The sequence below is a fragment of the Phascolarctos cinereus genome, unplaced genomic scaffold (assembly GCF_003287225.1).
Source record: "Phascolarctos cinereus isolate Bilbo 61053 unplaced genomic scaffold, phaCin_HiC Scaffold_5;HRSCAF=322, whole genome shotgun sequence".
In the NCBI taxonomy this organism is placed as follows: Eukaryota; Metazoa; Chordata; class Mammalia; order Diprotodontia; family Phascolarctidae; genus Phascolarctos; species Phascolarctos cinereus.
Window position 1 is genome coordinate 365,982,033 of NW_027555958.1, and position 72,089 is coordinate 366,054,121.

At 39.0% G+C, this 72,089-nt stretch overlaps 1 protein-coding gene and 1 pseudogene across 2 annotated transcripts in view; both read left to right on the forward strand.

Annotated features, from left to right (window-relative positions):
- The first annotated feature begins 22,407 nt into the window (after positions 1-22,407).
- On the forward strand, positions 22,408-26,684 carry LOC110222711 (casein kinase II subunit beta-like; annotated as a pseudogene).
- A 28,175-nt stretch (positions 26,685-54,859) lies between these two features.
- The window catches only part of PTPN14 (protein tyrosine phosphatase non-receptor type 14), a 259,512-nt gene continuing 242,282 nt past the window's right edge, over positions 54,860-72,089 (forward strand). For both annotated transcript variants that reach the window (XM_021007778.2, XM_021007777.2), the window contains exon 1: positions 54,860-55,920. The gene's annotated coding sequence lies outside the window, so the exon portion shown is untranslated. The remainder of the gene's footprint in view (positions 55,921-72,089) is intronic.

The window sequence follows — 72,089 nt, forward strand, 5'->3', positions numbered from 1 at the left end:
AGTGACTTGCCCAGGGTCACATGGCTAGGAAGTGTCTGAAGTAACATTTGAACTTAGGAAGATGAGCCTTCCTGACTCCAGGTCTGGCACTCTATCCATGAGCTCTTTAGATACTCTGGAAGAGTTGGAAGAGAGTCTGGAAGAATCTCTGGAAGAGATTGATGTTTTGGCAAGATTTAATATTTGGCAAAGCAATATTCAAAGGACCCTCAGAATATATAAACTCTGGGGTAAGCAAAGCACCTGAGTAGCGTGAGGTTTAGTTAATAAAGGAAAATTAAGAGTGTATAAGCCACCATAGCACATGGAATAAATGAATAAAATTTATTAAGCCTTTAACTGTATACCAAAAACTATATTAAAAGCTGAGGATACAAATTCAAAAGGGAGAGAATCCCTGGTTCAAGGAAGTTACATCCTATCAAGACAATACATGTAAGGGAATGTTTCCAGAGAAGAGTTTTTTGGTTTGGGAACACAGGGATGATTAGACATCTACTGCCACATCTTTTCCAGAGGCAATAATAGAATTGCAGTTTTGATTTGATTTTCTTTTACCAGACTCATTGGTGGGAATGGAGGGGATTGGAGAGTGAGATGGAATGAGAGAGTATGGACCTAAGATGGTAGAGCAGCAAGGTGCAGCAGAGTGAGCTACTGCTCCCTCACCCCAACTCCTCCAAACAGATCTAGAAGACACAATAGATCCAATACTGATGAGGAAATCCAAGGGGAAAAAAATCAAATGAGACACGACCCAGTCCCAGATCACAGTTGCAGAGCAGACTGAGGAAAGGATCTGTATACAGGGGTTATGTTCCACGGTGAGGAGTTATGGCAGATGTGCTATGTACCACGCAAGGAAAAAATTCAGAAGCAAGCAATAGACAAGTGGCTTCGAACCCTGGAACAAGACAGGTCTCACATCTAGATTCCAGGCTTCAGAATGGCCTAAAGAACAGAAATCCCAGACTAAAGGGAAGCTTTTAGTTCTGTCACTGTGAACCAGCAGAGCTTCCCAGCTAGATGATAGTGGCTGAGTCCTGCTATTGTTAAACCCAAATCCAAGCTGGGTGGGGTGTTGGGGAGGCCATGGGGACACTGATCAAATTTTGCCCTAGATCAGACCACTTTGGGAGCACTAAAAGCTTGCAAGTCCTCAGCCTGAGTTGTCCCTGATGTCCTAGAATAACACCATATTCAATACCCTAATAATATGGCAGGAGGACCAGCCTAGACCTTTCTTCCAGAAGTGCACAGAACCTGACCTTAACATAAAGTAGTTCAAATACAAAAGTGAAGAGGAACATAAACATGAATGAAAAATGATAAAGAGCTAAATAAGGATCAACTGTTTACATCCAATTGAGAGGAGATGATCTATGTGTCCATTATGAACACTACCATCAAAGGCAATAGAAGCAGTCTAATTAGACAAGGCCAGGGAATGTTTCTGTTATGTCTCACTGATTTTAAGAGAAGAATGGAAAGAGGAAAAAGAAAAATACACTGGGGGGTGGGCGAAAAGGAGGAAAAGTGAGGGGAAATTATCTCACATAATCATGGTATGAAAGCAGACATCTACAAAAATAAAGAGGGAGTGGGGGGAGCAGCCCATTCCCTCCTTATTTTTGTAGATGTCTGCTTGAACTTAAACTTCATTCTCATTTAACTAGTCAAAAGAAGGAAGAATACATACATACACATACACCTAGTTGGGTATAGAAACACATTTCACTTACCAGGGAATTAGGAAGAAAAGGAGAGAATGGGGAAGGAGGAATTAGAAGAAGGGTAGACTAAGTAAGGAAATCATCCTAAGCAAAACAAACTCTAAAGAAGCACAAAAATATTTATAGCTCTTTTTGAGGTAGCAAAGAATGGGAATCTGAGGGGATGTTCATAAATTGAGGAATGCATGAACAAGTTATGGTTTGTAAATGTAATGAAATATAAGAAATTATGGAGAGGGTTTCAGAAAAATCTGAGAAGACTGGTGTGTATAAACTGATGTAAAATAAAGTGAACAAAATCATGAGAACAATTTCTATAATGATAACAATATGATAATGACAAACAACTTTGAAAGAATTAGAAACTCTTATCAGCATAATGACCAACCATGATTCCAGAGGACTAATGATGAAACACACTAATCACCTCCTAAGGGAGACTTGAAAGACTCAGACAAATTTTTTTGGACTCGGTGAATATGGAAACTGGTTTTGATTGACTATATATGTTTGTGATAGGTCTTATTTTTTCTTTTGTTCTCAATTGGAGAATAAGATGGGCAAGTGAGAAGGCTGGAGTTTCCTGACTGAAACAAATAATTTTTTAAAGTAATCAAAAGGCAATTTACATAAATGTCTGGCTCAGAAAATCCATGGTTCTTTGCATATGTGTGTTTTTTTAAAAAATCCTGCTTTCATCTGTGCTTTCTCAGATCATAAATATTTTATTGCTACTAAAAATAATGTTGTCATAATACTATGAGGGAATAAGTGAAAATTTAATGAAATAGAGGACCATCAAATATTCCTACTGAAAAGAGCAGATCTGCATAGAAATTTTGAAAGGAGTTATAAGAAACACAAAAAAGTAAATATGAATAAACAAGAATAAAGAACTAAATGTGGATAAACTGCTTACATTCTAATATGAGGAAATAAAACACGTGTCTCCTCTGAACGTTATAATCATCAGCATTTCTTAAAGGGAATTTGATCAGACAGAAGGCCTAGGAGAGGTTCTATCTCTGTCTGGAACATAACCTCTTCTCAATTCTACTAATCCATCCCATTCCAACTTGCTTCATGTCCTATCTGTAATACTCTAGGAATCATTCAAACTGGTCCTCTGGTAACAGGCTCAATATGGAAATAAAATGAGATATTAATAAGTCATTCAAGAGTTAACAAAAGGAGACCTACTTAGCTCTACCAGGAGAAGGATATGCAACAAGCATATCAAGGACATTTGGTTTGATTTAGCAGAAGAAAGCTTCCTACCGCTGTGTTGCCCATGGTGATTTACCAGTTAAGTATCTGAGAATAACTGGAACTCCTGGTGTCTGTTGTGTATTCAGACAACAGCAAGTGATGTCAACGGATTGATCCGTTAGGATGATTCCAACATCCTTTAAGAAAAAATGAACCTGGGGTGGAGCCAAGATGGCGGAGTGAAAGCAGTGACTTGCTTGAGCTCTCCCCCAAACCCCTCCAAATACTCATAAAAAATGGCTCTAAACAAATTCTGAAGCAGCAGAACCCACAAAAAGACAGAGTGAAACAAATTTCCAGCCCAAGACAACCTGGATGATTGATCAGAAAGGTGTATCGCGTGGGGCTGGGAGCGCAGCGCAGCACAGTGTGGGCGCACAGGCCGCAGCAAACCTGGAGCAGGCCTAAGAGGACTGAATCGCAGGCAGCTTTGGAGGTTTCCAGACTCCTCAATCCACAAATGATAAAGACAACTTAGAAGGTCAGTGAAAAGTCTGTTTCTGTCGGTGGTCAGAGAGGAAGGCGGGGTTTCAGCTCCATTCCCCAAGAGCCTGGGGGGGGGGGGCAGCTGCTTCCCGAGCTTCCGGCCCACAGACTGAGGGGGAATCCAGTGGCTGATCAGAGAGGGACTGCAGGGATCTCTTTGCCAGTGCTCAGGCAGGAATCTCTTGCTTTGCCAGTGTGTGGATCTGGGTCACAGTTCTGGGAGGCGGTGCTGGGGTGAGGAGGAGCGCTGGCGTGGTGGAGCTTGGAGTGGCGGTAGAGAGGAACCCCTCCTCACAGTTACAGGACAGAAAGGAATACTTGTGGTCACAGGCCAGGAAAGGAGTAAACACCTCACCCCTTATCATACCACCTTGTGAGAACTGAAAATTTACAGGCCCCTACAAATATCTCTGAAAACAGCTACACAAACCCCTAAAGCTTGGGACAGTACACTCTCCACATTGGAAGCAGACTCTTACCTTAACAAGGAGTTTAAAACTCAAGTAATTGGCTGGGATCATGAGCAAGCAGCGCAAAAAGAGTCAGACTATATTATCTTACTTTGGTGAAAAAGAAGATCAAAATATACAACCAGAAGAAGACAACAAAGTCAAAGCTCCTACATCCAAAGCCTCCAAGAAAAATATGAATCAGTCCCAAGCCTTGGAAGAGCTCAAAAGGGATTTTGAGAAGCAAGTAAGGGAAGTAGAGGAAAAACTGGGAAGAGAAATGAGAGTGATGCAAGAAAATCATGAAAAACAAGTCAAGAAGAAAATAACACCTTAAAAAACAGCCTAACCCAAATGGCAAAAGAGGTCCAAAAAGCCAATGAGGAGAAAAATGCCCTAAAAAGAAAAATTGGCCAAATGGAAAAGGAAGTCCAAAAGCTTACTGAAGAAAATACTTCCTTAAAAATTAGAATAGAGCAATTGGAAGACAGTGACTTTATGAGAAATCAAGACACTGTAAAACAAATCCAAAAGAATGAAAAATTAGAAAACAATGTGAAATATCTCATTGGAAAAACAACTGACCTGGAGAATAGGTCCAGGAGAGAGAATTTAAAAATTATTGGACTATCTGAAAGCCATGATCAAAAAAAGAGCCTAGACATCATCTTTCAAGAAATTATCAAGGAAAACTGCCCTGATATATAGAACCAGAGGGCAAAATAGAAATTGAAAGAATCCACAGATCTCCTCCTGAAAGAGATCCCCAAAGGAAAACTCCTAGGAATATTGTAGCCAAATTCCAGAGTTCCCAGGTCAAGGAGAAAATATTACAAGCTGCCAGAAGGAAACAATTCAAGTACTGTGGAAACACAATCAGGATAACACAAGATTTAGCAGCTTCTACATTAAAGGACCGCAGGGCATGGAATATAATATTCCGGAGGGCAAAGGAGATAGGATTACAACCAAGAATCACCTACCCAGCAAAACTGAGTATAATCCTTCAGGGGAAAAAATGGTCATTCAGTGAAATAGAGGACTTTCAAGCATTCTGATGAAAAGACCAGAGCTGAATAGAAAATTTGACTTTCAAATACAGGACTCAGTGGAACATGAAGAGGTAAACAGGAAAGAGAAATCATAAGAGACTTATTAAGATTGAACTGTTTACATTCCTGCATGGAAAGATGATATTTGTAACTCATGAGACTTTGTCAGTATTAGGGTAGTTGAAGGAAAAAAATTGTATGTATGTATATATAGATAGATAGAGGGCACAGGGTGAGTTGAAGACTAAGGGGTCATATCTGGAGAATAAAATTAAGGGATGAGAGAGGATGACACTCAGAGAAGAAAGGGAGAGGTAGAATGGGGTAAATTATCTCACAAAAAAAACAAAAAGAAAAGTCTCTTACAGTGGAGGGGAAACAGGGGAAGGTGAGAGGGAATGAGGAATCTTATTCTCATAGGATTTGGCTTAAGGAGGAATAACATACACATTCAATTGGGTATGGAAATCTGTCTTACCCTACAGGAAAATAGGGGGAGAAGAGGACAAGAGAGCAGGGTGGTGATAGAGAGGAGGGCAGATTGGGAAAGAGGGTAATCAGAAGCAAATACTTCTGAGGAGTGAAAGAATAGAATAAATGGGAGGGCAGGATAGGATTAAGGGAAATAGAGTTAGTTTTTCACAAAAAAAAAAAGAAAAGAAAAGAAAAAATGAACCTAACTTACTTTGCGACAGAGGGGTTAAAATATTCTCCCATCCCACCATTGTACCATTCACCCTGGCCATCTCCTTGCCATCCACTCACACCACCTGAGATTGTGCTCTCAGTGAATAAATCTACTCTGCTATGGAGACATCCTGCCTTGTCCTACCCGGTAGGTAGAGTAGTCTGCTTCAGTTGACTGTGAAGCCAGAACAAGATAAGTCTTTACAATTGCCAGACTGGGGACCGTCTCTCTGTCTCTGTCTCTGTCTGTTTCTGTCTGTTTCTGTCTCTCTCTCTTTGGCTGTGTGTTTCTCTCTCTGTCTCTCTATCTCTATCTGTCTCTGTCAATGTCCCTATCTGTCTGTGTCTCTGTCTCTGTCTCTGTCTCTCTCTCTGCCTCTCTCTGTGTCTGTCTCTTTCTCTCTCTCTCCCTGCTACATCCAGAGGGTACACCCTTTGTGGACCCACAGTGCAGGTTCCATGAATATAGCTGGGAAAGAGGGTATATATATTCTTTCTTCTTTTTGGGCCCTATAGCTTGAGGTATTTATGTTTCTATTCTATTTCATTTGTCCTCAGTTTCAGGTGCTGATGGTAACCCCATCAAAATTGGAAGTTCAAGCCATGGGGACCTTAGAGCCAGGATTCCTGGTGGAATGTTGCAGTCAGCCAACCCAGATGGGAAGCCATGAGAAACCAACATGTCTGAGACTCAAACCCAAAATCCAAATCCAAAATCCAAGGAAGGTTTTGGATTTGGAACAGGTGCTATGCTGTATGTGAATGGAGCTAAGCTATAAACCTTATCTCCTCACCTCCTTCCCCTGCTTCTCCTTCCCCCTCAAAAAAAAAAAACAGGTGGTGGGCAGGGAGAGAGGAAAGACTTTTCTTCTCTTGTGCTATGTAATATGTTTGTATATTTGTTTACCCTTGAAATAAATATTGTTTTATAAAAGCTACTCCCACTGTTAGTGATTATATGGAAGTAGGGTCCTATAGTAGAGTGATGGGGACAATTAAGGAATGAACTATGAACTAGGCAAAAGCTGAAGTGCTGATCAATTGTTGACTTGGAAGAAAAAGAGACAGAAACAGTGACATCTTCCCTCTCTCCAAGGGGAAGCCTACTATTTCCATGGGTCAGTTATACTTTATAACTTCTATTTTTCCTTCTAGGATGAGTGAAAGGCAGCTAAAAGAGACTCAGGAAGCTTCAATCTTTTCTCTAAATGTTCATCTTCATTCTTGAACTTTCAAAATAAGATAAAATTTGTTGGCCAATTGTTATATTTGATAATGCTTAGATAGACAAACAGATAATCATAATAACTAACACTTATATAGCACCTACTGTGTGCCAGGCACTGTGCTAAGTGCTTCACAATTATTATCTCATTTGATCCTTGCAACATCCCTGGGAGGTAGTTGCTATTATTATCCCCATTTTGTAGATGAGGAAACTGAATAAAACAGAAGTTGAGTGACTTACCCAGGGTCACTCGGCTAGTATCTGAGGCCAGAAAACTCAGGTGTTTCTGACTATAGACCTGGCACTTTATATACGAGAGAGAGAGAGAGAGAGAGAGAGAGAGAGAGAGAGAGAGAGAGAGAGAGAGAGAGAGAGAGAGAGAATTTCTCTGTTTTAGAAATGAGGTATTCTCTCTCAAGCTGAGTCAGGCTGGGATTCAGAAAGAGCTGACCAGGAGAGGAAAGTGGAAGGATTGGTATTAGACTTTCATAAGCCCTAAAAAAGTTTCCAAGCCTCAGAATTCCCTAGATGCCTTTTTGTTTCAGGATAAAAGAGGTAGTAAATCAGAAGCGCCATGTGGTAGGAAAATAAGGTTACTACTTCAGTGAGAGTTACTCAGGGCTTTTCCACTGTGCTTCGAAAGCCAAATTCTGAACAGGACAGGGGAGAGCTACACATCCATGCTTTTTCATCAGAAAAGGCTCCAATAGAAAGTGTTCCATTGGGAAGAATGTCCCCATAGCAACTCAGCAGCCACTAGTGCCTAACCTGTACTCACAACCCCTAACCCCAACCCCTTTGTCTTCCACCTTATAGTCACTTCCACCTACTGAAGGCCACTTTAGGGCCAAGCTAAAAAACAACAACAACAACAACAAACAATTAATCCATTTTCAAGTCATATGACAATATCTATCATGTCCCCTCTCAGATCCAGGTCTTTTTTCCAGGAAAAACATCTTCAGTTCCTTCAGTCCTCCTATGGTATAAACCTGAGGCCCTTTTCTATCTTATAGTATTCTCTTGATATTCTGTAGTTTAATGTCCTTCCTAAAATGTGATGCCCATGACTAAAATAATGCTCCGTGTACAGTCTGACCACAGTAGAGTATAGTAAAACTATACCAGTCTAGTCCTAGGCTCTCAACGTGAAGCGTAAAATCATATTAGACTCTCTTGGTTTCTATAACATATTGTTTGCTGTCCACTAAAACCTTCCATTTTTTTTCCAGATTAATTATCTAGCTCTTTTTGTTATTGTTTAGTCAGTTAGTCATATCCAGCTCTCTGTGATTCCATTTGGAGTTTTCATGGCAAGAATACTGGAGTGGTTTCTTATTTCCTTCTCCAGCTCATTTTACAGATGAGGAAACTGAGGCAAAAGGGTTAAGGGACCAGGGTCACATAGCTAGTAAGTGTCTGCCACTGGTCCTCCTGACTCCAGGGCTGGTACTGTATCTAAGGTGTCACCTAGCTGGTCCCCTGGGCTATCTAGCTATGCCTTCCCCATATTTTACCTCTGAAGTTGATTTTTTTTTCATCCTTTGTAAAACTTTATGTAAATAAATAGCCTTTGGCCGTGCCCACAGGGGACAATAATTCAAGATACTGGGAAGGAAGGGAATCTGGTAACTGTGGCCCCTGGCTGACACTGATTGAATCTCAAATTCATCCTGCTCACCAAACTTTGGAAAAGGATTTTGAGGATAGAAGAACCAGGAAAGTGAGCAAGAGGAGGAACAAGGAAGCAAAAAAAAAAAGTGGATGTAAAATAAAGAACAGGGTGTCACAGGAGCTATCATACTGGGTTGAAGGAAAGATCAGAACTTATTGCACTTGGAAACTGCTGAGAATCTCTGTGTTGTTGATTTAGGGTCAATAGCAAGGAGGATGAATCCCTTTCTCCTTTTCTTCCTCTTCCTCATTCTCCCTCATATCTTTTCCTTAAAGGTTTGCTTTAGTTTCTAGTGCTTTTACCTGTAACAAAAGTGTAATAATAATGATGATAATAATCATTAGCATCACCAGCAGCAGCAGCAGCTTTGCTTAGCGCCTAAACATCTAGATGAAAGAGGCTGGGAGGAACTGGGAAGATTCTGTCTGGAAGTGAAAGACACCTTTTTTTTTTTAAGTTAGGCTGGGGACCTGAAGCTGGAGTGTCCTGGTAAATGTTCAACAACTGGATCTCTAAAAATTTATCAAACACATTTCAGTTTAATCTACATTATTTACATTTTCTCCATCACTTTCTTAAGTGTAGAAACCAAGAACACAATAAACCAAGCACCGATTTATAACATTTGCCAATTTCCAAGATTTAAATGCTCACACTGAAATTTGAATAATCAGATAAAGGGTGCCAACATGAACTGGCTCCAGCACACTCCTGGATTGAAGTAATTAAGCAAAAAAATAAAAATTTTGGAGGTCTTAGGGGAGGTGGGAGAGGGGAACTAGTATTGAACTGTTACAAGCCTGGCCAAAAAAAAAAACTTTTGAAAAACCTAGGAATGTCCAGTTTGAAATCAAGAACTCTTAATAAACCCAGGTTACAAGATGCAAAACTATTTCCCTTTCCTTCCCAGACCCCCCTTCCCTCCCCAGCTGTAGTAATTTGGCTGGCAGGGTATGAAAATAAAGCCATGACTCTACAAAAGTAGGGAAAATGAGTGGCTTGGAAGGGAACATAACCCTGATGGGAAACTAGGGAAGCTCCATTCATTGAAAGGGAAAAGGATCAAGTTGTCCCACCAGCATTCAGATAGGTCCTCTGGATCAGGGCACAGGCTGATACCTCATCTTGCCTTGTTCACTAGTGACACCTGGTGTCTGACGGTGAGATTTATTCCTAATTCCATTTTAGTAAATTCGACCCAATTCTCTAGTTTTTTGAGATCTTTTCAGAAACTTGTTCTGTTAGGCTAGATGTCATCTATCCCTCTTAGCTTTGGGTATTTTGCAAATCTGCTGGAACTGGACTCCATTTGAAAGATACTAACTAGCAAAAGCGAGACCCTCGCTTTGTTCTGGGTCTTTCTGACCTGGTTGCAGTTGAGGTCCTTAAAATAGGGAATATATAAACAGACTTATAGTCCATAAGAAGGGGAAATGCCGGTTAGAGAAATAGCATATGTAATATGCCTCACAAACTTCACTATTTTGATCTGCTTTCCTTTTTAAAAAATCAAGTATTAAGTAGTTTTAATAATTACCACTTTGTAGTCACAGACACTGTCTTCTTAAACAATTCTATCTCTGGTTTCTGGAAGAGAAAGTACTAGGAGAAAAAGTAGAAGGGGGAAAGATGTAAGCTCAAGGAAAAGTTGTAAACCTGATTTAGAGGGTTTTGAAATTGTGAATAAGATTAGAAATTGGATTGGAGGAGAACACATTTGTTAATATTTGAAGAGAAGTTGAAGAACTACAACTGAAAGAGGAAAAAGAAGGAAGAGACAACTAGATGGCACAGTGGACAGAGTACCGGCCCTAGAGTGAGGAGGACCAGAGTTCAAATCCAGCCTCAGACACTTACTAGCTAGGTGACCCTGGACAAGTAACTTAACCCCAACTGCCTCCAGAAGAAAAGAAAAAGAAAAGGAAGGGAACAGAAGGACATAAGAAAGAGGAAATAGAACAGAAAGAAAAGAACTATGGAAAATAAGCAGAAGAGGAAGGGAAAGCTCTTGAGCCATGAAAATAGGAGCTAAAAGACATAGAAGGAGGTAAAAGATTCAAGGATCTCACAGATAAAATTAGTTCAGACAAGATACCTGCCCCAAGAAGCTAGAGAAGGAAATGTAAGTTTGGTATAGGTCTCAAAGTGGTTTCAGTGGTGTCGGACTCTTTGGGACCCCTCATTGGGGTTTTCTTGGCAAAGAAATTGGAGGATTTTGCCATTTCCTTCTCCAGCTCATTTTACAGATGAGGAAACTGTATAGATAATAAGCAAGATGAACTGAAGATCCTAACATAAGGAAGCAAATTTTATGTCATAAATATCATTAAGACTTGATGAGACCCATGACTGTAATATGGTTCTGGAAAGATATATACCTCAATTCAAAAGGAACAGGATGATAATAATAGCAATAGCTAACATTTATACAGAACTTTGTTTTGCAAAGTACTTTATCAATGTTAACTGATTTTATCTCAAAACAATCCTAAGAAGTAGGTATTATTATTATCTCTATTTTACAAACGAGGAAACTTAGGCAAGGAGACATTAAGTGACTTTTCCAGAATCACATAGCTAGTAACTATGTGAGGTCACATTTGAACTCAGGTCTTCTTTACTCAAAGTCCAGCACTTGAGTGGGCTCACCTAGCTATCTCTAATAGATATATACAGAGCAACAGTTCTCACGCTTTCTATACTCAGGAGTCTTTCACTCTCTTAAAAATGCTTGATCAGGACAGCTAGGTGACTCAGTGGATAGAACACCAGCCCGGAGTTAGGAAGACCTAAATTCAAATCCAGCCTCAGACACTTGACATTTCCTAGCTGTGTGACCGTAGGCAAGTCACTTAATTCCTATTGCCTTGCCAAAAAAAAAAAAAAGACTGAGGACCCCCCTCTCAAGAGTTTTTGTTTATATGGGAGATAGATATATATACATACATATGTATATATATATATATACACACAGTATGTTATAAATTAAATATCTTAGTATTGTTATGAAAATAGTTCTGACAGCTTAGACGCTCTGAAAGGGTCATGGAGATCCTCAGGGGTCCCTAGACCACAGTTTGAGAACCACTGAAAGGTTAAGAACATCATATATTAAGATCTATTCCTCCAAGGAAATCCAAGGCAATGGTGAAATATTTAGATGAATATCAATAGAGCCAGAAACAGAAATTACATTGTCATCAGAGTATAATGCCATGTAAACAGAAAAATGAATTCAGGAAACATATCACAAGCCTAGTGTGGAGACACAATTTGATAGTGATAATAACCAGTTATCTGGATCTGCTGGTTTCTCTCTCTCTCTCTCTGTCTCTCTCTCTCTCTCTTTCTGACAAAAGCATAGCACATAATAATTTCTTCACTTATTTAATAGGTGCAATAATCTCCCATGGAGAAGAGGATGGGAAGCCTACTTCTAAAAAAGCATAATAAAGTACCCTGCTCCCCAATTTGGAACACACACACAGACATTCCATACCTGGTTCAGGTCTTTTAATAATGTGATGAAGAGATAGACTGCCATCTATGACTAGACTGTGGGTACTCACCTGGAACTAGAGTACATTCAAAAGGCATTAACTAGCAAAAGCCAGGCAGCTAGGTGGCATGGTGGATAGAGTGCCTGGCCTAGAGTCAGGAAGACTCATTTTCCTGAGTTCAAAGCCTCAGACAATTACTAGATGCTGTGTGATTCTAGACAAGTCATTTCACTCTGTTTGCCTCAGTTTCCTCATCTATAAAATGAGCTGGAGAAGGAAAGGGCAAACCACTCTAGTATCTCTGCCAAGAAAACCCCAAATGGAGTCATGAAGAGTTGGACACAAATGAAACAACTAAGCAACAAAGTACAAGGCCTTTATTTTGTTCTGGATATTTCTGGTCTAGCTGCTTTTTAAGTGCATGTTTTTAGGACAGTGGGCCCTAGGTTTATGGGGTGGGAAGTGGAGGGGTGTGATGGTAAATGTTTTATAGCTACTATTTTTACTGTGCTATCTTAGTAAATGTGTATGCTAAAACAACAACAACAACAAAAAGTCTCTTGGGAAAAGTCTTTCCAAGTCTCCTTTCATCCTCCAAAAAGTTTTTTTTTTCTTTTTTAAAGACTGAATCTCAAACATGAAGAGGTAAACAGGAAAGAGAAATCATAAGAGACTTATTAAGATTGAACTGTTTACATTCCTGCATGGAAAGATGATATTTATAACTCATGAGACCTTTGTCAGTATTAGGGTACTTGGAGGAAAAAAGTTATATGTATGATAGATAGATAGATAGATAGATAGATAGATAGATAGATAGATAGAGGGCACAGGGTGAGCTGAAGATTAAGGGGTCATATCTGGAGAATAAAATGAAGGGATGAGAGAGGATTATATTTGGAGAAGAAGAAAGGGAGAGGTAGAATGGGGTAAATTATCTCACAAAAAAAAAAAACAACAGAAAAGTCTCTTACAGTGGAAGGGGAAACAGGGGAAGGTGAGAGGGAATGAGTGAATCTTATTCTCATAGGATTTGGCTTAAGGAGGGAATAACATACACATTCAATTGGGTATGGAAATCTGTCTTACCCTACAGGAAAATAGGGGGGGAAAGGGGACAAGAGAGCAGGGGGATGATAGAGAGGAGGGCAGATTGGGAAAGGGGTTAATCAGAAGTAAATACTTCTGAGGAAAGACAGGATCAAAAGAAAGAATAGAATAAATGGGAGGGCAGGATAGGATTAAGGGAAATAGAGTAAGTTTTTCACAACATGTCTACTATGGACGTGTTTTGCATAACTGCACATGTACCACTTATATTGAGTTGCTTCCTTTTCAATGAGGGTGGGTGGGGAGGGAGGAAGAGAGAAAATTTGAAACCTAAAGTTTTAAAAACATATGTTTAAAAAAAATGTTTTCATATGCTACTGGGAAATAAATATAGGAAATGGGGTACAGAAGTCTATCCTGCCCTACAGGAAAATAGAAAGGGAAGGGGATAAGAGAAGGGGAGAGAGATAGAAGAGAGGACAGAGTAGGGGAAGGGATATTCAGGATGCATGCCATCTTGGGGTGGGGGGAGGGGGAAGATGGGGTGAAAATTTGGAACTCAAAAACTTGTGGAAGTGAATGTTGAAAACTAAAAATAAATAAATTTATATTAAAAAAAAAAGACTGAATCTCATTATTTCATGCAGATGGGAAATGCAGGGCCTTCTCATGGGCCAATCACACTACCACTGATCAGCATGGGAGCTTACTCCATTTCCAACCTAGGCTGGTTTTCTCCTCCTTAGGCAACTTGGTAGCTCCCCAGAACCCATTGGACTATTGTGATGCTGGGCTAAAACATACACTTAATCCATTTTAGCCCACTGCAGCTCAGAATTTACCAGCTAGCCTTAGCCTCCCAGGTAAATGAGACCTACAGGTGTGTATCACCACACCCACCAGAGAGCTTTAAAAATTCTCCTAATACCAGAACTCCACCCTCCCATACTGATTTCCCACTCTTATCATGATCCCATGAGAAGTGTCCTTTCTTCTCTGCTTGAAAGACATGAAATGGCAGAGTATTTAGAATTTATGCATCCTTGCAGGCAATTAGTTCAGTCTTGCCGGACAGTTAATAGTAGTACTAAATAGATTGAATCTGTCTGGTATTCACATCTCATCAGTAACCTCTGCCTCTCAGACCGGTGGGCAGGGCCATGGGCTCCAGGGCTTTTATTTAAGCAGTCTGGCACAGTTTTTCTCCACTGCTACACTGCTTTTGCACTTCTTTGGAACCTTGGAGTCATGCCCCCACTTTGAGTACCTGAATGAACCCCCCCCCAGTTTTTCAACTTCTTCCCTGTATTGTCTTCTACCATTAGATTGTAAGTTCCTTGAGGACAGGTACTATCTTTGTTTCTATTTCTATCTGTATCCCTAGTGTTTTGCATAGTGCTTGGCTCACAATGTTTATTGACTGACTAACTACTAAACTTTTGGAAGCTGTGTACTTAGACTTCTCTTTGGAAAAAATCAGAAGTATATGGACATGGCTGTACATGCATAATTTATATTATATCAAATTGCCTCCTCAGGGAGCGATGAGGGGAAAAAGGAATGGAGGGACTGAATTAAGGGACTCAAAATTTCAAAATACAAATTTAATTGAAAATATATATAAATTTTTTAAAAAATATAGTGGACAGAGGCAAATAAGGTAGGTGACAGTTCTTTAGATTAAAAAAAAAAAGCATATGGAAAACATCCTTGTACTGACTGATCACTTTATCCAGTCTACAAAGGACCCCCTTCATGCACACACAATCAGAGGACCTCTTTGGTTTGTGGGTGCTTTGACCAAAGTGTTATAAGGGAAGTATTTCTCTTTAAATGACTTCCCTATCAGGAGCTTCTTTAATTAGGGTACAGATTTTGAAAGTAAATCAACTCACACAAACTTCACGTAGCACAAATCTAGAGCCATCATTATCGCCATGGAATGTTCCAGCTAGAACACTTCAAATGCATCTTCTTAAATACACTGAAAACAATCATCTCATAGAAAATGGCATCATCGAGCCAAGACATAAATCCTCTGGAACACAATTCTGATGCCACGGGGATTTATCTCCATATTTGTGCAAGAATTTTGCCTGCCCACTGCTTTGGAATGTTGGGAGAATGGAAAAGACCACAAAGTCGCGTGAGCTGAACTAAAAGAAAGAGATCATTAAACTTTTAAAAAGTCTTTTCCTATTCCTGCCACTAGGTGATTCCCTCTACATTAGAAAGATTTTTAAAGCAGCTTTCTGCTTGAATGGGCTTTCTATTCTCTCTGTATTCTCCAAGTTTTGTCTCATTTTCTCTGTTGGCTCATAAGAGAAGAGAAATCGGCAAAAATATGTTGACAGATAAGAAGTACCCTTGATTTGGGGAGTACAAAAAACACTCCTTCCCCAGTAGCCTGCTCATAGTGATTTTAAATGCCTTCAAAAGACGATCATAAATACACCTAGTGATTAGAAGAACTGAATTAAAATTAATTAACAGACTCATAAGGTGACACGATACTCTCCTGTTATCCTTTGGCTCTTTTTAAAGAGATCTCCATTGCTAAAAAGGCCAAGCTACAAATAAAGTTATGCATTCCAGCAGGATAGGTTATCATTGGAAATCTATCACTTCTGAGAAACAAAATTTTTTGGGAATCTTTAAGCAATTATTGTCTTAAGAACTATCTTCTGTGAAAACACAACCTTTTAAAAAAATGACTATCCCTGGCACTTTAATTTTTCCAAATTACTCCAATCACTGTTGTCTCATTACAACTCTATTTGTTTTCATTGTATTCTCTGCTTCTCAGCGAAGAAGAAGAAGAAGAAGAAGAAGAAGAAGAAGAAGAAGAAGAAGAAGAAGAAGTTTCTTGTCCAAGTTCTAGGTTCCAAAATAAAATGATGGCGAAGCTGAGACCTAGAACAAATTTGCCTGAAGAGATGACAATCAATATCATCATGTCATAATTTAAGCTCAAGTTCCCTTTTTCTCACTTTCAATTGCAATTTTCATGTGGCCATTGGGGCATGTATCTGAACATCCCAAAATCTGGGTAACTTGACACAATAGAATAAGGAAATAATAACAATTAAGAGAATTTCCAGAGTCCTGTGTGCACTGGCCACTAAACAGCTATTAACTTGAGGAGAGATGAACATTATACCAATAGCAATTCTTTTATCCCAGAGAATGAGTCACAGGCTTTTAAAGCACAAGGGACCTTAGTATAAAGTTATCTCTACCTCTGTTTCTTCATCTCTAAAGTAAAGGGACTGAATTAAGGTCCCCCTAGTTCCCACTGTCACCCAATGTTCATGTCCAATCCCTTCATTTTAAAGAGGAGGACAGTATGATTGAGAGGGGAGAAGGCCTATGAAGTTCTTTCCTATTCAGATTTTGTGTTCCTGGGGAAATGCCATGTAACAAAGGTCTCACTGAAAACATTGGCTTTGGATCCTCTGATTACATTTCCCTAGATTCATTGGGGGTGACCACTTTTGCAAGTCATGCTCAAACCTCTAATATTCTGGAGCTTCCACCAATTAGTGCTACCTCCTTTGCCTCTTCCATTAAGGGAAGAGGAAGGAATAAGCACTTATTAAGCACCTACTATGTACCAGGCACTGTGTTAAATGTTTTTTGCAAATATTATCTAATTTGATCTTCACAACAACCTTGAGAGGTAGGTGCTGTTGTTATCCCCATTTTACAGTTGAGGAAACTGAGGCAGACAGGTTAAGTAACTTAGCTAGGGTCATACAGCTAGTAAGTGTCTGAGGGCAGATTTGAACTTGTCTTCCTGATTCTGGCACATAGTAGATGTTTAATAAATGTTTATTATTGATTGATTGATTCCAGGCCCAGCATTCTATCCACTGAGACACCAATTACATTTAGAGGCAAAAGTAGTCTCTTTTGGTAGTCCGACTCTCTGATTACAGTTACCGATTATAGTTGCCCATCTCCATCACATCCTTGAAGCCCTGCAACAGGTTTGGGGGAACCTTCTCAGTGGAAATTTGGGGGGGGCTAGCCTAGCAGAGGGAGAGATTTTGCCTTATCTATAGGGGAGATTCTATTTGTTGTTGTTTTAGCTATTTTGATCATTGTGTTTCAATATAATTTGTTTCCTTTGTAATTCTATGTTTTTTATTTTATATATTTAAAAATATTCTGAGAAGGGGTCCTTAGGCTTAATCACACACACACACACACACACACACACACACACACACACACACACACACACTCTCACACAAAATTAAGAGCCCCGGACCTAAGAAGAGAAACAATCACTCACCCTTGGGTAAATTCATGAAATTGATTTGGGAATTCTTTTAATCAGCCCTACTCATAACAAAGATAATGGTTAAAAGAGGCTGAGGAGGGGAGAAAGTGCTTTGGAAAGTTGGGATGTCTCCTTTAGGAAAGCATGGCTATTTCAGAAGATCAAATATGTGCAATAACATTTGAACAGATTTGAAGTTTCAATTCACCAGTATGGTATGAAATTGGCCTAAATTTAAATGACCAGAATTGTAAGGGAATTTAGAAACACTACCTATTTAGACAAGTAGGGGAAACTGGAAGAGTGTACCCTCACTTGGCTGGGGAAGAAAGACATTAGGAAAGTAAATTTAAATTCTGAGCCTCCAGGCAAAAGTTTTTGAAAGGAACCTTCTTATCTGTTGTTAACTGAGAACAAATACCTCTAACCAACCGCTCCGGCAATCCACTAAAGAAGGACACACCTTTAATACTTGAGTCACTGACCTCCCCCCCAGCCTGATTTCCTGGCAATACTTATGCTCGTGGTTCCAATGATCTCTTTAAGAGGAAGTTTTCCTAGTAGAGAGACAGACCTCTGGGAGTCAGAAGATCCAGGTTCTAATTTTGGCTTTAGTAATTAATTTCTCTGAGCCGTAATTTGGTTACTTACAAAATGATCCAACTCTCTGAGATGCTTTCTGAACTGATTTCCAGCTCTAACATTCCATGATTATTTAGCTATTAACATTCTAGAAATGCGGCCCTCCTTATCAAGCTGCTTTTCCCTTTCTGTTCCACACCAGAAGCTGGATTGTGGTATCCTACACCTCCACTCCTCTTCCCCATAACTCTCTTGAGATTAGGTATATTTTTTTGTGGCGGATCTCCCAAGACCCCTGCTTAGAGACAATGGCATTCATCTTTTGGTTTCTTTGAAAGACAGGTTCAAGGATTCTAGCAGATCCACTGCCCCTCTGTTGAAGAAACTTATTGAAATCATCCTGCTGAATTGAAATGAAGGTCTCCTGAATGGATAACTGGACAGGACAGAACAGGACAGGAGAGAATACCTGGTTTCCCCCCTTGTCTCTCCCTCTACTTAGGGAGTGAGTAAAAACTGTCCCTCTTCACTTGTCCTGACAGAAAGCAAAAATGAATGGATCAAAAGTTAAGAAAAAGCAGGTAAAAGGAAATAACTTCGGCTGGCCAATTCTTGATAGACACTTTAAAAAAATGGTACTGCATTTGCATTCTAGGTAGCTTGGTGACCTGGTGGGAGTTAAATAGAAAATAAAATCATTCTCCTTCCTCAAGCACCTTGCTACTGGAATGTTAATTCAGGGGTTCAGGGTCATATAAAAGGGGGAGAGATGGAGAGAGAGACAAAGAGGAGAAAAAGGAGGAGGAGGAGGAGAAGGAGGAGGAGGAGGAGGAGGAGAAGGAGGAGGAGGAGGAGGAGGAGGGAGAGAGAGAGGGAGAAAAAGACGGAGAGGGAGGGAGACAGAGAGAGAGAAAGAGATTCTATGAACCAGAGTTTACCAACTAAGGACCAGCCTAGCTACTTCTTGAGCAGGTCACTTCTGGAATGTTGGCCATCAGGTGATTTTTAAATTTTTTTTGTCCAGAGCTCCCCAAGTGGAGGCATTGTAAAACTCCTAGAACAAAAACTCCTCCCATCTTTGATGGTGATGCAACTCATCTATAATTTATAGGCTTAGAGAATTGCCTGGGGACACTAAGAGGTAAAGCAATTTCCTCAAGGTCAACTAGTACGTCTCAGGAGAATGTGAACCCAAGTTATTTATTTGTCAGTTTGTTTTTACTTCAAATCCAGCATTTTATCTTATACCACAGTGCTTCTTAGTTGTTCATCTAATTATCTAAAATTTCTTCTGGAAAAACTAAAGTGATCTGGATCACTCAGGATGATTTTTTTTTATGCATTAAATAACTGCAATAGAAGACAGCCCAAGGAGGACCCAGACTTCAGTGACATGCAAAGCATTTTTTGCCTGTTGCAATAGCACAGGTGGATTATGGTGAACCTAAATCCACACACGCATAATGTAGGGCCCTGCCTTATACCTCATAGCAATTTCAGGTATTCTGCCAGTCTGTCTGCTTACTATGTGGCAAAGAAGGTCTTCCTGATTAACTGCTGAACAGCATGGACAGGGCACTAAGAAGGGATTCACCAGCTAAAACAATTTTGCTCTCTCTGGCTATGTTTGAATGAAGAGAAATAAATGCTGTAAGCCTTTAGGTGGAGAGAGAGTTCTTTATCTATCTCCCGGCCTTGACTGTCCATAACCGATGAGCGCCCGGTTCTGTTATTGTTTCTGACCTCATTGTTTCTACTCTATCCTGCTCTTAGGTGAAGGAGTAGTAGAGACAGCTGCAATTTAGTCAGAAGAGTGAGCGGACAAAGGCAGAAGAACTAGAGTCCATACTGGGGTTTGCTGGCAACTAAGACTAGATAAGACGCCAGCAACTTGCTTTGACCCAAAATATCAGCCACTTGAAGGAAATCAAGATGCTCTGTTCTGAAGCAAGGAAACAATTCATCCCGAGCCTATATTGCACTCTGAAGTGAACTTAATGCCACAAATGCTTTGTAGCAACCATTTTAAGTGCACTCTTCCCCAAGGGGCGGGGGTGGTAGAGGAAGAGTATATCCAAGTATGAAAGGAGGACTGTTTTTGTACTTTGGTTCTTGTTATATCTTCTTAGTCAATATCCGTTTGAAAGCTAATTGATGGGGGCAACTAGGTAGACACTTACTAGCTGTGTGACCCTGGGCAAGTCGCTTAACCCATTGCCTAGCCAAAAAGAAAAGCGCTAATTGATGTTACCTGGTTAAATAGTCGGGCAATCAATGATAATGGGGAGATGCTAACTATGACCACCAATTGATATTAGAAAGAACACACCAGACTGATAGTTTGACCTATTAGCATTAGAAAGACAGCCACAACCTCTCAGTGGTACCCCTAGAATACTGAGGGTGCAATATAAATAGCCAGCATCATAAAGTACCAATTCATTCTTTCAAATGAGAGTTGGGATATTGATCCCTAGAGTTGTTCTACAGGAAGGCTGAAACTCAACAAAGACTGAAAAAAGACCTAATATATCCAAAGCACTGTATTGGACTCTGGGGATAAAAAGTTGAAAAATCCCATAGTCACTGCCCTCAAAGATATTCTAATCTAGTAGGGGAAGCAAGAAATAACTGTAACATGTAACTTGAGCACTAAAGCCCATTGAGATGGGATTCTCTCCTCCTTGGTGGAAATCAATGCCCTGGGCCTATGTGAAGGGCAAGGTGGAGTTGGTGAGAGAGAGAGAGAGAGAGAGAGAGAGAGAGAAGAGAGGATCTGCTTGGAAGCTCTTCTATTGCCTCAGTTTTCTGGGAGTCTCTTCCAGCTCTTCTGGCTCTGCAGTCATTTCAGGTGCTTCTAGCTTCCAGCTTCAAGAAAGGAGATGGAAGATGCCAACTCCACTTCAGGAAGGAAAAGACTCTAGAAAGAAGCCAACATGAGAGGAGATGGCAGTTTCCATCATGTCACTATCCCCAGTCTATTACATTAGAGACAGAGGGGAACTTCCCTTGGGGTGAGATCTAGGGTGAGATCTAAGATGAGCTCAACTAAGAGCTGTTACCTCACTCCCAATGGGTGAACTGTTTTACTCTATATTACTCTTCTATATATAAATCCCTGAATTTCTATTTTTATATGGACTTGGATAAGTGGATTTTCTTTTACTACTTCCTATATGTGTTCATGGTAGAACTGGTAGTTGGTGGGAAGGGAGTCAAATCTTGGATATAAACCTTGGGGTCCTGTTACTCCATTAAAGAAACAGTACTCAGAAGTGGACTTCAGAAAAACCTTCAAAGACTTGTATGGACTGATGCTGAGTGAAGTGAGCAGAACCAGGAGAATGTTGTACTCAGTAACAGCCATGTTATGCAATGACTAACTTTGATAGACTTAACTCTTCTCAGCAATGCAAGGGTCTAAGACATCTCCAAAAGTCTCATGATGGAAAATGCTACCCACATCCAGAGAAAGAACTATGGAGTCCAAATGCAGATCCAAGCATACTATTTTCTCTTCTTTTTTCTTCTGTTTTGCTTTGTTTCTTTTCTTGTGGATTCCTCCTATTGGTTCTAATTCTTCTTCTCAACATGACTAATGTGAAAATATGTTTAATAGGAATGTGTATATAGAGCTTATATCAGATTGCACGATGTCTTGGGCAGGAAGGAAGGGAGAGAGGGGGAGAAAATTAAAAACTCAAAAGCTTATGGAAGTGAATGTTGAAAACTAAAAATAAATTAATTAAAAAAAGAAAAGAAAGAAACCATGCTCAGAAGTTAGCTTGAATCTGAAAACTACATCCCCTAACTAATAATATTTAAGAGAACAGATAGATAATTCTAGCCTGACACCTTATATCTGAGGAGAGCAAAGTAGCCAAGCTTCTAGTTCCAACATCCTACTTTCCCTCCTGGCAGGAATGGAAGTCCCCCTTTGAGAAGGGTAGGGGGAGAAGAGGCTTTTCGTCTCTCCCTTTGAGCCACACAATACCCCCCATGTTACATGTGGGAGAGAACCCTCATCACAAATATAAATTAGAATATGAATGCCAAGGAGAAGTACAAAGTATTATGAGAAAGTCAGACTCCCTTTCTGAGAGGACAATTAGAACAAGGTTTTGTGAGAGGATTTTTATTTTAAATGAGTAGCCCAACTTTATTATTGTTGTCAATTAAATATTACTAACAATGCATAATGTTAAAAATCATAGCATGTTGTAACATGAGGAAGGATGATTAGTAGGAAGCAAATGGTGCTATGAAAAGAATACTTTATTTAGAGTTAGAGGTATGGGATTCAAATCCTGACTGTTATTTATTACAAGAGAATCTTGGGCAAGGAAATTAACTTTTCAGGGCCCCAATTTCCTCATCAAATATTCATACCTTTTGTCCCAGTGATCTAACTATGGCATATAATACAAGGAGGTAAGAAACATAAAGAGGACTCAATACTTCAACAGAATCACTTTCTTTGGTAGCAAAAACTTGAACATCTATTTTTTGGAAATGGCTTAAAATTGTGATATGTGGATATAATGAAATATTACTATTCTTTATCCATAAAGAACAGTAAATATGAAGAATTCAGAGAAACATGGGAAAACTTATATAAAGTGATAGAGTGGAACAAAAAAAGTAGAACTAAAGGAACAACATACCCAATGACTATGATAATTAAATGAGAAGAACAATAAAAGCAAGGTGATCTCTCAATAATTATAATGACCCAACTGGGCTGAAGAGAACAGATTACTGAACTCTTCTTCTGGGAGAGAAGTAAGGGCCTACAGGTGGGGAATATTGCATATGCCTTCAGACACAAGCTACGTGGTTTGTTTAGCTTCATTGCTTTTCTTTGTTAGAAAGGTAGGTTCAATGGATAAGAAATTGGTACATCCAGAAATTATTGTTGTAAAAAAGAAAAGGTATCAAAAGTTTATTTTAAAAAATAAAATTAGGAGGTTGGACCAAATGATCTTTGAGAATCCTTCCAGCAAGAAATCCATATTATTCATAGCACTTTAAGATTTACAATGCGTGTACTTTCCTCACAACAACTTAGTGATGTAAATGGGGCAAGTATTATTATCCCAGTTTTAGAGATGAAGAAACTGAGGAACAGAAAGATTTAAGTGATCTGATTCAGGTCATCTGATTCCAAGACTTTTCATTATGCTATGTTACTGATTAGCCAAGGTATTTGTGTTTTGTTTTTTGGTTTTTTTCCCACTTTAGTATTAAAGAAAGGATGGTAGAAATGTGGGTTAAATCTCTGCCTGCTGGAGGCAGAGAAGCCTGATGTGTGTGCCTGGTATAGAATGAAATTATTATTCTCTCTTTTGTGTCCTGCCACACATCCAATATAGCAACCCGGTGAATGGATTCCTTGGGGACGTCTGAGCCAAGAGCCTTAGGATATATTCAATTAGTCACATTGGATTAGTCTTTTCCTGAGCCTCATAGGTTTTAATCTACATGAGTTGGAAGAATTTCAAACAAATTTCAAATGAATAAACTTATTATCATCCTAATAGTCAATTTTGACAAGAATCCTTGAGTTGAGACATTGTTTAAAAGATTTGTCAATACTTCTGAGCAGACACTGCCCCCTTTTAAAATTATATTGATATCCTGTTTTTCACATCATTTTTTTTCTTCCAAATGTATCCTTCCCCTCTCCCCTCCACAAGGAGCCATCTCTTGTAGTAAAGAACAAAAAAAGAAAGGAGGAGCTGGGCAGTAGCTGAGAAGAAACTGACCAACACATCAACAAGTCTGGGTAGATCCTTCTTATCAATCATAGTTAACTTCCAACCTAGAAAAACTTTCTAACTAAATTGCCTTACCAAGTAAGCAAGCCTTTTAATCAGTATCAAATTCCCAAATACCTTAGAACTAAGTAGGAAATTGTAAATGATCCATTTTCATGTCCACTAAGTGGATGCTAACATGACTTCATGCTCAAGGAGGCAGATTTTATTTGTCCGTGTTTTCACCTAGGTCCATAAAACTGTGTACTGGATTAATCACCTAGATCATGAAGTATTATAACATGTTCACTCATGTTGGGTTTGTTTTTCATGATTATGTAATATAAATTCCTTTTCTAAGAGAGGATTCAAAGATGAGCTATTAAGTGGAATTCCAGAGAGCACATGGGCCAAAATAGGGGTTTCTTGCTAATTATATTAAGCTTGCCCTGCTCCCCTTGCCCTCAGCCCCCACCCACAAATTTGTAAAATGTAATTTATGAGGAACTCTAGATAGTATACTGAACAAGGCTCTAAGGTGATGAGTTTAAATATTAAATATAGCATGTAATGCCTACTAAGGTCTTGGGATAGGGATGATGGCGATATGCCTTTGCTGAGTCTGAAATATAGCACCCTACTCAGCCAGGGGAACTGGGCAATTTGTGTGCTGCTCCCCACAATAAGTTTACTTTTAAAGCTGACACAGTATTAAAACATTGTGTGATGGTTGTAGGGTTCACAGCTTTGATGTGTCGGTTGAATGTTTATTGTCTAGGGTACTAGTAAGGAGAGCCTTCATATTGTTCTTCACTTTCAGGTCAAAGCTGAGAACCAAAGCAAGTAACTGCTTGGAATTCTGCATTCCACACAACTTTTGCAACTTGCCAGCTGGCTCCATCTCTCCCTGGCTCGGAGACCTAAAGGACAGACAATGATCTGATTCTTTTAGACGAAGATTATGCTATGGTGGAGGCCCCTGAGGTTCTGGGTGTCAAACCAGGTGCTGGAGGAAAAAAATAAAAAACCTCTTTCCTCCCACTGATTTGGATCATACTTGAATGCTAGGTTAGGACAGGTGAGCCAGTCCTTCAGGCAGCAATGAGATCTAATAAGAGCCTGAGTAGACATTTACATCCTCAAAAGGAATGGTGTAGGAGGTGCCAAAATCCAAACATAGAAAATTCGGAACGCTCTGAGATCTCCTTGGTAGAGCTCAGGAGAGGACAAAACAAAACAAAACAAAACCAAACAAAACTGTTTGGCTTGGGTGTTGTCATGACTCTGCTGGGGAAGGGTTAGATCTTCTTAAGGATGTACTGTACATAAATTCTGCTCTGTGACCTGATGGTATTACAGCAATATTTAATATGAGTTGGAAGCCAAGCCCTGGGATTCCCTTCATGCCTTTTGTAAAGCTTCATCCAGATTCATCCACAGGAGAGGTTTAAAGGGGCCCAGGTCATAACCCAGTTAGAGTTGGTATTCTCAAATCGGTCATAACCCTGGTGGGGTATACATGAGAGAGAAATCCAGAACAGCTTGTCCTTGGATAGGAGAAACTTTTCTTTTAAAAAAAGTTATTGATGCCTTTTCCCCCTAATCAGAACTCCCATTCTGAATACTCCATGTTTGCCAAGCAGATGCCTTACTATTCTATACACTAACTATATTTAGCCCTACTGTCTTCTGTACTATTTAGGCACTTTTCCTCTGGCTCCCTACCCTCATGCATTCTCCTTTTCTTCCTACCTAACCAAATTCTACTTCATTCAGTAATTCTACTTTGGGGTCTAAACAGTCTACATCATTTTCTCCAACCCACATTGACCTCCCCTATCACAATGTTAGCTATTTTCAATTGTTTCTGGTTTGGCATGGTTTTAATAACATGATTAAGAGCAAAAAAAAAATCCCACCACCCTTTTTTCTTTCCCTAACAACTCTTCGCTACTAGTTCTGTATTTTTTAAGGACTCTATTATTCTCTGGTTCTAATTCTGAATTTTTTAATGTACCCACAGGAGAATAAAACTGATTTTAGTTTCTACTGTCCCTTAGAATACACGCACAGAAGCCCATACTGTATCTGGCTTTGCAAAAATTCTATAACAAAGGGATTAAAAAATGGACATTACTTAAAAAAAAAAAGAAAAAATGAACATTGCTGTTGTTCACCATGACAGGGCCTGATTGGGTCCTAGACCTTAGTTGTAGGATTTTAGTCGCTGACACTGCTGCACTCTCTGAGTAACCTTCTTCTCTTGCTCCCCAGACCTGGACTGACAGCTGATATAAAGATGAGTAGCTCAAAGGAAGTAGTCTTGAATGTAATAATTCTGTGGGCTTTAGGCAGTGGATTCTTGAGGTGAATGAGGACTATATCTAGGAGAATTCAGCCTCACAGCACTCAATGAGCAGGTGTCCCACTGTAGACAGGTACTAGATGTGATCCTCCACTCAGACCCTGATGAATTGTTGGATGATGACCCCAACCACAGTGATCTAAGTGAGCAGTCAGTTGGTACGTTCTATAGGCTGATTCACGCCTGATACATCTTCACTAACCATGGTATTGCCCAGATGTTAAAAAAAAATACCAGCAGGGAGACTTTGGCTATTGTCCCTAGGTATATTGTGGAAACCAGCCCATGTTGTCCATTGGACTGTCATACATGTCAAGTGATGCCAAGGTAAAGCTGTTCTGCCCCAAGTGCATGAATGTTTACACACCAAAATCGTCCAGCCACCACCATGCAGATGATCCTTACTTTGGCACTGGCTTTACCCATATGCTCTTCATGATGAATCTTGAGTGTAAGCCCAAGCAGCCTGCCAACCAATTTGGGCCCAGGTTCTATGGCTTTAAGATCCACCCTACAACCTATCAACTGCCCCTTCAGGTAGCCAATATCGTCAAGGCCATCTGCTGACCTATTTCCTATCCCCTTTCCCATTATTTTAGGCTATGGTACCCATGGTACTGCCAAAATTCCTTTGCAGATTCTCTAATTTTTTTTATTTGAATTACAATAAATTATTATTTTGGTGGTATGGTGGGAGTGTGAAATAAACTGGGGGAAAGAGCAAAAAAAAATGAATGACTATTACCTTTCATATTTTGATAGGCAATTATTTCTTTCCATGGGTTCCAGTCTTCCCTGAAGCAAGCTAGAATAAGCACTGAGAGTGCAACTAGAATGCTCAAATTGGAGTCAGAAGACCTGTGTTCAACTATTTTTTGTACATAGATAAATTCTCAGATAGATATAGATATATAGATATGTATGGAGATAGATAAAAAGATCGATGGATAGATATATACATAATCAAACCCTAGTTTCTTGAGCTCCAGTCCCACATCACCAACTATATATTCCACATCTCCAAAACAGAACTCATTTCCTTTCCCTTCATACTCTATCCCTTCTTAATTGCCCTATTTCTCTTGCGCTCACAGAGATTCTTCCTCTCACCCAGATTTGTAACCTTAGATTCATTTTCCCTCACACTTCCTCTATGATCAATCAGTTGACAAATCTTGACAATCCTTCCTCCATAGCATCTCTTGCATTTGTTCTTCTCCATATCCAAGGTTCCATTGTAGTTCATGCCCTTATCATCTGTCACTTGGACTACTGCAATAGCTTCCTAATTAAGGCAACTAGGTGGTAGAGTGGCTAAAGGGCTGGACTTGGAGTCAGGAAGACCTGTGTTTAAATCCAGTCTCAGACATTTACTACTTACTGGACCTTGTACATGTTACTTAATGTCTGGTTGCCTCAATTTCCTCAACTGTTACTGGGGATAATAATGGCTCCTATCTCCCAGGGTGACTGTGTAAACCAAATGAGATGTTGTAAAGCACATGCCACTATACAAATGCTAACTACTATTATTATGGTCCACCTGACTCCAATCACTGTTCTCTGTCAAATTGATATTATAGGGAAAGAGTGCTAGGTTTGGAGTCAGAAGACCTGAGTTTAAATCCCAACTCTGTCACTTAATATTTATGTGACCTTCAGCAAGTCCTTCAACTTCCCTCTGTGTTTCCTCATTTCAACTCAAAATAAGTTGGTTGGACTAGATGGTCTCTTCTAGCTCCATAATCTATGATTTCTGATTTGATTTGATTTCATTTTCTTATGAGATAATAAGGGTTAAGTGACTTGTCCAGGGTGACACAGCTAATAAGTGTCAAGGGTCTGAAGTCAGACTTGAACTCAGGTCTTCCTGACTCCAGGGCCAGTGCTCTATCCACTGTGCCACCTAGCTGCCCCCTGATCTCTGATTTTAGAGCACAGTTGTGACCATGTCACTTCCTTGCCCTGCTCTATGGGAGCTCAGCAGTAGGGTCTTAAAGATGGGCTTGGTTGAGAACAGGTAATTGATGCCAGATTTGGAAGGGACTATTCCTAAGCAGACACAGATGTGACAGGGAAATTCTCAGGGGTCACATATCAACACCAGCGGTAGTTTTCTAATCAGAACTAAAAATTGATATTTATAATTAGGAATCCCCAAAATGGATGTTGGTGCTCAGTTGCTGCAGTTGACTGGAAGCCTTGTCCAACAAGGAGAGATGATTGTTCGTATATTTGACATGTGGGTAGAATGAATCAGGACAGTGGAAAAGTACAGGCTGTCACTGCTTATATGTTTATGGTCATTAGGAACACCTCACCTAAGTGACTACATATTGGAGTCCTGTCCCTTATAACTACAACATCAAATAACATATTTTAAAATTTATAATTATCACACATATTCTTATCATGTCTTCTTAGAATTCCTAGATTCCACAACAACAACAGATTCCTTCACAGCTCATTTCAAGAGCCACCTTTTACAGGAAGTCTATCTGGATTCACCTCTATCGGTAATGACTTCATCTCTTCCTCCCTTCCTCCCATATGCCTTGTATCTATTGTGTATGCGTTTTATATTTACTTTCCTGTGTATGTGTTATTTCTCCTCAGGAGAATGTAAGCTATGTAAGGGCAGGGACTTTCATTTTTGCTTTTGTATTCCTAGTATCTAACAGTGCCTGGCACATAAGATCTATATCACAAATGTTTGTCAAATGAATGAAGAATCCTGTCTCTGTCATTTATTAGATGTATGACCTTGGACCATTCATTTGACCACACTGTCCCTCTATTTCCCCATCTGTAAAATAGAGATAGTGATACTTGTATTACCAACCTCACCAGATGATCACAGGTATGAAAGTACTGGAGTTACAGGGGCCAGTGTTCGACTTTTACCTCTGACACTTACTAGCTTTGTTATCCTGGACAAATCATCTAATCTTTCTGAGTCTCCTCTGTCAACTGAGATAAACATAGCAGCTACCTTAAAGGGTTGTTGTGAGGACTGAATCTGAGAGCACATATGTAAAATCCTTTGCAAACTTTAAATAGTTATATAAATATGAGTTATTGTTAGTCATTGAAAGCCCAAGTAAATGTCAGCTATTCTTCTCCATAATTAGAAATACAAAAACAACTAAACTAAGTGTCAGAAAGAAACAAGTTTTATCAACCATAGAAACGGAGCTCAAGATTAACACAAAGAAAGAATTGAAATGTGCTGGCCATACCCAAACTGCATTTTTACTTTATTAGTGTAACACAGTGACTACCCTAGCCTCTACTACTGTCTGAAGGCCAGCTAGACTACTTTTCACTCTATTCTCTGGCTTCTCTGCTACCCTTAGGTCCCAGGCCAAGCCCTACTTGATCATTTTTTGCCCCTGATTGGCTCAGAATGAATGTAAATAGCAATTATTTCTGTTTTGGCCAGTAACTCTGAGAGTCTTCCCCTCCCAGATCGATTTTTTTTTTTTGACTAGGTGAAGAGGCTATTCTCAGCCTCATTTCTTATTAAGCTTTAATCATTGAAAGGGTGTTGCCTAGACAAACTGAGACCTGGGAAAGACCTTAGCTTAAAAAGACCAAGGAGTCCCATTGCATCTGGGCCCATCACCAGTCATCCTGTTGTATATCTTGCCAGTGAAGCCAGATGGCTCTGGAGGAGAGAGTGAGGCTGGTGACTTTGCACAACCTTGCCTCACTTAAATCCAATTCACTTGCAATGACTTGCATCTTCTCCCTGATGTCATGGTCCTCTTCAAGAACAAAGGATAAACAACAAGACTTATCATTAGTCTCCTCACTGATTTGTTTTCCTGGTACAGTTATTATAGGATTTAAACTGACTTCAGGACCTGAGGAGGGGATTGGATTTGGACCTGGGACTGTGCTGTATGGGAACTGAGCTAAATAATGAACCTCATCCCCTTCTTCTCCTCAGAAGTGCAGGGAGTACAAAAGGAGAAAATTTATACTTCCCAAGTGTTAGGGGAGTAAGTTTGTATATTTGTGATTATACCTTTTGAAGTAGACATTTCTGGGTAAAAACTCATCTGACTATTAATGGTTAGTGACATTGGGATGCAGAAGAGCTTACTACAATTAAAGGAACACTACCAGTGGGGTTGAAGCCAATGGCAAAGAGCCTAGATACTCCATATCCCTTTAAGGATAGCTGTTGTTGTTGTTTGTCCTTCGTTTTGGAAGAGGACCATGGTATCAGGTAGGTGATGCCATGATATGCAAGTGAATTGGATTTAAGTGAGGCAGGGCTGTGCAAAGTCACCAGCCTCACTCTCTCCTCCAGAGCCATCTGGATCCACTGGCAAGATATACGTTAAGATGACTGGAGATGTCCCCAGATGCAGTGGGAGTCTTCGGTCTTTTTAAGCTAAGGTCCTTCCCAGGTTTCAATTTGTCTAGGCAATGCCCATTCAGTGATTTAGACTAGGTAAGAACACGGCCAGCCCATTGGAGTTTTGCTGTCTATAGCAGAGTTTGAATGCTTGGCAGTTCAGTTTAAGAAAGGACCTCAGTGTCCAGTATCTTCTACTGCCAGGTGATCTTCAGAATCTTCCTAAGACAATTCAAATGGGAGCAAGTTGGCTTCCTGGCATGGTGCTAGTAGACTGTCCAGCTTTCACAGGCATACAACAATGAGGTCAGACATATAATAGATAAATTGGAGATAACCAAAAGAGGGAAGGCACTAGCATTAAGGAGGATATCATTATTAGCATTCAATATTTGGATGAACCCTTAATAATTTTTTTTAACTCTTAATCTTACTGATATGAATAGAAACCTGCACCAGTGCAGATCACAACCCACCTAAACCTTCTCATTCCTGGGTGGTTGTTGTCCATGTCTTTCTCTACCACCCCACCTCCCAGCCCCTTAAAGATCTACCTAATTTTCCTCATCTGTAAAATGGAGATGATAACAGTAGCAAATTCCCAGGATTTTTGTGAGAATCAAAGGAGATAAAACATGTAAAGTGCTCTGAGAGCCTTGAAATACTACATAAGTGCTCACTATTAATAACTATTATTAATAACTATGGACACCAGTACTGCACTTGGGCTGCCCACCTGTTATCCCTCACTTCTGATCCATAACTGACCCATCTCCTTTCTCAGAAAAAGAGGCAGAAGATGCTAAGAAATAAATTCAATATTAACATTAATGAATACAAAAACAAAATATGATCCTTTGTTTTTCATCACTTTGTCAATATTCTGATTTTTGCCAAGTTTGGGGGCTAAAAGTGAGATCACTGCTAACTTATAGTAATTTGCCTAGAGAATGAACTTCTTAAAGCCTTGAATTTTTGCTCTCTCTCCCACTCCTTTTATAAGATGGGCATTTTGCTTACTCATTCCTTGGTAGGACATTCCTGTCATACCGCGTAAGCTGGAAAGAGGTTAAGGTTTCTTCTGACTGCCTGAAAATATATCTTTCCCCCTTTCCTTTGCAATGTGCGCTCTCTCCATGTTCCTAGTAGAAGGCAGAAGGTGCTTCATTACTTTTTCTAGTCAAAAGTCATTATTAAAACACATTTTTTTGGCATAACAAGCAAAAGAAAAAACTATCTTAACCTTGGACATGAAACAAAATATCTGAGTGCACAGGGCAATCCAAAACTTGAGTATTCCCTACCAAGCCTTCTCAAGTATGGTGTCTACCCTCCTTGGGGAATTGCTAGAACAGAGTTTGAAGGGCCAGGAAATCTTGAGCAGGACAGGGAAGCAAATTAAAGGATGAAATAAAGAGGAAAGGAAAATAACTGAATCAGATAAAGAATAAGAGCTGTGGATTTTCTGTGGGAATCTGGGTAAGACCCAGGCAACACTGTGAAGCAGTTAAACTTTGGCCACAGTTCTCATTCTCTTTCAAAATTTACTCTTTTCACACTATGGTGTAAATGATTGATGGTTTAAAGTGTTCTTCCCATAAAGGAGATTTGTATTTTACCTGGGATCAAAGCTTTAAGATAAAAAGATTATCTGAATAGTGGAATTCAGAAGTTGGGGGAGGCCCTTCCAATCTTCCCTAAAATGTAATCGCACATTATAAAGCCTTATTTCCTGCCCTGGTATAAGTAAGTTGGGGGAGTTGGGAAGGAGGCCAGTTTGGAAGGGGAGAATTGGCCTTGGTGATTTTGCCAGGTATTAAGAAAGGAGAAATGTATGCAAACAATATTGTTTTAAGAATAACTTTGAGCAAATTATTTTGACTATCATAAGTACCCAAATTAACTATAAAGGACATATGAAGAAAGTCAGTATTTGCATCCAGAGAAAGAACTGATAAATAGAAATATGTATAGAATAATTTTACATATCTATGCCTATTTGTGTCTAATGGTGGTGGGGGGGGAAGGAAAAAGGAAAAAAAAAGAAATTGACATAACTTTTTGCATATTTAAAAGGAATAGCAAGTTATACATAGTAGATTTAAAGTTTCATGTGCGATCATCTTTTTTTTAAATTATACTATATTATGGAAATGATTGTTTTATTTCATAAATTAAAAATAAAATAAATGTTTAAAAATTTGCAAATGAAGTAGCTGAAGAATTGAGTCTCCTGGTAAGACTACATCTTAAGCCTTATCTATAGTTCTGGTCACCACATTTTGTGAAAGATAAGCTGAAAAGCATCCAGAAGAAAACAATGAAGAGAGAAAATGGCATCAAGATCTTGTCACTTGAGTCACTGAAGGACTTGGGATTGTTTAGCCTGGAGGAAAAAGCAAATAGGACTGGGAAAAAGAGTCACGTAAAATCTTCTCTGTTTGGCATTCAAAGCCTTCCAATAACCTGCTTTTCCTACCTCTCCATCTTCTCACATCTTACCCCCACATACTTGGCAATCAGTGACATTGGCCTCCTTGCTGTTCCTTGAACAACATCCTGCCCTCTACTACCTAGAATTCTCTCCCTCCTCACAACCACCTTCTGGCTTCCCTGGCTTCTTTCAGGTTCCAACTCAAACCCCAGCTTCTATAAGAATCATTCTTAATCTTAATCTACAAGAAAGATTCTTTATCTTCTACCTAATCATTTCTAACCCTAGTGCCTGTCTCTCTGTTGATCATCTCCAATGTATCCTGCAGATCTCTTTTTTGTACAGTGGCTTTTATGCAATCTCCCACTTTAGACTGTGAGCTCCTTGACAGCACGTACTGTCTTTCCCACTTTTTTTGTATCCTTAATGCTTAGTCTAGTGCCTGGCATTCAGTAGTTGCTTAATACATGCTTATTGAATAAGCGATTAATAGCTACTCTCAGTAATTTAAGGTTCATCATATGGAAGATGGATTAGATTTGTTCTTTTTGGTGCGAGAGAACAGAACTGAGAGCACCACAGAAGTTGTAAAAAGACAAATTTAAGCTTGATTAAGAAAAACAATATCCAAAAGTGGAATGGACTTCCTGATGCCTGGTGGATGGGATAGATTATGGGTTCTCCATTCCTTGAGTGCTTCAAGCAAAAGCTAGTAATGTCATGGAGGGTTTGGGGGGGAACTAATAATAGTGGATGGCCTCCAACGTCCTTTCCACCTCTGAATTTCTGATTCTAGAACATTAGTCTCAAAGATACCTTCTGATTCTAACTTTCAGTGACCGTGTGCTTACAGGTAGCTGATATTTTCCTCATGGTCCATAAAGTTATCTCTCATTTCTCTGGATCCTTTTTCTTCCTTGACAAAGTAGAAAGTACAATATTCCACAGTCTGGATTTTCTGTAAATTTTGTATAGTGACTGTACTTTTTTCTGGGTGGAGAGAAAGAGAGAGAGAGGCAATGGAAACTTTGCCTAATGATCTGGCACTATCAGATTTTCCAACATAAGTTATGGATATCACATCACGCCACAATCATCAACCAACATTTAATGAGTCCCCTCTTGCTCTCAGCATGGCAAAATCACCATTAAAGCTCTTCTGCTATAGAAACCCTTAAAAACCTCCTAGATTTATATCCTATACATCCACAATATATAGGTATATAACAATACCCTTCAAGACTGGTACTTTCTCAAAGGAGATGTAACGATTTTGTATTCCTCTAGAACCCCTAACCAAGCACAAGGAGTAACCTAAGGAAGCCACAGAATTACAAAATAATATAATCTTAAAAATAGAAAAGACCATAAGGATTATCTAGTCTAGGTTTCTTAATTTTGCAGGTGAGGAAACTGGGGCCCAGAGAGATTTAATTATAAACTTCAACATGATATATAAATGTCAATTATCAGTAATGTTATTATTGCTGGTTTAGGATTTTGCTGCACGATCACACAGCTAGTTAGTGACCAAGAAGGAGCTAAAAACCAGGTCTCTTGTCTCCCCACCAAATTGCTGGGTCTTTTATGTGTGTTTCTGAAAATTAGTATAAATCGATTTGTATTCAAATCAAGAAGGTTATCACTTACTTGGTATTTAAAGGGTCCTTTGCTGAACCTTTTCATGAAGTGAAAAATCCTTTTCTAAAAAGAATAACACATTTTCCCAAGATTGAATATTTGAATATTGCATTTCCCTCAAATTGAGAGACAGCCAGGTGGCACCACAGTGCAGAGAGCACTGGGCCTGAAGTCAGTAAGAGCTGCATTTAAATCTGGCTTCAGACATTTACTAGCTGTGTGACCTTGGGAAAGTCAGTTAGCCTCAGTCTCCTCAACTCAGAATAGGGATATAATAGCACCCACTTCTCAGGGTTGTTGTGAGGATCAAATGAGATAATTTTTGTAAAGCACTTAGTACAGTGCCTAGTACAAGGTAGGTTATATAGAAATGTTTGCTATCATTATTATTCTTATCAATTGAGGCACACCCATACTGTTAGTTTGACCAATTTAGAATTCTAATTTTGGTCCCAGTGAAAATAAGTTATTGCTTCCCAATCATCAGCTTATGATAAAAATGCTATTATATGCTTAATGAACACATGTCCTTGGTCTTAGAGTCATAGGACCTGGATTCAAGACATATCTCTGCTAATTATTACCCGAGTGACATGAGGCAAGTGGCTGGGCCTCAGTTTCCTCATCTGTGAAATGAAGGAGTTGGATTACACAGTCTTTAAGGTGCCTTTAAACTCTAAATCTATGATTCATTATGGTGAGCAATACACAGTGAAGCCTTATTTGCACAGTGAAATACAACTTTCAACAGCCAGGGTTAAAGATTACAGTTTCTTATCCATGGATGATGAATTTACCTACACCATTTTCTTCCTTACTCCCTTTTTGTCTATGCCTTCATAAAGAATGCAGTGGTTGTGTATGATTGATCATCTGGTTGCTCTTTTAGTACCTGCAATCAGTTTTTTAAAAAATGACTAATCCTTATGCAGCAGGGGAATTCTTGGGATTTTTGTTCCCAGTCGATTTGCCACTTACACTGAAAGTATTACTCAGGAGTATCTCTGGCTCCATAACAATAAAGAAATTGGCTTAGTCATATGCAGAAATATTGCTATGCAAACATATCACTCATTGGAAAGAATACCTTTTTACCCACATGTGCAAAATATTCATAATAGCACTTTTTGTTGTAGCAAAGAGCTGGAAACAAAGTGGATGCCCAACAGTTAGGGAATGACTGAAGAAATTATGGTAATATAATTTTATTATGCTGTAAGAAATGATGAAAGGGAAAGATGCAGAGAAACCTGGAAAGACTTGTGGGAACTGATTCAGTGGGAGGAGAGTAAAACCAGGAGAACCCCCCGCCCCACATACACACACACACACACACACACACACACACACACACACACACACTAAATGCATTGTAAAACAACTGTGAAAGTTTAAAAACTATGATCCAGAAGACCAATGATGATGAATCATGCTTCCCACCTCTTGGCAGGGAAATGATGGAGTAGAGATGGAGAATGAAGTATATGTTTTCAGTAAGGGCCAGTTTGTGGATTTGTTTTTTGTGACTAAACATAATTGTTAGGAGGGCTTTTGTGTTTCTGGAAGAACTGACTGTTATTAGAAAAGTAAGAAATGTCAAGGAAGCATTAAAAACAAATGGACAACACCAGAAGAAAGTTCAGAATGGGGAAAGATTGGCACACATTATTGGTGGAGCTATGAAATGGAAACCATTTTGGAATGAAATACGGAATTATGTAAATAAAGTAACTAAAATGTTCATGCCCTTTGAACCAGAGATCCCATTACTGAGCTTATGCCCCAAGGAAGCCATGGATAAGGAAAAAAAAGTCCCCTATATACTACAAAATATTTATAGCAGCACCTCTGTGATAGATAAGAATTGAAAACAAAGTAGATACCCATGAATTGAGGAAGGACTAAACAAATTGTGGCACACCAGAATGTAACGGAATATTATACTGTGCTGTAAGAAATGATGTTTGCAGGGGCAGCTAGGTGACACAGTGGATAGAGCTCCAGCCTTGGAGTTAGGAGGACCTGAGTTCAAATCTGGTCTCAGACACATGACACTTACTAGCTGTGTGACCCTGGGCAAGTCACTTAACCCCAAGTGCCTCACCAAAAAGGAGAAATGATGTTTCATAGCACAATTGTTAGCACTACAAGTTATCAAAATAAGACAAGATCCCTGCCTTCAAGGAGTTTGCCATCTAAATATGGAGGACAAAACACCCAGGCAGATGTTAACATAAAATGAAATACACAGGGAAAAATGAGTAGAAATAACCTATATATATGTGTGGGTAGCTCAGTGGCACAGTGGATAGAGTGCTGGCCCTAGAGGGAGGAGGATTTCTTTCCTTGAGTTCAAATCTAGCCCCAGATATTTCCTAGCTATGTAACCCTGGGCAAGTCACTTAACCCTGTTTGCCTCAGTTCCCCATTTATAAATGAGCTGGAGAAGGAGATGGCAAACCACTACAGTATTCTTGCTAAGAAAACTCCAAATGGGATCACGAAGAGTCAGACATGACTGAAAAACTACTCAAAGATATATAGATAGATAGATAGATAGATAGATAGATAGATAGATAGATAGATAGATATAGATATAGATATATATTACATGTATATAGAATCATAGTTGTGGTCAAAAGAAGGTTAGTGAAAAAATTTGAATGGGCTAGAGCTCTGCTTTATCAGAGAAAATTTCACAGAAGGAATGTTTTGAATAGAATTCTATAGGACAGATGGAAGATAACTTGGCATATGGAAGGAAGTTGGTCATTCCAGATGGTAACTGTAGTTGGAAAAGCACTGGATCTAGGATCAGAGGGCTTGAGTTTTATCCTGCTTCTGATATTTCTCAGCCACACAGCCTTGGGCAAGTAACTGCATTTTTCTGTATCATTTTTCTCACCTATAAAGTGAGGATTCAATGATTGGTAATATGTCTTATGTACATCTAATTCTAAAACCAATGTAGGGGACAGCTAGGTGGCACAGTAGATAGAGCACCAGCCCTGGAGTCGGGAGGACCTGAGTTCAAATTCAACCTCAGATATTTGACACTTAATTAGTTGTATGACCCTGGGCAAGTCACTTAACCTCTATCACCTCAAAAAATTAATTAATTAGTTAATTAAAACCAATGTTCCTTGCAATTCCATCCTTGTTTTTCATGTCTGGAGAGGAGTAAGTATAGTCTACTTGCCACAGGCATTCCTTATCCTCTCTCAGTCTCTGTTAATATTCATTATTTTTATTCATGTTCTTATACAAGGTTTGCTCAGCTTTTAGCTTTCTTCTTTTTTGTCTCTGTTTATGTGGGCTAAAAATGTAACTAATTTAATTATATTGGATCAATTTATATAGAAACAGCTGAGTTGTTTTTTTTTAAGTTCAAGCCATTGCTTCCATGTCTTATAGATACAATCAATCAGTAATTTAAAAAAACCATTTATTTAGCTCTTATGATGTGCTGGTCACTGGTGATAACAATGGCAAAAAGGGAGATAGCCCCTGCCCTGAAGGAGCTTATATTCCAAGGGAGACAACACTTAAAGGGGCCAGCCCATCTGTCTAAGTATATTCAGTGTATACTTAGATTGTAAACTGCTAGACAGCAAGGACAAATTTGCTATCAAAGTCTGAACAGTGGTTAGCATCATAGTGATAAATATGGGTAAGAAATTAACCAAGTGTTCAGTAATACATACTCAAGAGTTCACAGGTAGTGTACCACATCACTGTTCCTGAGAAACCCAGAAAGTTGGCTTTATCCTTTGAAGTTTTCTCTTGGCTATCTATCACTTGTTCTCAGATGGAAGAGGCCTGAGTATTGCTCCATGCTTGCCCTGTTAGGTTGGCGAGCTGTATCCAGCGACTTGGGTTCAGTATTTCAGAAGATATTTGTCTACATCTTTGTGGGAAAAGAAGCTATAAAAGCTCCCAAGATTGAGTTCCTGCCTGGGCCATCTGTCTTTTCCCTTGCTAGTTGCAGGAAGTCTCTTTAGATCCTCAGTGGTAATACCAAACCAGTCCTTTAATTGCCCTTGTCCGTGGTCTGTGGGAATTACTCAGACATGTTTGAAGTACCAGAGTCAGTCACATTCTGAGTCACCCCTACATTCCAGGGGAAGCAGCCAGAAAACTGGCCAGCTCTTAGGGGAGGTTTTGATTTAGTGCTGGTGAGTTCTCTTACATAGCTGTCTCTTATATAGCCTAACTGTGTAGTAAGCAGGTAATTCTATCATCCCCTATCAGGTCCTTCTGGGCTGTCGATGCTCTTTAGAATGGCATCTCAAACATGACCCATTCCCTCCCCTTCAAAGGTTGTTCCTTCTCAGCTAATTAGAGCAGGGTATTTCTCTCTCAAGTCTTTTGCTGAGAGGGGGAAGGGGAAGGCAGGGAAGAGGTATGAGCTGCAGACTGAGCTGAATACATCCCTGTTCTCAGTTTACTCTCCAAACACTTCAGAATCTGGGATCTTGAAGGTTACCAATTTCATCTCAGTAAATCCAGCCATATTTTGTCTGTTACTTGGAACCAACTTCTATGTAAAGTCCATAAATCACATTTAAAAACCCCTAGTTATAAATATATAAAATGTAAAAATATATCGGTGAGAATAACTTCTTGTAATTGTACTCAAACTCAACATCAAGGGCCACTGAGAAGGGTGGAATTGATTGTGGGCCAGTTTCCTCAAAATTTTCCTAAACCAGGGACATATCTAGAAACCTACCCTGGCTAGAAATAAGACCCTAAAAGTAGGGAGGGCAGGGCAGAAAGGATACTTTTATTAGGTTGGTGATTAAGATAACGATTGAGGTGATTGTCTTTAGGGTTTCATTTAAGAAAGAGTCAAATTTTTTTTCTTCTTTCTATTTAGTGGATCAGAACTAAGAAATGTGAATTTTTAAAGAGAGAGATGGATTTTTTTTTTTAGTGTATCCAGGAAATCCCTGACTGGCTTTTGATTCCTTATAACAATGTAGGTGTTCTATTTTCTCTTTTATGAATAAAGATTTTTAAGTGTAACCCCAGTTCCAAAGCCCATTAGTACCCAAAATTTTTCCTTCAGCAAACTGAATTCATATTGGCCTTCTCTATCTTTTCCCTTAAATTTGGAAGCCAGAAGCCTCTGAGCCCCACAGACGGCTCACAGAGCCCACTGAAACTCAGTGACTAAAAAGACCATTGAAAGAAGACTGAATAGACTGGAAAGCTTTCCATCTGATCAACTTTGATCTTCCCCTCACACAGACCTTGGTCTCCACCATACCAATGGGCTTTGGGACTGGGGTTACATAAGACTTTTAAGATAAAACCTTCACCCATTGAGGACAATTTGGCCTACTAGTCAAAGAACCATGGCATCTGTTTCTACGATTAGACTGCCCCCTGACAGCAAGACAGGAAGTCAGGAGGTCTTGTTTTGTTTTGGTCTAGACTTGTGATTTCAGTGGTGAATTCCTAGTGAGGAAACATTTTCTACTAATGCAAATGGTGACTGCTCTGCAATTTATAGCTTTAGTTACTTAGGGGCACTGAGAGGTTAAGTAGTTTCCCCAGGATAACACAGCCAGGATGTTTCAAAGAATCCAGGTTTTGCTGACTCCAACGCTATTTTCTAGGTCTATCAGCCACAGTGTCTCATCACTAACAAGGTTAGATGGAGATATTTACAGATATTATTTAACTTTCATCATTAACTTCATTAATGCAGCTCACTAAAGTATTTTTTACATAGCTGATAAACTATTATTTGTAATCTTAGTGCAAGTTCAGTTTACAGATAGCTATGTAGTAGACACCTTCAAGGTAACTTACAAAATGCTTTAATAAGAGTTTTATTGGGAAGGTAGGTGGCTCAGTGGATAAAGAACCAGCCCTGGAGTCAGGAGGACTTGAGTTCAAATCTGGTCTTAGACCAGACACTGGACACTTACTAGCTGTGTGATCCTGGGCAAGTCACTTAACCCCAATTGCCTTGCCAAAAAAAAAAATCATGAAGGGAAAATTGTGGCTTTCAATAGAACAATAATAAGTATTCCACTGAGAAATTCCCTAGGAAAAAAAAGGGGGCAGCTAGGGGGTGTAGTGGATAGAGCACCCACCCTGGAGTCAGGAGGGCTGAGTTCAAATTTGACTTCAGATCAAGCACTTGATACTTAGTAGCTGTGTGACCTTGGGCAAGTCACTTAACCTCAATTGCTAAAAAAAAATTTTAAATTAACTTTTATTCACTTTAGTAACAGGTGTGACTTTGGAAAAGTAGGAATTTTGAGGCAATGGATCTGAGAGGTGAATCAAAGGGCAAAGGTGAGAAAGGGAGATGAATAGTGGGAATTCATCATTTCCACTTCAGGATAATTCACTTCTATCCACAGACTTCATTTGGTTAATCAGAACATCTAAAGGACTATTCTCACCAACACACTTGCTGTGTTCACTTCTTAATCCTACACATTTTGCTCTCCCTAATCATCATCCATTCTTAACAACTCTCCAGTGATCTTTCTACTGTACCATATGGTGGGGGCAGAGGGGAACCTAAACAGAAATGCAACTGGTCAAAACTTGTGTATCACCTCCAAATCCTATGATCTTTGAGATAACAGCTCTCTACACTTAGAAATCCTAACTAGCACCATTGTCCGCCTACAAGTACAGTTCTTCAGGAATGGGGAGGAATTGGGAAAATGTATAGTCCTATTTATCACTGAATATTTAGGTTTCATTGTGGCTGGGTATAAAGTGAAATTTTAAAAAAGAATTTAATATTGGCACCTGAAATAATCAATTAGTCAATAAGCATTTATTAAGTGCTTACTATGTGCCAGATATTGTGTTAGATTCTGAGGATACAAAGAATAGCAAAAACAATCTCTACTCTTAGGGAGCTTACATTCTAAGTGGGAGACATTACAAGCATATAAATAGGAATACACAAGATAACATGTACAGCAGGAATGAGGTAATCTTGGTAACCTAAGTTCCAAAGTTCACTGACATGAAACTCTTTCCTCATTGATGAAGATCAATGACTCACACCTTTGGGGGGGCGGGCAGGATGGGACAGAGCTAAAGAGAATAGAGATCTGGTCTCTGGTCTCTTGACTTTTTCCAAATTTTTCTGTCTTCCAGCATCAAGAGAGAAGATATGTCCAACTTCTCTTTGGAGTCATGAAGGGAGAAAGATTCTGAGAAGGATGTAGTCATGTAGAACTTTGACCATGTCCCAGTTTCTCGCTTGCTACACTAGAGACTTTAGGGAATTTCCCTTCCAGTGAGATCTGGCACTCTCTCTCGGTTGTGCTGTTACCTCTCTCCCCATGGAATGAGTTCCTTCACTCTGTATTGTATGGTACATATTCTCATATGTACACTTTCTCAGAAGTCTGTTTTGTTATTGACTTGAATAAATGGGATTCCTTGCTCCTTGCTATGAATGCTCATTGTGGAACTGGGACTTGGTGGGAAGGGAGTCAAGCCTTGCATATAAAGCTTGGAACCTCCTTTTCCCATTAAGAAATAACAATCAAGAGTTTAGCTTGAACCTAAAAACTACTTCCCTTAGACCAAAGGTGTCAAACATATGGCCAGCTGGCCACATGTGGCTCAAAATACTCCCAAGTATGGCTAGAACCAGATTAAAATGTAAATGGGAAATATTTAGTAGAATAAATAAAATACAATAAAAATACAATAAAATATAAGTAATATTTATTTCAAAACTAAGCCAAAATGTGGCCTGCTGGGATCCTTCTGTATGATTCAGTGGCCCAGTTTCTATTTGAGTTTGACTACTGCATTACACTAATAATATTTAAGAAAGCAGATAGATACCATTCTGTCCCCAAACCTTCTCTCTGAAGAAAGTAGAGTGGCCGGACTCGGACCTCAACCTCCTGTTTCACCTCTTGGCAGGAATGAAAGTCTCTCTTGGAGAAAGGTGGGGGGAGGAAACCCTACAGATGTCCATTCTTCCCTTCCTTTAAGCCACATGCAGGACTCTCCATATTACGCTTAGAAAGGAAAACCTGGGGAAGGGGGCAGAAAAAACCTCTCCTACAGAAGGTAGAATTTTTGAAAAGTTTTTGAAAAAGAGATTTGAAAAGGCAGAGATAAGGAGAGCATTCCAGATATGATGTTGAAAAGTAAACATGAAGTATTCCACAATATGCCTTATTTTTGTATTTTTTCTTACTAGCTCACACATACAATCCATTGTCAGATCTTGTTGTTTCTACTTTCATAACATTGTTTGTATGTACCCCCTTCTCTCCGCTCAGAGGAAGGAAGGAAAGAAGGAAGGAAACAAGCATCTATTAAGCACCTACTATGCACAGGCACCGTGCTGAGCACTTGACAAATATTAACTCATTTGACACCCACAACAATACTGTGGCAGAAGTTAAATGATTTGCCCAGGGTTACCCAGCCAGTAAGTATCTGAGGTTCGATTTGGAGCTTTGGTCTTCTTAATTCCAGATTCAGTGCTTTAGTCACTGCACCACCTAGTACAGGCCTGCATCCTCTTTTGCTTGGACTATTGCAGGAGCCTTCTAAGAGGTCTCCCAAGTTCAATCCATTCTCCACTCAGCTGCCAAGAATATTTTTTTAAAGCGTAGGTCTGACCTGGTCAGTCCTCTGCTTAACGAGCTTCAGTGGTTCCCTGTTATCTACAGGATCAAATATAAACTCTTCTGTTTGGTATTTAAAGCTTTTTGTAACCTGCTCCCTTCCTACCTATCCAGTCTTATTTTAATTTACTTCCCTCTATGTACTCCATTATTTTGCTACTCTGATCTACTTGTTTTCCCTCGCACACAATAAGCATTCCATCTTCTGACTTGCTGTGTTTGTACTGGCTGTCTCTTTTACCCAGAATATTCCACCTCTAAACTTCCCTGTTTTCCTTTAAGACTTTGCTTAAATCTCACCTTACACAAAAAGCTAGTGCCTTCCCTTTTCAGGTTATCTTCTATCTATTTTGTATATATCTTGTGTTTCTAGTTCTTTATATGTTGTCTTCCTCACTAGAATGTGAGATCCTTAAGGGTGGGAATCAGTCTTTACTTATGCTTATATCCTCAATGCATAGTATATTCTATGCACTTAATAAACACTCCTTGAATAAATGCATGAACAGACTATGTCTTCCATCCATCCATCTTTGCTGCTTAGAAAGGAGGGCGCAAACTAAAAGATATTGAAATTGAGTCAATTTTTGGAAAGAAGGTTCTATGCAGCTTCAATTTTTTATCTATAACGGTTAAAACCTTATATTTTCATATTAAATTTCCTTTTGACCATGTTTGTAGAGTAAAAGAAATTAATTTTGTTTATAGTCTATTTCATTATTAGTGCAGTGCTCAGTTTTTTTCTCCACCCACAAGTGTGTAAGTTAAAACATATTTCATCATCAGAGAGTGCTACTGCTCAGCTACTTGGAGCATCTTTCTCAGTAGTGAGGATATACGGGTAATGCCATGCACACACTAGCAATTATGTGCTCCATCCAACACTAACACTATCAGAAAGGTCAAGCAATCTATGACTCTCAGAAAGCTGGAAAATTCTATCCCCCGTCCTCTTCAGGAGGCGTAGGTGCTTATCTTATTAGTTGAGGGGCACTGTCTATCTGGATTTATCCAAGTAAAGTTTTGGCTGAGCCCTCACCAATGGGAAAATTCCTCCCTCCTTCCCCTGTGAAGAGTTTCAATAGATCAGAATCGTGTGAGCATGGCATAATGGAGTCAGTCACACAAGCATTGCATAACTCTATACAGTGTTACTTATTACCAAAGAATCAAAAGGAATGCAATTAAAAACGTACACTGATACAAGTACAATATATGTATAGCTTCCTCTAGACCTAGGCAGTAGATGACAAATTATAGCCATGTCCCAAACCTAGGAGTTCCTAGATACAGTTCAGGTTCTTAGATGCGGTCTTTCTCACAGGGAATTGCTATAGTGTTTCTTATTTACTTTTCTCACATGTGATCTTTCTTTCGATCTAATATCCCCATCTACTCTTTTATTCATTGATTCCTGAAGAGTCAAAGTTTAGTTGGCTGGGGAACTTGGAGGACTAGAGCTGGGTCCAAAAACCTGCTCTGTTGTAATTGGCACCTGTACTAAATATACAAAGTTATACCTGTATCCTAACTTTATGTAGGAGAAAGCACTGAGCATATCACAGTCAGTTGGTAAATACTAAACATTCATTCTGATTTATGAAATAATGCATTTTTTGTAGCCATGAAGAAAAAACGTTTCCATCGTCTCTTGGATTCATCGCTTAAACCCATTTTCCTAATATTCATCACCTGTTTTGTACCGTAGATGCCCATCATCTAGGGAATAACTAAACAAATTGTTGTACATGAGTGTAACAATATTTTTGTTGTTGTTCAGTCATTTTTCAGTCATGTCTGATTCTTTGTGACGCCTTTTGGGGTCACTTCTTGGCAAAGATTCTGGAGTGGTTTACAATTTCTTTCATTTTACATTTTACAGATGAGGAACTGAGGCAAATAGAGTTAAATGACCTGACTAAGTTCACACAGCTAGTAAGTGTCTGAGGCCAGATTTGAACTCAGGAAGATGTCTTTCTGACTCCAAGCAGAGTCTATTCACTGCACCACCTAGCTGTCCTATAACAATATTAGTTTGCCATAAGAAGTGATGAGTATTTAGGATACAGAAAAACATGGAAAGACCTAAGAATTGTTGTAAAATGAAGTAAGCAGAACCAGAAAAAACTATATATACAATGACTACAACAACGTAAATAGAAACAACAACATACTGAAGGCTATGAAATTATAATGATCTTACAATGAAATTATAATGATCCCAAAGAAGAGATATGAGAAGGCTTTGACCCCCTCAAACCTCATTCTACTCATTTGCAGAAGCAGGGGACTATGGGTGTGAAGCATTGCATACAATGAGAGACTGTTTTGATATGTTAACTTTGCTAAACATTTCATTCTTTGTTCCTCCATAAGGGATGGTTCTCTTGGAGGGGTAGGATCAGAGACACATCAGAAAACATAAGGGAGGTAAAAACAAAAGATATCAGTAATTTTTAAAAAGATTAATAATAAGGGAAATGCAAATCAAAATAACTCTAAGGTTTCACCTCATACCAAGCAAATTGACAAAAATGACCAAAGATGGAAAAAATCAATGCTGGAGGAGGTGTGAGAAAGAAAAGCACATTAATACACCATTGTGGAGCAGTGAATTTGTTCAACCATTCTGGAAAGTAATTAGGAATTATGCTTTAAAAAGTGATGAAGGGGTCCATACCCTTTGACCCAGAATTCCCACTGCTAGGCATATATCCCAAGGAGGTTGGTTTTTGAAGATGTCATATGCACTAAAAGGTGTCTCCCTTTCTCCCATGCAAGTGGATCACTTTAACTGAAGAATTGATGAGTATAGATTGTGTGGAGGAAAGTGAAGGGATAGGGCTGGAAAGGTAGTGTAACAGTAGATTGTGAAAAGCCTTGAATATCAGGTAGAGGAATTTAAAGTTTAATTGGGAAACAATAGGGATATTCATAGCAGTACTTTTTGTGGTAGCAAAGAATTGGAAACAAGCTACATGCTCATTGATTAGAGAATGGCTAAAAAAAGTATAGTGAAATAAATCATATATGTCATTGATGTAATATTGCCATGCTATAAGAAGTGATATATATAAAGACTTTAGAGAGCACAGGAAGACATATTACCTGATTCATAAAAAGTAGGTAGAACCAGGGAGAGAAATATACATAATGATTTCAAGAATGTAAATTGAAAGAAGAAAAAAAAGTTCAAAAGAACCATACTCTATTTAGTTATAATAACCAAATAAAACCTGAAAGAAGAGCTAAGTACATGTACCTACCTCCCTTTATCAAATATGGTTGGGGAGACTAAGGTGTGGAGCACTGCATATATAATCAGACTCAGTTGATGTGTTGAACAGGTTTGCTGAAATTTTTTATATTTTTTTTTAAGTAAGGAATGACTCTTGAGGAAGGGGAGGGAGGAAGGACAGATTTGGAAATGAAGGTGATATAAAAAATATATCAATGAAAATTAAAACTACAAGCTGCTCTTGTGCTCACTTCCTTCAGCACCATTTATAGTCTTTCTAGTTTCCATCGAAACTGTCTGTTTTGTCATGTCTTATCAAATAATAATCTTCTATTGTTTTTCTATATTATAATTTTAAAGCTATTTTTCAAAAGAACAACCCCTTAGTTTCTATTTTTGGCATCATGAAAAGAGATGTGATAAAGATTTTTGTGTATAGTGGTCCTTTTCGTCTTTAACCTCTTGTTGAAGTATAGCTGGGTTAAAGGGGATGCAGTTTAATAATTTTTTATACAATTTATACAATAAGAGTATTAAAAAAACTTTAGAAAGACTTTAGAACTCTTAATACACTTATAAACTATAGACCCAGAAGACTGAAGATGAAATACACTACTTACCTCCTGTCAGAGAGGTAATGGACTTACAATGCAGAGAGAGACATACATTTTTCAGGCATGGCTATATGGGAATTTGTTTGCTTGACTTTGAATGTTTATGATGGGGATTTTATTTTCCATTTTTACTTATTATTTAATAGGGTGTATACTGAGGAACAGATTCAAATGCATATAAAAACATATTTTTTGGAATGAAAGCTAGTAATTTGAAACAAACAAGAATTCCTAGCTTTCTTCAGAGGACAACTTGGATACCACTTCTTACATGAGGTCTTTCCTGGTCTCCCTAGCTGTTACTACTCTTTCCTTCTTGACCTTACTATGTATTACTTTGAACATGCTTGATTTTTACTTGTCTGTAAATTCTTGTAGAATGTAAGGGCCTTAAAGGTAGGAACACCACTCAGTGCTTTCAAGCAACTCTCTATAAGTATAAGTTGCATTGTAGAGGGAATTAACTCATTCAGGAGTTCCCTACCAATGAATCACAGTTCCAGTCCTTATCCCTAGCACACAGCACATTATTTTATGCATAGCATATCAAATATTTAATTGAATTGCATACTCAAGTAGTTAATTATAATAATGCATATTACCACATAGGTACATTAGGGAGTTACAAAACAAAGTGCTGTTTAATGAATTTACAAGTTAATTTTATCAAACATTCAAAGATTAATTCCAATATTACATAAACCACTTGTAAAAAAAAAAGGAAAAGAAGGGCCTTCTAAACTCTTTCTATGATACAAATATGGTCTTGATACTTAGATCTTGGAGAGGCAAAGCAGAGGAAGAAAACTATACACCAATGTCCCTAATAAACACCAATGTAAGAATTTTAAATACAATGTTAGCAAATCAGCTACAATGACATTTTGGAAAGCTTACAAACTATGACCAGGTTAAATTTATACCAGGAATACATGGTGATTCAAAATATGGAAGACAAGATACATAATAAACCATGTCAATAATATAAAAGCCATATTATGATATCAACAAATGCTAAAACATCTTTGAACAAAATCCTATTTCTGTTAAAATCACCAGGAAACATAGAAATAAGTGGACCTTTCTTTAATATAGTAAATAATATCTATTTAAAACCAAGAACAAATATTATATGTAATGTAAAAAAAGAAGTTTTTCAATGAGATCAGGGATAAAATAAGGATGCCCACTATCATTGCTATTTCTTGCTATTTAACATACTGCTAGAAATATTGCCTGTAGCAATAAGACAAGAAAGAAAAATCAAGGGGTTAAGCAAAAGAAAAGAAAAAACAAAATAACCACTTTTTGCAGATGATAGTACGAGTTACTTAGAAAACCCTAAAGAGTCAACTAAAATTAATCCTGCAAAATTGCAGTATATAAAACTAATCCATACAAATCATCAGCATGTTACCAACACAATTCATCAGGAACAGAGAGAAAAATGCCATTCAATGTAACTGTAGAAGGTCTAAAATATTTGGAAATCTATCTACTAAGATACACCAAGGAACTAAACGAATCTAACTATAATTTTTTTTTGCAGAAAAAAAGATAGACCCAATATGAAAAAAGGCAGTACTATCTAAACCAACTTACTTATTTTATAGAGCTAGTAAAAAAAAAGACAAACACCAGAAAAATTCATATGGAAGAACAAAAGCTCAAGAATTTTTTTTGTTTGTTTTTTTTCCACTAGGCAATGGGGTTAAGTGACTGCCCAGAGCCACTGTTAAGTGTCTGAGGCTACATTTGAACTCAGATCCTCCTGAATCCAGGGCCAGTGCTCTATCCACTACACCACCTAGCTGCCCTAAGTTAGGAAAGCTCAAGAATCTTAAGGAAAGTAAAGAAAAACAAATAAGAAAGAAAGGAATCTAGCAGTACCAGATCTCAGATTATACTACAAAGCAGTAATCATTGAAACTAGTTTGTTTTGATTAAGAAATCTAGCGTTTGATCACGCAAATAACGGATAGAAGCAAACAAACACAGATAAACTCCAATATCCTAGCTAATGGGGTGAGAATTCACTCTTTAACAAAAACTGTTGGGAAAAAATGGAAAGTATTCCATCAGAAATCACCTATAGATCAACATCTACCAAGATAAACTCCAAATGGATATATGCCTTAGACATAAAAAGTAACATCACAAGCAAATTAAAGGATCAAGGAAGAATACCTTTTAGATCTATAGAGAGGGGAAGAGTTCATGACCAAAAATGTGTGGAGATGATTCCAGGAGAAAAGATGAATAATTTTGATTATATAAATTTTAAAAGTTTTTACACAAACAAAACTAATGAATTTAAAATTAGAAGAGAAACAGGTAACAGAGGGTGGGGAAGATCTCTACAGCAAGTTTTTCTCATAATGGTCATATATCCAAGATAGAGAAAGAACCAATTCAAATTTAGAAGACAAAGAGATATCCCCCAATACATAAACAGTCAAAGAATATGAACAGGTAATTTTCTAAGGTAGAATGTCAAGCTATCAACAACCATATGAAAATAAAATGCTCCAAATCACTAATAATTGGAGAAATGCAAATTAAAATTACTCAGGTTCTATCAAATTGGTAAAGAAGATAAAAGGAAAATGGCAAATGTTAGAGGGGCTGTGGGAAAACTGGCATATTAATGACATACTGTTCGTGGAGCTCTGAACTAGTCCAGCCATTCTGGAAAGCAATTTGGAATGATGCCCCAAAAGTCACTAAAATGTGGATATCCTTTGATCTGTTTATACCAGTATTAGCCCAATACCTCAAAGAGTTCAAAGGAAGAGGAAAAGAACCCATATGCACAAAAATATTTATAGCAGCTCTTTTCATAGTAGCAAAAAACTGCAAACTTAGGGGGTGCTTATCCTTTGGAGAACTGCTAAATAAATGAAACAATATTATTGTGCCAGAAGAAATGATGAAATTAATAGTTTCAGAGGAAACTGAGAATAATTTTATGAATTGATACATAGTAAACAGAACTAAAAGGACAATTAATCAAGAAAAACAATTTTGAAAGATTTTATAACTCTGATCATTGCAAGGACTAACCATGATTCTGGATGATTAAAGACAAAGCATGCTACTCACTTCTTGCCAGAAGGATAGTGAACTTAAATTGCAGAATGACACGCATCTTTGGCCACACTGGAATTTATCTTACTGGACTACGCATTTTTATAGCATTATTTTTCTTTCTTTCTTTTTTTCATTGTTTAATAAAACAGTATTATGGGAAACAGGAAGGATACTAAATACCTGTAAAATAAATAACAAAGTGCCATTTGAGGACTGAGAATTAAGATTGTCATTTTGGTAGGTGAGTAAAGAAGGCTGAAGGTGGTATTTGAGCTGTCTTTAAAGGATTTTTAGGAATGCAACAGAGAGGAAAGGCATTCTAGGCATAAGGAATGGCATGGAAATCAGAGGTCACAGAGAGCAGACCAGTTTAATTGGAGTGGAGAGTATGTGAAGGAGAATAAGATGAGCTGGGACTAGAAAGGTAAGGTGACACTAGATTGTGAAGAGCCTTGAATGTCAGGTAGAAGAATTTCAACTTTAATTGGAAGATAATAGGCAATCATTTTTGCATAAATGAAAGACAGTACCAGATGTAAGCATAACATAAATTATTCTGGCAGTATGAATGAAGGACAGATTGGAAAGAGGATGGTAATGAAGATTAAAAAAAAAAGATCTGTCACAAAGCTATTTTGCAAAAGTCCAAGGGAATGATAATGAGAATTTGCACTACAGTGATGAAAATGAGAATGGACTGGAGGGAATAAATTTGTGAGATATTTCAGGGCTGGAATTTCTAGGATTAGGACAGTTGAAGGAGAGAAAAGGGTCAAAGATAACTCCAAGGTCATAAACATGAAAAAAGGGTTGAATGACGGGGTCAAAGATAGAAATAGTGCAAACAGAAGGAAGAGAGGACTTAGGAAGAAAGATAATGTTCTGTTTTGAACATCTTCAGTTTGAGGTGGTGGTGAGACATTCAGCTGGATATCTGAAGGCAGACAGAGAAGCAGATATGAAACTCAAAAAAAAGAGGTGATAAGTATTTGGAAATCATGTGACAGACCTTTGGGGTACACTTACATTAAGAGATCAGGAAGGGGCTGAGTATCCAGAGAAGGAGAAAGAGGAGAAATAGAGAGGTAAGGAGGAAACAAAAACATAAATGTGTCTCTGAAGCATAGGAGTCAGTATTTTCAAAAGGAAATGGTTAACTTGGTTAAAAGCAGTTGTGTGCTGGACTCAGATTCTACCTGAATCCAATTTATTTTTCAGTATGAGCATTTATACTTTGGAAATCAGCAAATGCAATTACGCTTGATTTATTGTTTTTATGCTTGTTTAGACTTAAGAAAGTGACTGAGAAAATGTTAGAGCTGATGAAACTTAAAAGTGTGTTTTATATGTATTCCCCGCCCCCCCCCCCCCCACGAAATGTTTGTTAAACATTTACTAGCACACTCCTGGTGAAAAGCCAGAGAGAAGACAAGTAGAATTCAACAATCAGAAGGTCACTGATAATCTTTGAGAGAACAATTTCAGTATTGTTGAGGGAAGAATCAGATGTCAATGGTACAAGAGAAGTAAAGAAATGGAGACACTGCATATAGCCAACTTTCCAAGAAGCCAAGTAGTGAAGACAAGCATGATGAGAAGATGGTATCTGAATGGGTTAGAAAAATCCAAAGAAAGCTTTAAAAAAAAAAATTTAAGGGACAGCTAGGTGGCGCAGTGGATACAGTGAACCTGAGTTCAAATCTAGCCTCAGACACTTGACACTTAGAACTGTGTGACCCTGGGCAAGTCACTTAACCCCAATTGCCTCACCAAAAAAGAAAAAAACTTTAAAAAAATTAAGTCAGGGAGACCTAATCATGTTAGTAGATAGTTTGGAAAGAACAAGGAGACAGGGAGTGATTTTATATATATATATTATATATATATATATATATATATATATATATATATATATATATATATATATATATATATATATATATATATATATATATATATATATGTATATATTCAGGAGAGAGAAGGGATGAGTGAGGGATGAGATTTGAAGGGAGCAGCTAGGTGCCAGGCCTGCAAAAAACTCATCTTCCTGAGTTCAAAAGATACTTACCACGAAGGTAGCTGGCACAGTGAATAGAACACCTGCCCTGGAGTCAGGAGGACCTGAGTTCAAATCCAGCCTCAGACACATGATACTCACTAGCTGTGTGACCCTGGGTAAGTCACTTCACCCTGTTTGCCTCAGTTTCCTCATTTGTAAAAATGAGCTGGAGAAGGAAATGGCAAACCACTCTAGTATCTGCCAAGAAAACCCTCAAATGGTGTTACAAAGAGTAGGACATGACTGAAACCACTGAACAATAACTGGAATAAGGTCCCAGAGGAAGTGAGAGAGAATGTGGTCTAGAGAACAGGTAAGGGCAGCAGTTCTTAACCTTTTCTGTGTGCTATGGACCCCTTTGGCAGCCTGGTGAAGCCTAGAGACTCCTTAAAATCTTTTAGAATTCATAAAACTAAATATATTGGATTATAAAGGAAATCAATTATACTAAAATAGTTATCAAAATATATTAAAAAAAAACCAACCCAAGTTCACAGAACCCAGGTTAAGTACCCCTGAAGTAGAGGATTAATCTTAGAGAAGATGACTTGGCAATACTTTTTCTATGACTGGAGGAAAGGAGAGAAGGGGACATGATGCTGCCAAGTGCTGAAGGAGGAGAGAGTTTGGGAGAGGTCATAAGCTTACAGATTTAGAACTGAAAAAGATCTCCAAGGTCACCTAGTCTACAAGTGTCAAACACAGAGTCCTGAAGCATTGAGCAGCCCAAAACACTTCTGAATGACTTGAATCAGATTAAAGTGCAATTCCTATCTGATTTTAATGTGTTGACATATTAAAAAGGAAATTTAAAAACATGTATGGGTTTCTAAGTTAATATGTGACCCACAGGGATCTTTATCTATGGTTAGTGGCTCCCATTTCTATGTGAGTTTGACACCAATGACTAGTCCGTTTCCTTCATTATACAAATGAGAAAACAGAGGGACCGAGAAATGAAGCGACTTCTCAAAGTCACACTGGCAGTAGGTAGCAAAGCCAGGATTTCAAACCCAGGTTTCCTGACTCCAGATAGAATACTATTTCTACTACACCATATTGCCTCAGTGTTCTTACTGAGTGCCTGGGACAAACATAGTAGGAACTTAATAAATGTTTATTGATGAACTGACTGAGAAGCTAGATCATATGCTGTAAATGTGAGGGGTTAAGGTTTGGAGAGGAGGAGAGAAGGCTTAAAATATGCAGTGTAAAATAAAAATAGAGAATGAATGAGGGATACTGAAGGAGTGTTGACCAGCATCAAAGGCTCAGTTAAGGTTATATAACAAATTTGTAGTGGTGAGGTCAGCTGTTTCATGATTTTTCTATAGCAAAGGTCTCATAATGTAACCTCCCTTCTCAATAAACTCCAGTGGCTTCCTATTACTTCTAGTATTAAATATAACGTCTCTGGCCTTTAAGGCATTCAATCTCCTGACCCCTTCCTACTTTTCCAAACTTCTTAAACTTAAGCTCTCTAATCTTCTGGCTACAAAGACGTATTCGCCCTTCCTTGAACACTATATTTCATCTCTCATAACCATACCTTTGCACTGTCTATCCCTCATGCCTGGAATTCTCTCTCCTCACCTCTAGCTCTTAGGTGCCTTGGCTTCCTTCAAGACTTAGTTCCAATTCTGACTTCTGTAAGAGGCCTTTCTTTCTCCACTGGCTGGTAGTGCTTTCCCCACTTGAAGCTACTTGTATGTATCTTGTAAGTACTCAGTTATTTATACACGGTCTCCCCTTCTAGAATTAGAGCTCTAATGGAAGGGACAGTTCTCACCTTTCTTTGTATTTCTATCGCTGCAAATATTTAATAATTGTTTTAAATTGATTGATTACCTCAATCTATGCTTTGCAACTCTGGGGCATGATGAAGCCATTGGACTGTGAGGTTGAAGATTCACAGGTCTGGAATGGCAAGTAGGTGTGTGGGTGGTGGGGTGGGGCGGGTGAGGTACACAAGATTCTAGGGTAGTATCGACAATAATAGTCGATGGAATAGTAATAGAGATGGAAGAACAGAAAATTGAGATTAGATGATGATCATGAGATATTTGCTGTTTCTCCTTCCCCCCTACAACCCAAACCATAAGAGATCTCACAGAGCTCCAACCATCATTTTGGTCTCAAAAGGTCCAGACTTGCCCAAGGTCTTAGATTTTCAGCCAGTAGAAGGGCCAGGGCTAGAACTATGGTCAGGGCTTCTTTTTCCCATCACACTGCCTTACTTTAACATCACCTCCAAAAGATTTAGGGAAATACTCTTCCTGTGCCAAGCCCACGGGTGGGGCAATTATGTGGTACCACATGATCAGGCAGAATGATACATTCCATTTATGTTTCTATTTATATGCATTTTTTATAAGCTGGGGGGGGTCGTCAAGGAGACTAGGTTCCCGATGCTCTAAAGACCAACCTGGCCGAAAGCCACTAAGCATGCTTAGGATACAAGAGTTCCTTGCTTTCTCCTAGCTGCTCTCGTAGGCGTCAGATGCTCCTGGAAGCTTGTGCGTGGGGTGACCGGGCAGAGGGTCCCCTTAAAGGGGGTTGTATTTGGTCTCTCCCAGAGGGTTTGGTCAGGCCCCTCCTATAGCTCCACCCCCAGGGACGGAGGTGGGTTATTCCTGCTTGCACTACTGCTGCAGTGTTCTTCCAGCCCACTAGCTAGGGTATTTTTCCCGTTTCTATTCTCAAGCTTCTGACTCTTGGATGGTAGTTCACTTCGACCTCTTCTCACTATCCCCATTCTCCCTTCCCCCTCCTCAAAGCAAAATATTTAGAAGTCCCTGGACATCTACCGGCCCTGCAACAGGAGCTCCAGCAGCCCCACATTCCACGGATTCCTGCTCTGTGACGTCCCCAAGGACGTAGCTCCGCGAGCTGAGCAGGGTTGCTTCGGCTAGGGAGCTCCAGCTTCGTGTTCCAAACACACGCATAAACACACACACACACACCACACACTCACACAGAGGCGTGCGCACAGAACAGCAAAGCCTACACCCTTGGGACTCCTCTTCGGGCCACATTCCATTCCGCCCCCCACCGCGAGCCCCTTCCCTCCCTTCTTCCTCCCGGCACCCCAGCGCCTCAGAGCCCAGCCGTGTTGGGGGGTGGGGACGCCGCTGCCCCCGGCGCCTGCTTCATCTCCTCTCCCCCGAGCGGCCCCTTTCCTCCCTCCTCTCTCTCCTTCTTGCATTTCCTGCGGCTCTCGCTTGCTTAGCCCACGAAAGTCAGTGCAAACTTTTCCCTCCCTGGAGTGCAACGTGAGCAGATCTTGGGGCAGGTTGCTGTAACTTTTTATTTTTGCCTCCGCCCCGCCGTCCCCTCTTCCAACCTTCAGTTCTCCTGAAAGAGCACACACAAAGTAGCTGCTAGCGGGCCCTCTCTCTCCCTCCCACTTCACCCCATCCTCTTGGGCCTTAAGCCTTGGGATCTCCCGGCCGTGGAACAAAACCCACATTGGATGACTAGGTTTCTCTTCTCACTCTATTTCCCCCTTTCCTCCTCTTATCCTTCCCTTCTTCCTTCTTGGACTCTCCTCGCTTGATCGGAGCGGAAACCTCCCTCCCCTTTCTCCTCCTCCTCCACTACTTCCCCCCTCCCCTTCCCAAATCAGCCACTGTAATAAATTCCTTGGGGAATTGAAGCTTCTGCCGCCGCCGACCTTTTCGTGGGGGACTCGGGACCTCTGTCCGGGGGGGACGTGTAAGCAGGTAAGTGTCGGGGTACGTAACACACACACCCTGTTGGCCAAGGCTTGGAGCTCTGCGGTCCGTGCCTTTGCTTGGAGTCCTAGAGGGGCTTTGGAAGGCTGGCTTTCAGCTCCACCGCTGCTTGCAGATGACTTTGGCAAACACTTGGAGAACGAACTTGCGTTCTGGCCGACCACGGACCAGACGGACGGACGGACGGACGCCTCCGCTGTGCAGGAGTTGGCTGGCTAGAGGGATTACTCCCGTAGTGAAGGCGCAGAGCTTGCCTGGTGAGGGTTGGAGGTCGCTAGGAGTCTGATTAGCCGAAGCCTCCTTCAATTCCTTTTGAGTTTTAGTGGGGAAGGGTTGCCTCTTGAAGATATCCACGTTGTTGGGGGAGGGGGGATGCTAAGGGATTTAGGACGTTCTCTTCCTCTGAGGGGAGGCAGACTCCTCTAGTGGGACACCCCACCGCCCAGCCCACTACGGGGGATCCCCGTGGAGAAAGAAGTTTCTTCCTGCCCCCTCACTAGGCCCCATGTTTGCCAACAGCTCTTTCGGGGCCCATAGCCCATATCTGTGAAATTTGTCTCCGACCAGATTTTTTTCTGGCCCACTCCTCTTCCAAAAAAACCCCCACTCAAACTGATTGAGGTTTAACAACTCCCTCCTTAGAAAACAGATTTTTAGGGGGACACTTTGCAAGAGGCTTACCATCGTTTTACCTGGAGGGAGCAAAAAGGTAAAATGTACTGTCCACCCAGTTTTCTGCCCCTTTTTCTGTTTGCTCTCTGTAAGGTGAGAACTCAAGAAGGAAGCTTGGGGTTGTTAGCTGTTGCCTTCAAGTGGGGACGTCTTCTAGTTCTGCAACCAAGGTATCTTGTAGCAGGGATCTTTGACAGTGTACTGCTTTTTCCTCTTCTGACCAATTTCAAAAAAGAAACTATGGTTCTTACCCCTCAACCATCAGATACAAAAAAAGAACATGCAGGACAGAATAAATCAGAATCTAGTAACCACAGGAAAATTCAATCAAGTAGGGGCCAAGTTAAAGATTGGAGGTCAGTAGTAGCCTTTTTCCCTGATGGTAGAGATGAGATAGGGCACAGACAGGTTTGAATCAAACCTGAGAGAGGGGACTTTTATGTCCACATGTCCTCAGGTGTGGAGAACCCTACTGTGGGCTCTAGGTTGTCAAGGGCTGCTCCACTGTTATAGGCAAAAGGTTAGTTGCACTATACAGCCTTTCGTTGTGGTCACCTTTGGTTATGGCGGTGAGGTGGCAGGCGCTAGCAGCAGTAGGGACTTTGCTACTGCTCATCCATTTTAAGAGTAAGCCCACCAACTGAGAGGTGGAAGTTAAATAGCTTGCCTATTTTATGTAAGCAGTTTAGAGATCAAAGAACGTCAGAAATGTACGCCTTTTGCTTTTGTTATGCCTTGGTGAGAGTGAGTGCTTGTGTCAGTAATGCTCATTCTCTTATAAATCGCTTAGAAATGCTATAGTTATTGCTACAGCACAGTTATAAGAGCCACTTTCTTTTTCCTGCAACTTTATTAGGGATGGACTGATGCATAGGAAGTTGAATGGCATATGACAGCTTTTCATGCTGTAGCCATGGTATACTGTATGAGGTCCCTAATTTAGAAGCTTATTATGGTATACATAGTGCAAGTGTCAACTTGTAGCCAGTTTTTAAACGAGCTGTTCTTTGTAGGGCTGATATCATACGTCACCGTATATAATTCGTATATACACTCATATTTACATACACTACTTTGTATGCATTCCACAAGATGGGGAGGGGAAGAGGAGGTGGGGTTAAGAAACTTGCTCAGGGTCATTAGGCTGGTAATCAGATGGAGTTAGCCACGGAACCTTGCATTTTTGACTGTCAATCTGGTGCCCTTTCCTGTATAACATGCTACTTTTATTAGCACTGGTATGATTAGCGCCTTACTCTTGTGCATGGTGGTTGTGCTATGCTAGTGTCTGTGATTTTATTTCTATGCATCAGACATCTGACTGGGAAAAATGCGTGGTTATTTCTTTTAAATAACCACTTGCGTTCATCTTTGCCTCTCCGCCTACTGGTGAAGATTCTCCTTGACCGTCTGTGATCTTCCCAGGAGGAGTGGTAGGTGAAGACAAGTCTTTCTAGCCAGTTATGCTTAAAGTAGACATTAAGTTTAGACAAACATTTCAGTTGCAGGCAGCAGCATGTAAGTGAGCCAAGAATGGAAGAGCCTTTTGGTACACCAAAAAGAAACCAGAAATTTCAAGTGTCGTAAAGACTCTTTTATTTGCCTTGAGTTGTAGGGTGAGGGTGAGATACTAAGATGATTTCCTCTTATATTTTTATTTTCTTATTGGGATCTAGGTCTTTTTGAATGAGAATAAAGATATTCAGTTGAGTATCCAGGAGCTGGTTGTTCAGTTTATGGACTACTTGTGAAGCCTTTTGTTTCTTTTTGGTCTGGTCTAGTAATTTCTTTGGTCCAGGGAACTCCTGGTGAGAAAGCTCCCTTTATCATTGCACAATAGTCTTGTTTCTCTACCCAGTTATAGTCTTAATTTCTCAGTGCCCCCAAGCATTGAGGGATGAAGTAATTTATCCAGGGTCACATAGCATGTATTTGTTAGTGATGAATCTCGAACCTAGGTCTTCCTGATTGCAAGGCTTGCTTTCTATTCACAACACTACCTGCTTTTCCCTTGTTTCTTTTCCTTTATCCACATCCTACCCTATTATTTTAGTTTTGTCTGTAGGTACTCAACAAATAAAATGAATGCCAGAGCTTTCATCAATTGAGGAAGGGAAGAGAGACAGGTTGTTGTTAAGTCATGTGTGACTCTTTGTGGCTTCATTTGGGATTTTCTTGGCAAAGATACTGGAGTGGTTTGCCACTTCCTTCTCCAGCTCATTTTACACATGAGGAAACTGAGGCAGACAGGGTGAAGTGACTTGCCCAGGGTCTCACAGCTAGGAGATATCTAAGGCCAGAACTCAGGTCTTCCTGACTCCTGTATAGAGTGCCATGGAGTCAGGAAGACTTATCTTCCTGAGCTCAAGTCTGGCCTCGGACACTTACTAGTTGTATGACCCTAAGCAAGTCGTTCACCCTGTTTGCCTCAGTTTCCTCACGTGTAAAATGAGCTGGAGAAGGAAGTGGCAAACCACTCCAGTATCTTTGCCAAGAAAACCCGAAATGGAGGCACGAAGAGTCGGACATGACTGAAAAATGACTGAACAACAAACTTCCTGACATGAATTCCTATCCAGTGTCACCTTGACGTCCCAAAAGAGACAAGACAAAACTCTTAGTCAATTAAGTCTCATGCTGTTAGTCAGGATGAAGAAGATTTTGGTGAAAAGGAGGTTAAAATGAATGCTTAAGTGAAGTTTTGTGAATTACCAGCTGTTGTTTATCTGCACCTTGCCCAGGGCTGTATTGATTCTCTATTTGACTTATTGCTTCTTTGTCAGCTTCATCCAAACTTATGCAGAGTGTGACCCTGGGAGAGTTCCTTATGTTTTTGAGAATCAATTATTGTTACAAAAACATTTTTGTGTTTGATTCCTTTTTAGGATTGGGTTCACATGCATGCCGCATACACATGCAGCCTGTTTTTTACTGTTTAGTCTATTTGCCCCAAGCTGTATAGGACATGGAAGTTGAGAGGTTTTGTTTTAGGTAAAGTCACTCAGAAGCCAAAATATAGCTTCTGGGAAGAAAGACAGGAAGAAAGGAGCACATATTTTTCCATGTGCTCCTCTCTCACTAGTGACCAAACATGTGATTTGTGCTGATGTAAAAGTCCCTCATGCCTTTGAGTAATGATATTTAGAGGAAAATTTCAGTTTTTGGCTTTTGGGAATGCATCTGCAGACCTTTAAAATTGAGACCTGAATAGTCTGGAAACAGTCATGGAAGAGTCTTTTTTGGAGACATGGTTTCTTTCGTGTCCGCATGGATCATGCTATTTATCCTCTAACACAACTCAATGCTGACCCACCCACCCCACAGGTACCTCGTACTTCAGTGATGCTTTTCATCTGAGAAGCTGAGAAGTATTTGATAAACATTAACTCAGTGATCTTCGTACCTACCTCCTGGTAGCAGAGGATGTAAGAAGGAGTTCTTCGCAGACCTGAGCAATGTCATAGGGCACATGGGTATGTGTTCTTGATGTGGAAAGGAGGGTTCCAGCAAAACACTGGAGTTACAGATCTGTGGGGTTAGAGGGAGGTCGGAATCTCAGGTGTAGGTACTGCTTTGAAATGGTCAAAGGGAGAAAAACTTCGAAAATGAAATGTGTGGCTTGTTGGATAGCAGAAGTTCACATCTTCTTCCTCTCCCTCACCCCTTACCCTTCATTTAATAATCACTCATGATGTGTGTCTATATAAGAATCTTACCAACTGCTTTTCTGGTAGTTGGCTTTTTGTGATAACAATCCTTTATATTTATATCACATTTTAAAATGCTTAAAGCACTTTCACATTCACATGTCTTCTCAGAAGCCATGGGATGATACACATAGGTATTATATCTCCAATGCCTATGTATATCATCCTTTTCCCCACTTTTTTCTTAAATAGGTGAAGAAATTAAGGTTCACCAATATTAAATGACTTGTCCAAAGTCTGACAGCTAATAAGTGATAAAACCAGGACTACAGCCCAAATCTTGCCTCTTAGTTCAGTGCTGTTTCTCAACAGCAGGCAACACTGATTTGGAATGTAGTTATTCTGGGGGTGTGGAGGGAGTGGAGGAGATGGTTAAATGTCTAAGTTATATTATCAATGGCATGCTAATATATTTTTTTAAATTTTCCTGTTTTTCTGGTAGCTAGCAGGGTGCATTGACTTGGTTTTGCCATCCAAAGAACTCTACTACATTGGCCTTAAAACTTTTCTCAAGAAGAAGAGACCAGTGTTATTATTATCATCCTTAACTAACTCTTGGTGTTGGTGTTAGAATTTTATATCTGTATGAGTTAGTGTAGTTTGTTAGAGTATACCGTGTACCTTAGTCAACTAGCTTTACATAGAAGAGCCTCTCTTCTCAATCCATAGATCCAGTAACCCAGTCAGACATCCTGTATATATTGGCTACTTGCGAGATCTGGAGAGGATAATGATGGAAAAGCAAGTTAAAGTGTAAATAGACACCCAGGCACAGTTGTAATATCTTGGATGGTTGACTTAAGTTGGTATTGTTCATAAACATCATTGGTTAAAGTTGGAGCTCAGCACAAAGGACACCATAGACTTGAGTCTACATCAGAAGTTCCCAAACTTATTTGGCCTACTGCCCTCTTTTTAAAAAAAATTACTCAGCACTTCCATGGAAATCTACTTTCTTTAATCCTTTAACATTTTTTTTTAAATTTGTGCCATTTCAAAAAAATATAAAATGTATATATATATATATTTTTAAATGAAATCTTAAGTTTACTATTTTATTGTAAATTTGTGGGGTTTTTTTCCTGCATTGACATTTTGATGATGCAATATTGTGTCGTGTAACCATATAGTATCATATTGTAAAAAGTCATTACATGCACATATTCCTGCCGATGCATGCTGGACTTCCTGACAATGTACAACATGCTTGCCTGCCAACACTTACTTGTTAAGACCTGTTGGCGGACTTGACTATTGATTGGTTATGTTATAACTGCTTATAAGTTGTTATAACCATTATAACTTGCATTTTGTGTGTATATATGGAAAATAATGTAATCACTACGACTTTAACTCTGTTACACAACAGGTGAAATGTGTATGAACAGTTTTTCAAAATTTTCTCATCCTTTCTTCTTTCCTTATGCTTCCACTGCCCCCTTATTTTAATTCAATGCCCCACAATTGCACCCAAGGCTACTATTGGCCCCCTGGATCATTCCAGCACCCCTCCCAGGGGGCAGTATTGCCCACTTTGGGAACCTATGGTACTATCACGCCTCTCTCAGTGATGTCAGACCCATTGATGGCCACTAGCAAAGTTGTCAAACCTTCTATGTGTGTTCCATAGCTAACCAACAGCCTACTTTTCTTGTCTTGAAGTGATCAGAAGACACTCAAAAGCTTTATTTTCTTTTGTTATTTTATTGTATTTGGGGAATTAGGAATCTCACCCTGCTTTTCTGGTGGGGCATGGTACAAATTTTACGTTTTTGCTGAGGAGGTTTGGAGAATACTTTTGATTGTCTAAGAGATGAGGAGAGTTCCCGGCTCATTTAAGACCTCTCAAGTACTGAAAGGGTTACTGAGCGCCACGCATAACATTTGTTAGAGTTAAAACCTGGTTTAGAATTTGGTTCTTAGTAGTGGTGAAGTGAACTAGACAAACCTCATGTCTATTGATAACTATACGTGTCTGGAGTATCCATATCACATGTCCTTGTCTGAGAAAAGACCTGACACGTAGAAGCCATCTCCTGAAGTCAATGGCAATATGCTTTCTAATAAAAACTATACCTTACTCAGAAACTTCCAAAGCCTCAGAGACTATTCTCTGAACTTTACAAACTTGTAATGCCTTAGGAAATGAAAGGTGTCAGCCATTAGAGATCCCTAGCAAAGACAGGGTTTAAGAAATAGGGACATTTGGCAGCAAGGACACAAAACCAATCTCTGCAGGTTTGGGCAGATCATTGAAGACTATTTTCTTTAAGTACCTTGTTTGCCCTCTTATATCTTGTTTTGTAAAAGAGACTAAGGCAAAATTTCCACATATTTTCAAGGCCAACCAATGGGTAACTAGGATAGGTTGAAAATCGAAAAAGACAGCAGTCATGACACACCCCTAAATTGAGGCAGACTAGCAGGTATTTCCATAAGGAGAACTTCCCAATTGAAAACAGTTTGCAGTATTGCTGTAGGGGTACTTTGTAAGCAAGTTTAATTCTTATGGGCAGAGAGAATTTAAATGTGGTAGAAACCTGTTCCCAGCCTGTGAGGTATGTCCAGGCCCTCTCTGCTTTAAGAAGGGTGTCATAGTTTAACATGATGGTACCTGTACAACCTCTATCGGTGTGCTTCCTGTCTTGGGGATGAGGGAGGGAAGGAAGGAGGGGAAAAAATTTGGAACTCAAAATCTTACAAAAATGATGTTGAAAACTATCTTTACATGTAATTGGAAAAATAAAATACTATTAAGTGGGGAAAAAATAAAAAAATAAAACGTACTTAATAAAAGAAGGGTGTCGTGGGTAATCCAACTTGATTCTTCATCATCCAGACAGAGTTCTCTTACTTTGCCAACAACTCAAGCTGTCACATACACAGCAACTTGATTTTGTCACCTGTGTTATACCGTAAAGTACGCTATTGATTCTGTGTACTTTTTTCATTTCCCAAATAAATGAAATGAAGACAAAATTATTAACCATAAACATTTGTTTGATATGGCAGAAAGCAGATTTTGGGGACCTTGCCCCATTATTTATTACAGACACAGAAGTAGGGGTTGGAAATAGTATTTGAAATTGTAATTGCACTGATGTTTTTCTTAATGTTCAGAATTTGTTTTCCAGACTTTCTCTTGAGTTATTTACTTTGTTCCTATTTGATTTCTTACAGTGACATTTCATAGGCATTCTCTCTTCTGGCTGATCCTGTGATCAGTCTTCATTTTGGATTTTTCTTGGGTTTAACTTCAGCATGTGATAAATCTGGGCCAAAAGCGCTACTCCTTGATGTGAGGTTGCCATATTAGTGTTATCGAAAGTAGTTGATTTAGAATGGAGCAGCAATATATCCTTTCTTAGAAGGGGTCGCTGAGTTTATTATATCCAACTGCAGGGCTGTAATAGCCATAATGAAGGAGGATTATGCAGTATTATGTTTTATGGAGGGTGTGCTGGGCTGTTACAGGGTCAGCTGTGACAGCTAGAGCTGGCAATTAGGTTTCATTTAAGGCTCCATGTGGCAATTAACTTTGGCTTCTGCCAGGGAAATCCTGTGATCTATTAGGCATAATTTTTTCATTATACATTTGGTAAAATGTACTTTAAATGATGAAGGTACTCATTTGTTAGATTTAAGCCTATCTCCAAATTATCATTTGAAAACTGGAAGTGACTTTTTTGATTACCTACATTTAAATCCATAGATTATACTAACATTCTGGATGGAATATGTCTTTTAATTGAAATAATTTTTACAAGGTCACACAAATTCATTGGTATAAACATAATAGTGGTTTAAATTAGTTGTGGAATATTAAACAATTATGTGGTTTAACAAAAAAAGTATAACTGAAGTTATTTATATAATGGAAATTATACAATTAATTGAACTATGTTATCAAAATAGTTTTAATTATATTCTTTAAAAAAATATTGGTTTATCTAAAATGAATCAAAGCCTGAAAAAGATGATTGTGATTAGCATTGTTGTTGTCGTCACTAAAAAATATTTTGCTGTTTCCCAATTTGCAGTTTGTTCACTTAGGAACCAGGTAGGCATAATGACATTTGGGATTTCCTTATTAGTGAGATGCAATTTAGACATTTTGCTTCTCCACCTATTGATGTATAGTGTCACTTACATTGCTTAGGAAAGGTTTTTTTTTTTATTATCACTATGATGGTGATCATTTTGGTCCAGACTTGTAATTTTCAGGATTATGGGGAATTCTTGGTATGGAAACTCCCTCCACTGATGCAGACCAGCAACATCTCAACAACTGAAAGTTTTAAAAAGTTGATAGAGGTACTGAGAAGGTAAGTGATTTGTGCATAGTCACACAGCTAGTATGTGTCAGAGGTAGAATTGGAACCCGGGTATTCCTGATTACAAAGCTAGCTGCCTATCTACTATTCTATGTCAGTCCTTTGAAGAATTACATACAAAAATGTCTTGTTATTCCACTTAAAATGCCATTATTTTGGAGAACTGAAAGTTGAACTAGCCCATTTTGTAGTTCAGTGATCTGTAATTTCACTAGTGCTGTTACTGCCTATGTTATTTCAGAATGTATCTTCTCTGTAACTTAGAAAATGGTCTAAAATGGTTTATGGCTGAATAATTCATTACCCTGTGGCTAACCTGGTGTGATCAACCTTCCTGAATTTAGATAGGCTGATCTTTTGTTGGGCAGATAGAGTGCTGGGCCTGAAGTCAGGAAGACTCATCTTGAGTTCAGATCTAGCCTCAGACACTTACTAGCTATGAAACCTTGGCCAAGTTACTTAACCCTGTTTGCCTCGGTTTCCTCATATGTAAAATGAACTGGAAAATGAAATAGCAAACCATTCTAGTATGTTTGCCAAGAAAACCCCAAATGGGGTCTTGAAGAATTAGTTACAACTGATGTCTCTGTGTGTGCGTGTGTGTGTGTGTGTGTGTGTGTGTGCGTGTGTGTTTATATGTGTTTTGTTGGGACTGTACTTGATTCCTTCCAAGCGTGGTAGGACTTCAGCTCTTCAGACTTAAGTCTTCAGGGACCCAGGGTCACCTTCATACCATCAGAGCAAGGATTTAGTGGAGGGAAATAATACATCTTTTATTTTGAATAGCAAAAAAAGAGAACATTTCTACATGTGAACTACTGTAGAAAGAGGATATTTAAAATCATGAATCTCTGCTATATACAACTTGATTTTTTAAAAAAAGTCTATATTAAATCCATCATGTTACTTTCAGTGCTATCCTGTTTGTGTTTCCCTCTGAACTTTTGTTCTCTGTGTATTTTTAAAAGGACAAAAACCATTAAAAAAAAAGGGGGTGGGTGGGAAATCCATTGCCTTATACATCAGTCTAAACACTCAAACTCTGCTCAGTGATACATAAAGGAAACAAAATATGTACACTAGAATTATGATACTGGAAAGGACCTTAAAGATTATCAGTTTCAGCCCCCTCCTTTCATAAATGAAAAGTAGTTTCCCAGTTGGTTAAGTAATTAAGCCTAAGGTGACATTGCTAATTGTGACAAGGCAGGGCTTTTAATTAATATTCCATAAAACTGTCTCTGTGTTATCCATTCAGTTGCATTTTTCTCCTTTATAGGACATCTAGAACTGTATTGAGTCTTGTGGTTCATGAATTACTTGCCATTAAGAATACATGGTTGTTGAGTTTTAGGAATTTATCTTCGTTCAAGTGATTTCGTAGATGTGACCATCTTGAAACAACTGAAAGAAGCTTACTCTGCTAGGGACTGTGCAGAGCATGCTTGAGTAGACTGTCTTTTGAGTTACTTTGACAAAAATAATTTTTTTTAAAATCACATATTAGCCAATCTTCTAGTTATGAACGTTTGTACTTTGCTTGCTTGGATGATGGACACATAGCCCATTGCTGGGCCTGTATTGATCACCTTTTCCAATTAATTTTGAGCTGCCAGATCTTATGGTCTACTAGTATAGTCTTCAGGAACCCCAGCCCTGACGAGATAGTAAAGTAGGATTTTAGTGAAGAAATTTACAACTTTAATTAGATAAAAGTTAACCTTGGTAATAATAAAGATTAAATAAGTACATGCTCCATATGCTGAAACCTAAACTGAACCCTTGAATGAATGGACACTTTTCTTCATTTTTAAGAGAGAAAAAACAAACAACAAAATCCTCATCTCAGGTGCATATTTAACAGACCAACTTCCAGTCTTCTGATATCATAGATGGTGTTATGATTATACTGGATGTTTCAAAACTTTTTGTGCCATTTTAAGCTATCAAAGCCTAAAATGGAACAAAGACTTTTGGGATATCGTGTATTTCAATGAATCTCTGATCTTTTTGAATTTGAACATCTTGTATGATTCATATTCTTGTCCTTATGTAAATCATCCATAGGAACATGGATAGGGTTTGAACCTGTGATTTCATTGGTATAGAGGGCACCCTGCCAGTAATGTGTAGAGCTTTCTCTTTGATACAAGTCAGCAAAACATGATCCACAGCTTCTAGTCTTAGAGAAATTGCTTGGAACAGAGTTACCAAACACTCACTCAACCTGTAACAATTTCAAGTGTGCCCTGAACTAGATTAAAATATAGTTGGAAAATAGTTAACAAAATGAAAATATAATATAACATAGATAGTGCTAATATCTAGTTTTCTAAGTCAACATGTGGCCACCAGGATTTCTCATATATGGTTAGGTGCCCTCCTTTCTTTTTGAGTTTGACATCACTGGCTTAGACCACTGAGTTAAGTAACGTGCCCAGGGTCACATTGTGAGTAAGTAGCAGAGCCGGGAGTTGAGCTCAGGTCTTCCTAGCTCTGGGCTGCTTTGTCTTCTTTCTGTCACCCTGCCTCTCAAGTCTTCCATCTAGATCTTTTTTAATTCTGTAGATCCACAGAAGATGCTATAGAGATCACTAGAGATATCAGACCCCTAGATGTCAGTCAGCCTACCTCCTTTTCCAATCACATGCTTTCCTCCATGATGTCTTGTATGCCACTTCTGGCAAACAAGTCATCTTTGCTTTGTGCTTTTTTCACCACATCAAGATGTAATATTTGTATGTTGAAAAATTAACATTCAGAATAATGACCCTGAGATCCTCCCTCATTAAATAAATATTACTTTGTTTTCAGGAGACCTTGGTAAGGCGTGAACATGTACTAATACATATTACAGTGATATTTTCCCTATTTTATGACTTTATTTATCCAAAATAAAACAGAGAACCTGAAAGTTAGCCCCCACCCCCTAAAACAAAACAAAACAAAAAAAACCCTTAACAGCCAAGATAGATTTTTTTTTTTTTGCTAAGCCCATGAACTTTAATAAAACTCTTGGATTTCCTTAAATAGAGCCCTTCAAATTCGTATTCAGGTTTTTCTGACTCTTAATTTGCATGTAATATTAACAGGGTTTTTTTACTTAGTTTCTAAGACCCTAACAGATTTGGAAATAACAAATTAGAAAGTGGGAGAGAGGCTACTTTAGGCAGGCACTGGAGAAATGATAACCGAAGGCAAGAAAGGACACAGAACCAACAACATATGAAATCAAACTCTTAAACTTCCCTTTAAAATAAATACCAAATTGCCATATTCTGGGTTCCCTATTTTTGTTAATGACATTGCCCTTCTTCTAGTCACTCAGGTCTGAAACCTCAGGCTTTTCTACCTCCTTCTCCTTCCCCGTATGCTGTATCAGGTGCCAAACACACACACTCTCTCTCTCTCTCTCTCTCTCTCTCTCTCTCTCTCTCTCTCTCTCTCTCTCTCTTTCTCTTTCTCTCTCTCTCTTTTTTTTTTTAGTGAGGCAGTCAAAATTAAGTGACTTGCCCAGGGTCACACAGCTAGTAAGTGTCAAGTATCTGAGGACAAATTTGAACTCAGGTCCTCCTGACTTCAAGGCTGGAGCTCTATCCACTGTGCCACATAGCTGCCTCACAAACTCTCTTGACTCTAGTTCTGTAGTGCTTCTCACATCCCTCCCCTCGAGGTGATACATAACTATATGTCAGTCCTTCAAGGACCCGAGATTTCATTAATATAGTACCATCTTGGCCAATCAATGCAGATTGTAATTCCTTCATTCCTTTTGAATTATTATAGCTGGAAAACTTTATCCCTTGTCTACCAACCTTCAGTGAAGAGCCTCTTTAAAATTAGCTTCTCTGGGCCTCTGATTACAAACATGTCATCTGGTATGTGGCCTGGCTTGTCTTCAGAGGCTAACTAGTGTCGTAGGGTCTGCTAGAATTTCATTTCATTACAATTCCACAAATGTTTAATTTATTAAGTGTTTACTATGTGTAGGGCACAGTGCAATGAGGTTTTTTATATATGCATTTACAGATATATAGATAGAGTTGAGACAAGCTCCCTGTGCTCGTGGAGCATATGGTCTAAAAGGGAGACAAAAAAACAACCCAAAACTTAACACTGATAACTACTCCACAATATTACAGAATCACATCAGAGAGTCATGGCAGTGTGCCATGTGAGGTCTGGGATGAAGTGGCAGGGGAAGGTCATTACTGGTTAGGATTAGTGAAGGTTTAGTGGATTTGGTGGCATTTAAGATGGACCTTAAACAATGGATAGGAATTCTGTAGGTGAAGAGAGAAAGAATGACAGTCTAGGCACAGGAAACATTGTGAAGAAAGACATCTTGGCAAGGATATATTGTGGAGTTGGTGAGCAGCCCTTTGACTGGGATGTAAGTTGGGCCAAATGTAATATATAATAAAACTGGGAAGGTAGAGTGTGCAAGATGGTGGGGAGGGTCTTGGTTGGTAAGAAAGGCATTTAAACAGCACTTGAGAGGTAGGCAGAAATTACAGAAGTTTCTGGAAGTAGGGAGATCATTTTGGCTGTGATCAGGGCAGTGGATGATGGCTGAGAGAGTGAAGGTGGATGTGACTTCTCAGGAAGCTGTGGCAGTGATAATGCAGCTGTTGAAGTGATAGCCTAGTGATAATGGGGTGCGGTGGGAACAGAGAGGAGGGGCAGATAGGGAGACATTGCAGACTTGCTGTTGATAGGGCTTGGTAATTGGATATGAGAAATGAAGTATCAAAGATAATCTTAAGATTTACTCATGGGAAGCTAGATAAATAGTTTTGCTGCCAGCAGAAATGGCAAAATCAGAAGGTGAAGGTTGAGGGGGAAATGGTGGACAGAGCACAGACACTTAGAACTATTCACTTATGTTGATTTTTAAAAATGTTTTGTTTTGATACAGTGGACACTCCCCAAACAAATACCCGCTCCACAAAATGTATTCCCTTTCATGTTGCTTTTTCACTTTTGTAATATTTACCAGTTGTTAACTGGAAGGATGTGTGTTTTAATTTCGATAGTACGCTATCAACATTGTATTTAGTTGGAATTTTGTTCTCTCTTAGGGTTGACTTCATTTCCATCACTATTAGTCATTGTGTATTTTCTTTTTTCATCTGATTTCTTAGCTTTATCTCATCACTTCATACAAGTCTTCCCCTGTTTCTCTGATCTTTTCACATTTGTCATAACATTACATTACATTTATATACCGTGGTTTAGCTTTTGCTTATTCACTGGGCACATAGGTTCTTTCCAGCTTTTTGTTATTACAGATAATGTTGCTATGGCTATTTTGTACATAAAGGTCTAGAACCAGTAGTGGGATCTTAGGGTTAAAAAATATAATTTGGTAACTTTTCTTGCAAAATTCCAAATTGTTTTCCAGAATGGGTGACCCAAGTCATACAGTTCTCTTAGTGATGAGTTATGACACTTTTCTCCCAGTTCTTTTAACAGTGAATTCTCTCCTCATTTAAAAATTATCTTTGTTAATTTGATGGATTCGAGATGAGACCTCAGAGTTGCTTTAAAGTCTGGGGAATTTTGGTGTCTGGCCAAACATTAGTAAATACACATTCTGAGGGTATTGCTGTATACTGTGATAATCAATGATAATAATAATGTCCTGAGTCACTGAGATAAGATTAATTTTTCTTCAGTGTTGCTACATTTAAAAAAGCAGTGACTCAACATATGTTGGAGAGGTTTGCATCTAAGATGATTGTAATGAGGGTAAATTTTTTTTGATACTTTAAAGGGACAAACCTTCAGCTACCAGGAAACTAAGCTCTAGAAAGGCAAATTTTCTAAGTGCTTTGGTTGTGTGGCTTTGCTGTAGAAAGGTTTCCAGTAATCAAGGTTGAAGTAACAGGGTTTTATTTAATGAGAACATCTAATTTATTCACCTAGCCCTGTTTTTACAAATTGGTAATGTTATTAGGTAATATTGTACCTTCTAGCTAGATGCAATATGGTACAATACAAGGAACATTAGGTTTGGAGTCAGAGGGCCTCGTATTACAGCTTTGCTTTGTTACTACATATATGACTTTGGCCAAGTCACCTAATCTCTCTAGACCTTAGTTTCTTCGTCTGTAAAATGAAGAAGTTGGTCTAACTGACATTCGAGATCACTTCCAGTTTTAAATCTATGATCCTATGATCCATGTTTTAGCTTATTCTTCTATAAGGTTCTTAGCTTTATGAGAGAACTCATCTAAACTTTGTATCTCTGCTAACCCCTACTTAGCATAATACTGTGTACTCAGCTGGTGCTTAAAAATGCTAATTGAGTAAATGAATATTCAGTTAAGATTTTACTGTATGCCATGCAAAAAGGTCCAGGTAGAGTGAAATTGTGAGGCCCCATGGAGAACATGAAGTCAGAAAGCCCTGAAGTTCAGGTTTTGCCTTTGACATAGAAGTACCAGTTGTGTGACCTTGAACACGTCATTTAATTTCTTGGTGCCTTCAGCACTTTCTAAGGTTGTTAGTTATGGATGAGTTGCAGCTTTACCCGTGTGAAGATATTTTCTGCATATAGGGAGTTCCTCACACTAACCTTTCAATTCTGTTCTCTGTTCTGAAGCTTTATACTTGTTTGCATTTTCTGTCTTAGGTTTCAAGTTCTTGGAGGTTAAGAAATGTGCTTTTAATTATGTAATTCTTTGTGTATATCACTTAGCATAGTGACATTCTGATTAATAGCATAGTGGCAGCTGATGAAGAAATTCTTTTTGATGATGGTGGTGAAGACCTAAGTTTCATAGCTTTACAAAATGAGAAGGTAATTTGTGTTCTTTTTCTTTCAGTATTTGAACCAACATGTTAGAAACCCTTAATCTCTTTAAGCTCTGACACTATGTTGACTCTGAAATGTAAAGTGAACGAAAGTCAACAGAATACTTCAAGCTCCATGTTAGCCTTTCCTTTTCCTTTCCAAATTAAAAAAAGAAAAAGGTTGCAATATTTTAAGTTGCTTAATTTAGCTTAAAAAAAAATCAAGATTCCTTCTTTTGAGAGAATATACAGCACTTATATTCAGGAATTAATGTTAGGAGCCTGGATAATCTATCCCTTCTTCCTGTACAAAAGATCAGAACAGTGAGCTAAACGAACAATTATTCCCACTGTCAATCCCCCTTAATGTGGCATAGGGGAAAGAGATAGTTTTGCATAGTGGACCTGCTACTTATTCTTAATATTAATATTTTTAATAATGATATTAATATTATTCTTAATATTCTTATACTTATTCTCTTTCTGTGTGATCTTGGGCGAGTGATTTTATCTCCTTGGGCCCCTTTTTCTCATCTCCAAAATAAGAATGTTGAGCTAAAAATCATCTTTTCTATTCTATGGGCAGCAGTTAATTGATTTGTCTGAAGTTATCTGGCTAATGAGTAATCGAGTTTTCTTGTTCCAA